Below are 72,089 nucleotides of genomic sequence, written 5' to 3'. Positions count from 1 at the left end.
ATTTATTCATAACTTGAATCACGTAAATCTCTGTGTCTCAACATACATTTCTTTAAGTTTTATTATAATTAGTTGTTAGCGAAAAAACTAGTCTAACACCTTCTTATAATCAATCTTTGGACAATGTGGTTGTAAAGTGGTCTTAAATAGTCCCTTGAATAGTTCATATAAATTTGGTTTGTAGGAAATTTATCAGTCATTTAAACATATTTTTCGTTATATTGGTGGGACCTAATTAGGCTCAAGCTTTTAGACTACTAATTCAAGTTCTATTCTCATAATTTATTTTCCCTATTTTAGTATTCTTTTCTAATTTTAAAGCTTTATTATCTAACTTTTCAAGATCATTTATTTCTCATATTAGTTACATTGTTAATAAAGCGACCTATGAATTAGTTTAACATGCTCTTAGGTTAGAAAATGAGCTTATTAGGATGGAAGAAATCCCTCCAATTTTGTATATTGACTTTCCATTTCACTCGTAAAGTGATAAAGTCTTTCAGATAAGATAAAAACATATAATAATCGGTCACTAAGGATTAACATCCTTCTTATTGGATGTTTTGAATGAAGTTTGAGATTTAATCTTAACCAAAACCTTTTATTGAAATGGCTAATGAAATATGAACATAAATTTTAGATTAGGGGAGTGTTTGGAAACAACTGTGGATTTACTAGGCTGTGTAATTAATAAGGTAGTAATTACATATTTGAGTAATTACTCTATATATTAAAATACAATGTGTTTTTGGATGTCAAGTGATAATTACTTATGAATTCCTATTGTCATGTTTGACAAAACAGATAGTAATTATATAGAAAAATAATATTATATAATAAATATTATTTAAAATTGATAGTAATTACACAATGTAATTATACCCAATTCTTATGGGGGGCGATGAGAATTGGAGAGTGTAATTGGGACCTCTCAATTACTTCAAATTATATAATTACTGTGTAATTACATGATCAGACAAACACACTAAATTGAGTAATTACTCTGAATTACACCCAATTCCAATTACAAGTTGGCTTTCCAAACGCAACCTAGAAGAAATGAGAAATATGGACCCACACTAAACATTAGTTGAAAGAAGAAACATCAAAGTTTGAAACTCGAAAATAAGAAGGATACAAATATAGATAGCAGAAGAAGAGAGAAAAAATATTGAAAAATAACATAGAAATGGATAGAGAAATAGGGAAGAAAAAAATGAAACTTAAAGAAAAAGCAAATCTATAACATAAAAAAATGAAAATTTGCAAAAATAATTGATAAACACACATTTGTAAATAATAAAAAGCTCATATAATAAAACATAAAAGCTATAAAAATCATAAAAGTAATAAAATAACCATGTTTGTATGACTACCACTCTTAGACAATATAGATGAATATACATCTAAGGATAGGTTCATAATTTTGTAAAATTATTCTTTGATTGCTAGAGAATATAAAAATTCATTCGAATAATAGAAATCAAAATTACAACTCAAGAGAAGAGTATAATTGGACAATAAAATTGATAAAATAAAGTTACAATTCATTACTTAAAAATACAAATAAATGAAGATAAAGTATAAAAATATAGGATACAACTCAAGACAATAATATACAAATAAACACAATAGAGATAAATATGAAGAAAGAAAATAATCTCTTACTTACACTAATAAAGTGAAGAGTAGTGGGGATCACTAGACTTGAACAATGTTTGAAAACTTTGTTCAAAAACTTATTTATCTTATTCTCTAAGCACTAAGGTATTCTCAAAGTTTAGGAAATATATCTTTGAAATTATCAAGATTTATTTTTTCTAGTAAGTGCTAAAGTAGATAGAAAAAACATATTCACAAGTTAACAAAATAACCTCTATTTATAGAGTTTACACTCACCTTTGAATTTGAAACTCATCAACCAACCCCTTGGGAGCTACAATACCATTAGTGGGGGTTACAACTACACAATAGCTATTATCAAATTCAAATGAATATTAAGAGAGTATCAATGTGAGATTTACAAAACATATAACCATTATGTCTCAAATGTTATAACTCCACACTTTATTATTTGTCACATAATTATTTAATGAATCATTATATTATTTATGAAATAATATAACATTTATGTGTAATAGGATCAATTTATAAATATATTTATATGTTTTTCAAACTGACAATTCATTTGTATGAATGAATGAAGTTGCGGCAATGGGGAAAGTTGCAATAAGTATTTAAGGCGGTGGAGTCATCGAGGATCAACTCTAAATTGAGTTTACGCTAATGGAATCTATGACCACTTTCCCTTTTTTTACTCACAGGCTCAAACAAGTTACTGTACTATGAAGAAAATTGAAAACAATTGTTTCATGAGCAATAATATAGTAAAAAAAAGGAAATTGCTCGGAATGCAATAAAGATAAATACTAGAAGCTGTGAAGTATTTCGGTCGTTGTAATGTTAGCCAACACAAGACTATCACTTCTCACTGTTATGAAGGGAAGGATTTGGTTGATAAAACTTGTGTTTTTAGTCTTTACTTGTTAAAAAAAATACTTTTACAAGAAGCCATCTTTTGTAGCTTCCCCATAAATAATTTATTAGAGCTAAAAGAGTTCATTTGACTAAAATATTTAATGAAGCTCTCAAAAAAGTTTTTAATGCTAAGCCAACTATACTAAAAGTATCCATCACACGGATGAATCAAGGTTCAACTCATTGAATGAAACGTGTTTGAGCTTAGATAAAGTAATGATGTCGTGCATGAATAGCGAGTAGATAAAACTGGACAGAGAGTACACCATAATAGATAATTAACATGATCAATGTTAAATTTCTTCATTGACTGTTGATTGATCACTTGTTCAAATAGGGAAAGTTACTTATGAGAGTTCGTGGTTCAAATAGAGAAAGTTACTTATGAGAGTTCGTGATTTAGTTACTCAAATTTAAATATTTGTTAGCATAAATCAAGTAATTAATTCCTAATTTAATAAAATTGGTCACTGGAGCATAGGGGACAAGTCCTAATCCTTTTAATAGAATACATCTAAGCCTATTTTACTTCAGCCGAACTACTATAAATTTTGTTTTTTATATTAATTTTTTTAATTTATATTTCTTTAATTCACAATCAAATTGTGTGACAATTTTCTCCATTTTTTATTAACCAATTATACCATCAACACAAAGCCTATAAAGAGCAAAAAAAATAAAAAAATTGGATCATTAAGTTGTTGGGATTTTAGAAATGTTCGAAGAAGGGTGTCTAAAATAGGCACAACTATCAATGGACTAGTTAAATAGAACAAATTAAAAAGTTAACAATTTGTTGTTCTTTCTAAATCCTAATCAAATGTATATTTTTAGTGTAATTTGGTAATTTTGTATATTCTTTTAGTATATTTAGTGTATGTATGTTTGGTGTCACATTAAAAAAGTTGGGTGATTAATTCATTTTCATATTTAGATTAAGGGTTTGTATATAAAAAGTGAATTGATGCCTTTGATATTTAAATCATATATTTATAAATGGAGAAAGAAAGATCATTTTTGCAAGAAGACACAACAACAAAAGTTAACAAGAATCATTTTTTTTCTAATTAAACACAATGTTAGTACAATCTGAATTCAAAGTGTCTTAAATGAGCATCCTATTCACTATTTATTGAAGCTTGTTAAAAAGTACTTTTCATAATGGTCCATGTCATCCACCATAGCTTTTAAACAATTAATTCTGTTATAAGAAGATTTCATGGAGAAAAACTTAATTTTTCCTGTGACACCATTCTGAATGATATCACAACCATACTAAGTTGGTTTTGAATTGTTTTACATATGTTTAAATCTTACCTTGCCACATATTTGAAAGAAGAAAAATACATTAAAATAAATTGTTTTTGTATATTTTCTTAGGTGGGATTTGGTTCCATCATTTAGTATTTGATTATATAAATTTAGTATCAAATTTAAAAACTATATGTTTTAAATAAATTTTTTAAAATCCAATGTAATATTTTTGAAAAAAAAATAAAAAGTGATTATTTAATAAAAAAAAGGGATAATTACAATAAACACGGTGTTTCAGAAAAAAATTCTAAATATACGGTAATATAAAATAATTACATATTTACGGTATAAATTCTAGTTTTCTATATTAACTTCCAGGTTTTATCACTTGCTTACACACCCACACAATTATGCATCCCTTCACATTAGTTCCTCAAACTAATATTATATATATAGAAGTTTATATATATATACAATTATAAATATTTGGGTGCTACTTTTTAAATTGAAAAATAAATATTTATTTATATATATGATAATATTTTACTTTTTGTTTTTTCTATTTTCTACACTTTAGTTTTTTTTTATCTCTTTCTCTTCAGTAATTAGTTCATACATACTTTTGGTATGCTAATAATAATAATAATAATAATAATTATTATTATTATAAATAAATAAATTTATTTTACTTATAAATATTTAAAATGAATATAATTATTGATATTAAATAAATATTTATGCTTACATAAAATATTATATATTTAATCAATATAATTTATTTATTTATTAGTAGTTACAATTTAAAATATATATTACTTGTTTAATGTAATTTAACATTTTAACTTAGTTTTATATATTTTTGTTACAAATATATTAACTAAATTTACAACTTATTTTTAAAAATATTAGTCACAAATATAAAAAAATTTAGTTATAAAATTAGTTATGTAAACCATTGTTACAAAAATAAAAAAAATTAGCAACGAATTATTTTGTAAATGTTGTCTACAAAAATGTAAAACTTGTTTACAAATATGTAAAACTTAGTTATATATTAGTAAATGTTGTTTACAAAAATATTTTTATGTAACTGGTTTACGTATCTGTAACACATGTTTACGAATTTGTAACGGCTATTAACAAAAAAAGTTGTATTTCACTGTTACTCCGTATTTACATTTTTGCCACTCCATGTTTTTCATAAAAATTCCGTATTTTTGTAATCTACCGTATTTTTCATATATTTTTTAAATGTTAATGTATTTTTGTAAATTTCCCTAAAAAAAATCCAATTGTGTATTGGTCTAGCCTACCACCATTTGAGTCCGCTAAGTAGCCCAAACAAAAAAGCCTAAGTGCCATGACCATTTTTGTCCCAAAAAAACCTGGAATATTTTATGAAATACTTTTATAATTGGGATCTTTTAAAAAATATGGGATTTTAAACTTAATATATAAAAAGATGTCATTAATTATCTTTTAAAAATTAATAACTGATGTGGTTTTTTTCAAAATGTCATTAAAAAATAATGCAATTTAAGAAATGTAAACAAACTATAGCTTAATTCTAACTATGTATATGAGAAATAAAAGACCATATATTTGAAAAATTAAAAGGGAAAATATCATTTTGGCCCTTGTTTTTTTTTTTAATACATGATCGGTCTATGTGTTTTGTTAAATGATAATTCAGATCATGTGTGTGTTACAAAATGGATCAAAATAGTATCTTATACCTAATTTTGGTCAAAATATTTTCAGTTATAAAATCAATTATCAGGTCGTTAATAAAATGAGTTCAGAGAAGCAGAAAAAATGGTCGAGAATATGATAATGAAATATAATATTTGATTTTTTTTTACCAACATTGGATATAAGATACTATTTTGATCTATTTTGTAAAACACAAAGTCCGAATTATCATTTAACAAAACACATGAATCGATCGCGTATTCGGGAAAAACATAGGAGTCAAACAACTGATATTTTTTCAAATTAAAATAAAAACCATAAAACATTAACAATTCAAAATTTTAATAATAAAAAAAAAAGTATGCTACTATAGCAGAAAAAAGTCATATACCATGTAATTTCCAATTTATAAATAAGTATGGTACTATAGCTAAACAAATATTTGTTCCGGTGAAGGTGTATCATAAGTACTACATTTATAAATAAGTAATGTAATGAATGTAGACCTATATAAAAAAAATAGACATAATTAAATAATACTAATAACTATGCAATAGTTAAGAATATACATAAAAAAATCTTGATAGTTGAAAGCATGTATATTAATATAAATATTTTTTAATTTTAATTTTCTCTTGTAACTTTAAACAGATTACCTATTTCATCTCAAATATTGTAGCATATTCTAATTTTTATCAAATTTTGGTAGAATAAATATTTAGTAATTATATTAATATAAATTAAAATATTATTATTATAATAATATTTAATACAAAATTAAATATTTAATAATTATATTAATATAAATTTAAATGTTATAAAATATCATTATTATAATAATATTTAATACAAAATTATATATTTAATAATTATATTAATATAAATTCAAATGTTTTAAAATATCATTATTATAATATATATATATATATTCTTAATTGGGTAAATACTCATTTGGTAAATTGTGTTTTATCGAAATACAGATTCGTACCCTATGCTTTCAATAATGCTTATTTGGTACCTTGTAATTTGAAATTGTACATATTTGGTACCCTAAACTCAAATGTAATAAATAATATTTTATTAATATGACCAAACTGCCCTCAATTATATGAGTTTCAAATTTAAATTTAATTACTTAATTACATATAACTTAAGACACTTTGGTCATATTAATAAAATTTTAATGATAAAATTTGAGTACAGGGTACTAAATATATACAATTTCAAATTATAGGGTACCAGATGAGCATTATTGAAAACACAAGGCACCAGTATTTTGATAAAACACAAGGTACCAAATGATTATATTTATTAAAATTTTTATCATTTATATATATTTTTTTAAAAAAACATGTTACTTTTTTTATTATTTGATCTAACTTATATAAATATATTCCTATTGAATAAAAACAAATCTTATAAATATATTATATATACGTATTGTGTAAATAAATAATATGATTGTGTAACTACATAAAAAATTAGAATAACATTTCTCTTCTAACAAGAATAAACAAACTTCTTCTCAAATTGTTGAAGTGTGATTAAAATAATATCATGATTGTTTATACCTTAAATATAGTAGTTTGTGATCTAAAATATTATTATATTATTATTAGTTATTTTTAAATCATAGACAATATTTTAGTTTAATTTATTTTTTGATATGTTCATGTCATTCTTTTAATAATATTATTTGTTCATTTATTTAAAATTTATATGACAATTATAAAAAATAATTAATAAATTTTCTAAATAAAACTAAACAAGTGTGTAATTATACGTTGTTTGCACCTAATATATATTTGTAATATACATATGCGGATAATTATTATGTAAAAACAAATTCGCCCAACTAAAAAAATTATAAATTACAATTATAATTTTTTGGTTATAATTACAAGTTAATTATTTATATATAGATCGATTAATATTACTTTATAGTGATGGTATGTATTTATCTATATAAAATGTAATCAATCAATTCTCCTTATCATATATTTTTAGACATTAGCATAGTCAACATACATCAATCATGCAATGTCTCTTATTATTATAGCTGTCTTGTTCCACATGCTAAATTGAATCAAACATAATTACTTTAACTTGCATGACTATAATCATGTTTATTTTTTACTTGTCTCATAAACATTAACCCACTTGATCATATTTGATTCATCTATTGTTGTTTCACTTTCTTGTTTATAAAAAAATAAACAAATTCATGAAAAGAAAAACAAAAATACGTACTTATTATTTATTTATTTATTGCACATACGTACTTGCCTTGAATAATCCTTATTAATTGATCAGCTAATATCTCATGTGATTGGCATCGCCTAATTACAAATTTGATATAAACTTTTATTTATCACTGCAATGTCTCTACAAGTGTGAATTGTTAAGATTATATTACTTTAATTATTATAATTATTTTATATCTTTTGCTTATTCAATTGTAATAAGTCTATATATATAAATGTGATTTTCACGTATTTGGCGTTATTTAAATGATAAAGAAAAAAATTTCTCTTCATTGATCTAGCTTTATTTAATGGTCATACACCATTGGCCTCTTTTCTCCACGATGGATTGATATAAATAAATATTATTAGAATTTCATTATTTTTTATTTATGTAATTGTATTTTAGATTATCTAATCAATTAAAGTATTATATTTATTGGATTTGATATGGTATTTGAAATGTGTAGTTACTATACTAGTTACCCATTATTTGATGAATTAGAGTTTCTAATTAACCTAATGATTAATTATATCTGCACACAAAATGTCCATGAAATATTACACTTATGTGACAATTTTTTTAATATAGTAAATCTCATATTGGCTTATCACCTTTAGGTGGGGGCTTTGGGTCTTAAGCCCAAAGTGGGAGATCAAATCCCCTAAATACATATATTTATACAAGTATATACTACATACTATTTGTACCTTGTAGTAGTATTTTTTGGTCTTTGAGTTAGTGGTGATTACTGCAGCTGTTCCTATCCCCTTCTCATAGTGAAGATGTTTCTACACTCTTTTTTTTTTTGGTTATACCAAGGATGTGTTGTCAAGTATTTACAAAGAGTTGGTCGTCAAGTATTTCCTTTGATGGACTTTGTCAAGTTGAAAACCATACTTATAAATAAAAAGATGATACATGTACATATATATATATCATTTTTTAAAAAATAAAATCCCTTATTACTATAATTAAAAAACTTATAAAACTTATCATATAAGTGTGTTATTTTTTGTGCATATTATTATTATTCCTAACCTAATATGGCCAAATAATTATATATTCACTCTAAGGAACTATTTTTCTCGTCCTCTCTCCCATTAATAAGAGAGAATTCATTAAACAGAATAGTGAAAGACCTCTAACTCTCTTCCCTTTACCCATCATTATCATAAATTTAGGTATTATAATATTTTCTTGATAGTAATTTAACATAATAATGTTTTTGAATTATATATGAGATTGCATTAGAATTCTTGACAATATACTCAAATATATATATAAATAATGTATCATTTTAGATTTTAGGTGTGATCTCACATCATATTGGTTATATATAACATGTCTATTATTTGTATATGTTGTCTATTGTGATTGTGATCATTTTAGTGAATGTGATTCGAATAAACTTAATTTGTATGGTTGCATTTGTTTGTGGTCATTATTCACTTCCTTATTTATTGTGTTGGTGTTATTGTTATGACATTCGTTTTCCCACTAATAAATAAATAAATAAATTTTGACATTATATTTATATATATATATATATATATTAGAAATAATATGATAGCCACACACACACACTCTAACATTGGGTTTGATATTAATTATTACATTTTCTTTCGAGGATGAGATTTTTTTTCTTTTCACATTGTATCCAGTTTTATATATAAGCTTATTTTACTTGAATATTATGATCTCTAAGCTTGATAGCAGAAATATCTAGTTGCAAATAACTTTATTCTTAGGGTTATCTTGCACACTAATATTCTTTTGATATATATTTTTTTTTTGTAAAATAACTTTTAAGACATATTTTATATCTTTTAACACTTTGTCAGAAAATTTTGACACTATATCCGAATTTTATATAGAATTTATTTTACAAAAAATTATAAAAATAATATCATTTTACAAAGTAACATTACAAAATGGTTTATTTTCGTCTACTATATAACAAATATTTCACAAATAACTTTATATTTTTACACTTATTTTGTTTCAATAATTTTTTACAAAATAATATTCTAGACACTCCGACGACATAAAATTTCTCAATACTCTATAAAGAACTCTAAACATTCTATTGAAAATTATTGATATCCTATTTAGAATCTAGACAACGACTATTTTGCAAAAATCTATTATAAAAAAAACTATTTTACAAGATAACATTATAAAATGATTTATTTTTAATGATTATTCTTATATATATATAATAAATGGTATGAGTATGTATGTAGGTATAGGAAGCTTTGTGTTCATAAATTTGTAACCAAATCTACACATGTATAGTTTAATGGTTGCATGTGGTTAGTAATGGGTATGACAGTGAGGCTTGAGTAAGTAGTGACTAGTAGTATTGCTTCATTCATATTACTACTAATTGAGCCATGTTGCTTTCATACATGTTTTCTTTTCTTAGTCACCTCTGACAGTTGCCACCACCACCGCCCCAAATTCATCTCATAATATAAAAACATTTATAGAACAACATATAACTTATGAAATAGGAAATATTAAATGTTTCTTCTATTTATTTCTTTTGGTTGTTAGCTATATTAAATGTTGTAATTCAAAGCCAAAATAAATCCATAAATTATATTCAGGGGATAATAGTGTCTTCTCCTATATATATATTCATTTCTTTACATGTTTTAACTTTTAAAATCGAAAAAGTCAAAAAAATAATTTCTCTTCGGACTTTAACACAATATAATAAATTAAAAACAGACGAGACTTGTTTAGATCCTTCTCAAGAAACAGTTTTTTTTCTTTTTTAAATATTAGTTTTCTATTGTTCTTACTGTTTTCTTTTGGAACTATCATATTGAATGTTGTCCATGAATCATGAAAAGTCACTTAGTATTTAATATTTATTAAATAATTTTAATATATATTTTTTTAAGACATAATTGGTGTACTAAAAATTTAAGATAACTAATTAGAGTTTGATATTTTTATACAAAGAATAATTTCAGGTACCCAAATTGTATTGTAAATACATTCATTATTTGAGGCTTTTAATTTTTTTTAGTACACAAACTTTGAATAGGAGCAACTATTTTTGATGTTAAATAAGTAGGTGCATGATTCATGAGGAGTTTTTATTTCAAATATTTGTTGGTAGTTTTTATTTAAATCAGCAATAATAAATTATTTTTATTTTATTTTATTTTATTCAATGACTAATAGTCTAATATACACACACGTATAACTTATCCAGATCATATATTATACTTTCATAAACTTAATTCCTAGAATTAAGTTACTCAATGTAATTGATTTTATTTTATTTAATAATAATAATAATAATTGTATTCAAAATCAATTAATACACCAACAGGACCATCTATCTATCTACATCTTGTGGCAAATATTAGTCTTAAAAAAACATTATTCCATCCTCAATTAATCAACAAGATTGACTATTCATATACACCATAATACTCCATTATTATTTTTTCTTTGAATAGTTGAATTTTTAATAATTAAAAAAGGTCAAAACTTTAAAATGGAAAACATGGATGAATTTGAGTCGTAGAAGAAAACAAAATTATTTTTCAAAAAATATGTAATTTTTGTTTTGATTTGATCTGACAAATCTATATGACCTTGCTTGCAGTGTTTGTCACCTGCTGTGTTTGACAAAACCTTTCACTATATGTTATAAAATTATATATATTTATTTATGTCGACTTCTAGAACATTTTGTTTTACATGATAAGATATGTTATATCTTTCATAGAATAAAAATTACATGATGAAGCAAGAAAAAATGTTACTTACAATAATAGATTCATGTCAATACAAATGTGTATTATTGTGTATGTACGAATGAATGTCTCCCTTAAAAACCAAAGTGGAAAGTTAAAGAGTTTGTCTTATGTGACATAAATCTAAGAAACCTCCAAAGGGCAAGAGTCATTTTTATGTTTAAAGACTGTGAAGAGAAAGAGAGAGATAATGTTTGAAAAAAGATAAATGAGTGAGAAGGCCAATGAGAGAAGTTGAAGATTTGCAGAGAGAGAGAGAGAAAGATGGGAAAGCAACTAAACTTTGCTTCAGCCGAAAGCTCTTCTTTTCCTCAGCCTTTATGTCTTCTTCACAATTTGTTATTGTCATTTTCACCATAATTTTATCTTTCAAAAATGCCCATTTTTCTTTTTTGGGTTTCATTTTCTCATTTTAATACTTTCTTTCTTTTCTCTCGTATGAGACCTTCTTAACTTAACTCTCTCTCTTACTTTTCCATTGTTTTCTCAGCTCCTTCTTCTTGTTGTTTCTTGAGATTGTGAGCTTTTATGGGCATTTTTTATTTTTCTTCTTCTTCTTCTTCTTTTCTTTCTTTAAATATTTAAAGGTGAAGACTTCAAGATTGATATGGTAAAAGCCTAAAACGTCTCATCTCCTTAAAGTAAACATATATTTATCACTTTTTTCAGTTCAAGCAAAAAGCTTTATACCATTCTAAAGAAAAGCTGAGTACAAGGTTGTTTCAGGTACTCATCTCTCTCTCTCTATATATATATCTAAAATAATGTTCTTAATGGTTTAATCATTAAAAACCTTGTTATAACAAAACATAGGCCATTTCTTTTTTCACTTACTCTCAAAATGTAATGGCAGCTCCTAAAGTTTATGTAACACATGAAGAGTAAACCAAATCTGGGTAGTCCTATCTTTTCAAAATGTTGTCCTTTGTTTTGCATATAATTGACTAATCTCAGGTTTTCAAGGTGAAAACCACTCAAAATCATTGAGACCCAAATCACTAATCTTTTTCTCTAAAACTGCACTTTTTTAGATCATTCATTCTCATAAAGGGACAAAGTGGTTTTTGAATTTGAAAGTTTTTGGATGTCTTCTCTGTTTTGTTGTTATGCACCTCAAATTAATGCTTGCAGAGACCATAACATTTTGTCAATATTCATTTGAAAAAGACTCTGGTATGTAAAATCTTAAAATTCTCTTGTCTTTTTGTATTTTATTCTCTTACAATTTGTATTTGTGAAGGTTTCATATATGGATTCTGCATAATTAGTCTTCTTTGGCTCTTAGTGCTGTGGTTTCTATTTCTTTTTATTTTTCTGACTGATGATGAAAATTTGCAAATGTAGGTGAATGAAAAGTAAAGTTTCATAGCTAAGGAATAAGCATGGCCAGGCTAACACCACCAAAAAGCCCTTTAGTGAGTGATAAGAACAACCACTCAGGTTGTATGTGGAGCTTATATAGCCTCTTCGAATTTCGACAAGGTAATTCTAGAAGGAAGATGATTTCAGATAAGAAGATTTTCAAAAGAGAAGGTTTTGGTAAGATTCTATCAATGAGTAAGTACTTTAATCTAATGTTTTTTACATCAGTAAGATAAAGAATTTGAACAATCCATTTTCGCAGATGATGGAAATGTTAAGCAGCATGATTTGCATACCAGATTTGGTGAAAAATGCGAAGGAAGAGTAGCAGTGAGCTCCACCAACCTAATTTCATGATCATATTTTGTGTTTTTTTTTTGTATGTAACACAATGTGATATTGTCAAATTTTATAGAAGTCAATGCTTAATAATGACATCTTCAATTGTTTCAGGATAGAAATGAGAACTTTGTTGGGCCCAGTATGGCAAATGAAAACAAGCTTAGAAGGGAAGATGATTCTATGAATGAGAAGCAGATACATAAAAAGTATATGCACTCTACTTCTGAACATGGTCATTTAGGTAGGAATCATGGAAAGGCGAGTGGAACAGATCGAGGGCATTGTCATGTTCCTATGCACAGTCGGATTGATTCAGCAAAACAGAAGCAACTTCTTCATAAAAATGCAGTGGCTAAAATTGTAGATAAGGTAGAATCAGGAAAAGGAATTGGTAAAAAGGCGCGTCTCAAGAAAAGGAGAGGCTGCGGTTGCAAAAATATCGATTTTGTCAACTATGATGAGCTCAACAAGATTAATCCACAGTTGCTAAAGGCTAATGATGTGGCTGAGGCAATTGTGAATCAGAAATTTATTGAAGGGAAGTACCTCAACAGAGATGGAATAAACCAGCAGTCTAACCAGTTATTGGATGCTTTAGAGATTTTGAATTCGAACAAGAATTTGTTTACAAAACTCTTGCAAGATCCCAATTCTTTGTTAGTGAAACACATTCAAGAGTTGAGGGATTGTCAAGAACAACAACAGCAGACGAAATCATCTAGTCAAAATTCGACAACCTGTGATGATCCACAGAGTTCTGACACAATAGTAGTTCTAAAGCCTGGCTCAACAAGCTTGCAAGATTCTTCTTCAGACAAAATCAATCATTGCTCCTCACCAAAGTATTGTCATGGTGTGGAAAAACATGTTCAAAGTGTTAGACCTGCCTATTTTTCCCTTGGTCATATAAAAAGAAAGTTCAAACATGCTATGGGAGTAGCCAGAAAAGACCAGGACTTGATGTCAATTGATGGTGTGCAAGTGCAAAATAGATCTTCATCTCCCACTGAAGATGGGAATAAAGGAAAAGGCACGGAGACCATAAGAAGAAACTTCCGAATAGAAAATAAAGAAGTCGAAGATTATTCTTTTGACATCGCGAAAAGAGACAAGATAGCCAAGCTAAAAGATTTCAAAGCAAGAATTGGACAAGAAACTGCTTCCAGGAGTGAAAGTGCTCATGAAAACTCGAATTTGTCGAATTTTAGCCATCCTAAGAGAAGTGAATCTAGAATATACATTGAGGGCCGGAGGCATTACTATGAATCTGAATTGTTGGACAACAAAAATGAGGATGGCAATTTTTTTCCAAAAGAGGTACCGTTGTTTATGCAGAGGACAGTCTCTTCTCCTGACTATGACTTATTGCCTATACAAAGTCCTAGGAGTGACATCAAGACTGGCTTTGTTACTGCTCAAATGAGATTTTCCCCCTACAGCTATAGCCAAGTGGCCTATGAGAACAGTTGGAGGCATGAAAAAGAACATAAAAGTAGCTATTCAAGTTTGCTGAATCGAAACATAGATTTGACAAATGATAATAATAAACTCAACAGTCAATTCCAAGATGTTGATGAAAAGCTATCTGATCATGCCCAAGTTCTTGAAGTTTATTCGAGTAATAGAGGTATGGTTTTCTAGATTTTCAAGCTTGTACAAATAAACAAACTTCTGCAGGTCTTAGAATCTAATAGTGCATTATATCACCAGGACAAACAAATCCAGTGGAATTCCAATGTGCAGAGAAGAATGTTGACATGGAAGCTACTAATATAAGACACTCAGAAGAAACAAGTTCTTCAATGCTGTCTGCATCAGATAGCTCAGACGATATCTCTACCTCAGATACTAGCGACGATACACAGCAAAAATCAACTGATCTTTTGGATGCACCATCTCAATCATGTAACACTGACAAGATTAGTACAAATCAAAACACTGACACTACAAACACAGATGAAGAAAATGAATGTTTTAAGTGCTCAAGAATGGTAAATTGTTCTAACACATCTCCTTTCCATAAGTTAGATTCTAATGCTTCTTTCAATCACCTCTAGCCCTCTTCCTCCTCCCTCCCTTTGTCTTTGCCATTACCATTTCATGTGCATTGTTTTAAATTTTTCCAATAATCTTGATGTCATTCAGGATCCCTTGTTCGAGGATCAACCTTCAACATGTTCTACTGAGGTTTTACCTTCAACTCCATCAAACAGTGTGAGAGTAGAGGAGGACCCTGATAGAATTAAAGATGGAGGAAATCAATCAAGTCCAATTTCTGTTCTTGAGCAGTTTTTCACAGATGTTTCTAGTCCTCAAAGCACCATGAGCCAACCTGGTACACATTATATCAGAAAATTATTGTTGAAAAGTTTTATTTTTCTGTTAACTCCATTGAGCAATGAGTACTGACTGTGCTCCAAATACATTTTTTTTCAACAGCTTCTGCTCTTATGATCCCCCATTTGGACACTGAAGTCAACATAACCACTTCTTCAAATCTTTATGGATCAATCTCTGAGTATGTAAAGGCAGTGTTGCAAGCGTCTGGCTTGAATTGGGATGACATTGATTTGAAGTGCCACGGATCAGACCCGCTTCTCTACTCATGTTTGCTTGACTCATCAAAGTGTCAGTCTAGCCAATTCTGTGGTGATTGTAAGCTAATCTTTGACTTCATTAGTGAAGTTCTTCTAGAGGTTTATGACAGTCATTTCAGATGCTCTGGTGGGCTCTCATTTATCAAGTTGAGCATTGTCCATTTGCTTCCAGTGGAGAATTTTGTGAATCAAGAAGTGATGAAACGTGTAGGTTGGCATTTGCAGCCACATTCATCTCCAAGAACAATGGAGCAACTCATTGGAAATGACTTGAAAAGGTCTGAAACATGGTTAGACATCCGAGCCGATGTTGTAGACATCATTGGTGAGATGGTAGAAGATACTTTGGATGAGTTAGTGATGGAAACCATAGATGATATGCATAGTTATTAGTTGAACATCCTTTTTGAGTGAAGATATTAGTCAGCAAGAGGAGTAGAATGGTACAACTCAACTTGGTTTGTATGAACATAACCAGAGTACTTGTAACAATTTCATTTGATGGGTTCTAGCATAAGGAAGCTTCTCCCTGATTTAAAGGTGTAAAATCCTAAATTAGGAGTCTTTTTATTAAATATATTTTATCAATTTAATTGGTATTTTCGAAATTCCATAAGTAGATTTTGTCTCTTTTTTGTAAGAATAAATTCTATATTAAGTGTATTTTATTTAGTTAAAGTTTCCTTATTTATTTGTGGCAACTTTGTCTATAATATGGATTTAAAAAGAGTAATCTGAAATTTTTTTGTGCCAAGTAGGTTAATTTCGTAATGAACCTAGTTTTGGTTTAAGTCTAGGTTCATCCATTATACTTGATTTTCTGTTACATCTAGAATATTCTTTAGTAAAAATAATTAGGAGTTATTTTTAGAAACTTCTTGATTTGGTCTGATTGAGACATGAACGAGATTGGCTGGTTTAGGTTTTCCTAAACTCTATAAATACCATACTTCTAAGTAACAACTAATCTCATCTCTTCACTACTTTTATATTTTGAAAGTTTTTTTTGTGTAAAGAGTAGTCTTTGTTCAATTATCTCTTTGTTTGTTGGTTTTGTTGTGTTGTTTATTCTTAAACATGTCATAAAACTTGTGAATGTGGCATACAATCTTCAGAAGAAAATTTACATAAGTCTTACTTCGGGGGGAAGCGATCACTCATCAAGTTTAGAAGAGATTTTGTGTTCTTGGTGTTTATCAAAATTAGATTATTAAAGTAGAGTGCTTCAAGGTTGCGACAAAGATTTAAAGGGAGTCTAAATTTGTATAAGTCAATTGTTTATTGTATTCTTGACACTTTACGAATTGATTTTATCTCTGGGCCTGATCTCATGGACTAGGTTTTTCGAAACGCGTAAAAAATTTCTTGTGTCACGTTACTTTTAGTCTGTTTACTTTCTATTTGTTTATTCTGATTCATGAACAATTTGTCCTGATACATGAGAATATCTGTCTGATTAAACAATTGTACAACAATTCTGTATTAATTAAATTGTTTGATAAATCCAATTAATAATCTTAAAAAATGAAATTTCAAAATGAGACCAATTTGGTGGTTTGCTCCCACAAGGTTAGAGGTTTAAGTCTATCTTTGATACCTACGTAGTAATTGATATTATTTTTTCTTCATCCAAGCTTCGTTTAAAGAAAATAAAAACCAATTTGGATAGGTCTTAAGCAATGAAATGTTACTAATTTGTTAAAAACCAACATGGATAGGTCTTAAGCAATGAAATGTTAATAATTATTGTGTAATAGAATATATTCGAGAAAATGAAATCAAACTAAAGCCAGCCATTATTAATGCATACAAATTCACCAAAAAACAGTAGTACATCTAAAGCCAAAAAACTAGAAATAAACATCTAACTGTTAAAATCCAAAAAATAAAAAAATAAGACTAAAACTAAATTTTCTAATAAAATACTTATTTTTAAATTTTAGTTCATGACTATTAGTCGTTTCATACTCCATGCATGACGATTTTCTATAATTACAGTCTCACTTCTATTGTTAAACACATACAACAAATGTGCATCATTTCCAATGACCAAACTTGGATAAACTTTGGATGTGATACATGTTTTTCCCTTTTCTCCAAACCTTTCAACAACATAATGATATCTATTTTTTAAAGTCATTTTCCATTTCTAATGAAATGAAAATTCTATTTTTTATATACAATGAATGCTTTTTCATTTTTATAATGTTATCTTGCATATATTATATATTTTTACTTGTGCCATATAAGTTTAAGTTTAAATGCAGTTAATTAAATTTGTGAAGGAGTACAACATAAGAATCTTTATATAGAAAAATAAAACAAAAAAATATTTGTTTGCTATTTATGTGGGACAAATTTTTAATTCACTTTTTACCTGAAAAATCAAATATTAAGTGTTCAAATATAAATATAAAAAAAACCTATATAACTTAGTGGTTTGGCTTTTTGTTTTTCAAGGCATAGTGGGAGATTCAATCCTCTACCTTGTAAATTTTTTTTATTAGTAAATGAATGTAGTGTGGTTTTAAAAGCGTGAAAATAAAACAAAATTGCGAAACTAGAGTTTGATTGGTGCAATTTAACCAAGTTTGAGACTTATTATGGTGATGTTAGTGTTATAAAGTGTGTTGACATCTACAACCAACTTGCTTTAGATCACCCCATGCTCAAGAACCACAAAATTCAGGTCAAACTTTTCTCATTTTCTTCTCTTGTAAGTGATGATTTAAGTCCAAGAAAGCTCTAATAAATTGATGCTGTTTAGAATGCATATGGAGTTTTTATGCCAATGAAGCCTTGAAACAACACCAAAAGATATATGGTAAATGAAGCTTCAAAGGCTTACAAGTCTTCACACTACATTTCAAAACGTATCAAGTATCCACCATGATCAGTAATCATCAAAGATTTCACTTATTTTCACAAGTAAATTTGTTATCATGAAACTGATCTTTCACAAGTCTAAATCACTTCCACACAGTTTATTTACGTTTTTGTGGATTCAGCACTAGTGGTTTGTGCTCCTAATGATGTTACATGTTGGTGATGTTTCAAACTCATTCAAATTACAGCAAAGACACAAAACAAAAACCAAATAAAAAGACAGCACAAAAGAAAATAACAAGCCCTGAACAATATCAAAATTAACCAAAATTAACGTGGTTTGGTCTAGAATTGACGTTCCATAAGAGGAGTCTTCTTCAATCCACTATCAACAAAACAACCGTATAAGATCAAGCTAAGAAACTCTTCACCAAAGCTAGATACAAGCTCAAATCTCACTTTTTGTTTTTCAAACTTTCTCTTATTTCAACACATTCTTACAATATAGACAAGGACATCAAATATAACATAAAAAAAATATAAACTAACTTTTTAACAAGCTGAAGCCTTTGCCATGAACAATTGGCTTTGTGGCCGTGGCTCTGCCTCGAGCCACAACTTGATTGGCGTTGCTGGCAAGCTAGGATCGCCGCTATGAATGTCTTTGGCAGCAGCCTGAAAACCTTGAGCTTTGAAGACAATTTTAACATTACCAATAATAGTCTACAAAACTAGCAAAAATAGGGGTGTGTAAAAATTATCCAATTCAATTAGAACTGACCGATCTAATTACAACCGACCGCCAAAAATTAGATATTCAATTATGATTGGATCGGGTCAGATCAAATTTTGAAGATCAAAATTGAATCGGATCGGTTGTTGGATGATATATGCAAAAATCCAATAAAACTGAATCGATCGAATTGTATATATATTTTAAAAATATATTTATTTATTTAGGATTATGCTTATAATTTATGTTGTATTTGTATGGTGTTGTATTATTTTGAACAAATTAGTCTTTCTATTTATAATATTATGAATTATTTGAACAAATTAAACTAAATAAATGTTTAAAAATATTGAATTGATCAAATCCCATATCAAATACATAACCAAGGGGACACATCCAATAGATAAAACTGATTCAATCTAATGGATAATTGGATCGGATCGGATCGATTGAGACAAGTTAATTGGATTTGATTGGTTGTAAAAATTCAACATCCAATGAATAATTGGATCGGTTGTAAAAATTCAACATCCAATGGAGAATTGGATCAGATCGGATGGGCCTAAAAATATTGGATCTAATGAACACCTCTACTAGCAAAAATATGATATGATTTGGTTCATTAGTCCATACTCTTACAATGCGAAAAATTAAAGGGCGTTTGTTTTGTCTAGATCGTCTAGATGACACAATGAACTCTTACTTGTCATCTAAATCGACAGCTATATTTTTAAAAACTACATAATATATCTTCAAAGCATTGTTAAAAATATTCATAATTTTCAAATATACACTGGATACAAGCAACATGAAATGCACGTTTATTTAGTTTTATTTATAGAATTTATTAATTATTTTTATTAAATTTGTATCATTGTCATATAAATTCCAAATAAATAATATTATATATAAAAAATGACATAAACATATTAAATGAAAAATTAAGCTAAAACATTGTTTATAATTTTTAAAAATATATATATAATATGATAACCTTTTTAAACATAAGTAATAATTTTTTTAATAAAAATACAAATTATGTATTATATATTATTATAATGATATTTTATCAAATTTAAATTTATATTAATATAAGTAATAATTATATAGTCTTATATTAAATATTATTATCATAATAATATTTTATGACATTTGAATTCATATTAATATAATTAGTAAAAAATTAAGATTATATATTATTATCATAATAATATTTTATAACATTTAAATTTATATTAATATAATTATTAAATATTAGTCTTGTATTATATATTATTATAATAATGATATTTTATAACATTTGAATTTAAATTTATATTAATATAATTAATAAATATCTATATATTTTATTAAATATTTAAAATATTTCATTAAAATTAACAAAACAAACAATTAAAACCAATAATTTTCAGGTATAGCCGTACGTGATTGGGCGTGGGATGGTTCCGAATTCATTTATGATTTTAATTAGTCAAACAATGATTTTAAAAGTTCATACGTTACAAAAAAAAATAGCCGATAAATGTAGGTGGAAAAGAAAGTATTTTTTATAATGGCAACAAAATTCATGTTGATTATAAGGTAGGTTATATTAAATTGGTCCTTATCCATTTTCATTATATTTGGAAAGCATAAAATATTCTGTACATACCAAAATTTGCACCAAATTAACCTTCCAAAATAAAATTTTCTTTCCAAAGAATCTAAAAAAGATAAGAAGCAAAGCTTGCCATATGGAGTCTAACACTAGTAAAATGTGAGGTCAAATGGCTATAAAATTAGAAGTACAAACATAAACTCATATCAAATTTTATTCATATTTACTAGCTTTTGAGTTTTATTACTATGGCTACTAGAGACTCTAAAGCCATTACTATACCTATGTTTATTGCAACATTAACTCTAATTTTGGTTGGTGGTTCAGTCCAAGGACTTCAAGAAAAATATATGGAGTTTGATAAACAACTCAGTCTTATCAATAAGCCTCCACTCAAGAGTTTTCAGGTATAATCAAGTGTCTAAATACTACAACTCCAAAAGGGTATTATTATGATGTGTCAAAATGCTTTTATTTTATTTTAAACTAATGTGTTGTGTTTTTTTCAATCCATGAACAGACTCATCATGGTGATATTATAGATTGTATTGATATCTACAAACAGCTTGCTTTTAACCATCCATTGCTCAAGAATCACACCATTCAGGTCGACTATTTTTCACTCCTTTATTTTCCTAATTTTATTTTTCTAATTACTTGATAAACTTTAGAGCTCATTTGGGGTTTGATTATTATTTACAGATGAAGCCTCAAACTATTCCAAAAGAGAAGAGAAGTAGAAAAGCTTCAAATACACTCTACAAATCTTCAAACTACATGCCCAAGAACATAAAGTGTCCAGTAGGATCAGTGCCCATCAAAAGGGCTACAAGGAAAGATCTTTTAATGGCAGAATCTGTAAAGTCTATGGGATTAAACCACCAAACCAGATCTAATCAGCACAGTAATATGGTTGATCCTAAAGGCCATTATGTAAGAAACTTGAGTACTATTTTCGCTTCGCATGAAACTTTTCTCATTGGATTAATCCTTCGTGTAACACAATCACTAAGTTTGTTTCCTTTGTGTTGATGTAGTTTGCAGTGCTTCAGTATAGAAACCAAGTTTATGGCGCGTCATCACGCATAAATATATGGCAACCGAATATTCTAGACGATCAGTTTAGTATTGGTACTACTTGGGTTGTAACTGGTCCTAAAGAGGATACCAATAGTATACAAGCTGGATGGGCAGTAAGTATATCTCAGCTTCAAAATTAGTTCTTCTCTTCTGGTTTAAACGTGAGTTTTCAAAGGAATTGTCTATGGTCAAGCACTAGGAAAATTATTGAAAAACTTGGATTGTTAAAGATTGGATGATAAACTCAACTCTACTATGTATGTTGTTGTATAAACATGTGCTTTTTTTTTGTTCAGGTTCATACACTTCTATCTCCAAATGAAGCCGTACTGTATACCTATTGGACTGTAAGTTCTGAGAAAAACTACTTATTCATAACACTTTTCCATAACACAATAACTGTTGTTATCAACTCATAAGTCTGGTTTTTGAAAAATCATGCAGGGTGATGGTTACCAAAGAACAGGCTGTTACAATGTTCTTTGTCCAGGATTTGTACAAGTTAGCACGGAAGTAGTCCTTGGCCAAGTTTTAACACCTTCAACTTACAACGGGGTTCAAAGCGATATGCAAATCAGTATATATCAGGTGAAATAATATCCTTATCAGATCTCTTTCTTTACCATGATGATTCATGTCAAAAAACAAAAAAGGACTAAATTCTCTTCTTGTGTTGTTAATTTACTCGTCGATATCATCACCAGGATCGCCCTACAGAGAATTGGTGGCTGATGTATGAAGGCAAACAAGTTGGTTATTGGCCAAAGGAAATCATACCAAGGTTGGTTGATGGTGCAACTGTTGTGTCATGGGGAGGACAGGTTTACAGCCCTGTAGGCAGGCCTACTCCTGCAATGGGGAGTGGTGGGTTACCAGACCAAGGCTTTGGAAAATCAGCTTTTATAATGAGGATTAAAGTTGACAAAGATTATAACCATCCCCAATTTATTGATCCACAAAAAGATGACCTTTCAATTTTGACTACACAACCTAAATGTTACAATTCCCAATTTGGTTACCAAGCAGCTGCAGCATGGGGTTACTATAGTTTCTTTGGGGGACCTGAGAATTGTTTGTTTTGAATGGAGTAAAATACTCTTTATTTATTTGATCATCATGATTTTTTTCGCTTGTAGGAATCAATAAATAGAAACTATTTGATACTAGAATTTATTATACCTTTTTGGGTAGATGATATGAGTTGAAAAATGACAGATTTTTTTGTAAGACAATGGTTTGTGAGGAACTCAAAAGCACACATTATGTGGTAGTTGAAGCAACTCTATTGAAGACGAGTTAAATTTATCATATTTTTTTGGAGAAATTGGTGAGAATGACATATTTTGTTTTAAGTAATTTTGCACTCTGGCCTACTTTTGATATTTTTTTGCAAAATAGTCTCTATCTAAAATTTGACCAGTTGTTTAAATTTTTCGACTCGCTGTCTAAATTTTCAATCGGCTGTCTGACTTTTTTGACCAGCTGTCTAAATTTTCGACTGATTGTCTAAATTATAAGAGGTTATTTTACAAAAAATTATTAAAACTAGACTAAAGTGTAAAATGACTTTAAAAAATAAGTCATTTTACCAAGGATCCTATTTTTTATTTTGAGTTGTTTATCGAAGCCAATGTCCTACAATCAAGGACAGCCAAGCTTTTAGAAGTTTTTTTTTTTAATTAAATATAATTACTTGAAAATGATTGAAAATCTTACATTAATTTTGAGAAAGTCAAATTCTAAGTAAAACTAGAGCACAAATAAAATAAAATAAAACTATTTTATAACAAAACACCAATAGTAATAGCATTAAGTATTATTTTAAAAGATTAAAAAAATAGTAAGAATGATATAGTCTATAGATTTTTGTCTTTCTTACAAAATAATAAAAAAATATTTTTTATTCTAACATAAATAACAATCCGATTTTAAAATAAATGATATTAAGTAAGAAAAAAAGACAATTCTTAATTTATATCAAAACACAACCATTTTAAAAAAACTATTAGTTTATATTAGAAGATATTCCTTGTATTATGCCTTCTTTTTCATATATAAATTGATACTAGCAAAATAGTACTACTTTACGTGTGGACAAATAATTACTCTTCATATGATATTATCAATGGAAATTTTTCTTTTGGAAAAAAAAATCTGGCAAAAATATCAAATAGATTATATAGTTCTGAAAGATAACATTTATTATGCCAACCCAAGTATTATACCAAAGCCCAAACACCAAGCCTAGGTAGGTTACAACACTCACCACCCCCTACGACGCTCACCCCCTCTCCGCAACCGTCACTCTTTTCTCTCAACGACCTTCACTCACCGCCACCCTCTGGTATGGTGCCCATCCTCACCATCTGAAGTTCAATCACTATCCAATTCACTCAGTCATGGTTTGCTCGAACATTGCAGATATATTACGACTTATGAGATTGAATTTGTGTTGTTTGCTGGATTTATATCTATATATATATATATTCATTCTGAGGATTATTAATTTTGTATTTTGCATTGTGTGTTGAATGAATTCGTTTTGATTTGAGATTGAATCATGTTGTTGTTGTTGTTCCTGATTTTGTAGATAATAATTATCCAGTTGTGTCCTGAAATCGTGGAAACCGCCCAAACTACACCGCAAATCGTAGGTGTGGTTTGGCCGGTTAGATAATTCTATTCATGCTCTTCCGACCACCGCAAGCTCCCTCACCCTCCGCCGCTCGGATGGCGCGTGCCTTTCTACGCGCCGTTCCTGCTCTTCTCCACCCCTCCTCCCTCTCCACCACCACTGCGGTCTCGTCTTGTTCTCCCTCCGTTTGCGGCGGCAATGGCGGTCTCTCTTCGTTCTCCATTTCCTCGGTGGTGTTCGGAAGAAGGTTCCACGCCCTTTGCAGCAGCAAACAACGGTGGGGGGCTTTGAGGAGTTCGGGAAGAGTTTGGGCTGCGCAAAGGGATTATCGTAAGGCGGCGAGGAGGCGATCGGCGCCCAAGAGAAATAATAAGGAGTTGGAGCTTAATGTTAGTATTTGCATCGAAGAAGATTTGCCTGACGATCCTGAAATTCTGAGTATTGCAGAGTTGCTCCGTTTGAATGCTCCTATGGCAATGAAGTTAGCTTTTGATGGTTTGAAAGAGTCAAAGTATAAGACTCGAGATTCTGCTATAACTGATGTTGGTGGATTTGAATGTGTAGAGCTTTCTGTGCTTCTCTGTAATGACGATTTTATTCGAAAGCTTAACAAGGAGTGGCGGGATGAGGATCATGCTACCGATGTTCTATCAATGTCGGACCACATACCTGATCTTAACCTTCCAATTCTTATGTTGGGGGACATTGTGATTTCCATGGAGACCGCGGCACGGCAAGCAGAAGAAAGAGGGATCAGTCTTGTTGACGAAATTCGGATTCTCATGGTACATGGTTTGTTGCATCTTTTGGGATTTGATCATGAGATTAGTGAAGAGGCTGAGATGGAAATGGAGAAGGAGGAGGAACTTCTCTTGAAAAGTCTTGGTTGGGCTGGGAAGGGACTTATTCAGAGTGCATATGATGCTGCTAATGCTGAAACTAATGGCAATCCCATTGCCATTGCTGATTCTCATGATGACGCCAAGAAGAAGAAGGAAGGCAGCCTTCGGTTTTATAAACCGAAGTTTAGCTATATTTTCTGTGATATGGATGGTACACTGCTAAACAGTAAGAGTCTGATTAGTTCAACAACTGCCAAGGCTTTGAAAGAAGCCTCATCAAGGGGTGTGAAGATTGTTATAGCCACGGGGAAAACTCGGGCTGCTGTGATGAGCATTTTCAAGATGGCAGATTTAGCTGGAAGTGGTGGCATTGTTTCAGAAGTTTCTCCTGGGGTTTTCTTACAGGGATTGCTTGTCTATGGTACACAAGGCCGGGAAATTTATAGAAGGAATTTGGATCCAATTATCTGTAGAGAGGCTTGTGTTTACTCATGGGAGAATAAAGTTCCTCTAATTGCTTTTAGTGGGGGTCGCTGCCTTACTCTGTTTGATCACCCGACTGTTCAGTCCCTGCACACTGTGTATCATGAGCCAAAGGCAGAGATAATGTCTTCTGTTGATCAACTCTTGGATGCTGCTGACATACAAAAAGTGATCTTCATGGACACTGCCGAGGGTGTGGCTAGTATTTTGCGCCCCTATTGGGCAGAGGCCACTCGAGATCGTGCCAATGTTGTGCAGGCTCAGGAAGACATGCTTGAAATCGTCCCTCCTGGAACGTCGAAAGGGAGTGGGGTGAAACTGCTGCTTGATCATCTGGGAATTAGTCCAAAAGAGATCATGGCGATTGGCGACGGAGAAAATGATGTTGAAATGCTGGAGTTGGCTTCTCTAGGTGTTGCTCTTAGTAATGGATCAGAGAAGACAAAAGCTGTGGCTGATGTCATTGGTGCCAGCAATGATGAAAATGGCGCAGCTGATGCAATATACCGGTATGCTTTCTGAATCTGAGCCTTCTTCATTTGCATTTGCAGACAGGAATAATTAAGAGTAGAATAGAATACCTTTGTAAAATCAAATCACTTTGAAGCTGTCGACAAGGCTTGTCTTAATTTATATTCTCTATTGTTTTCTCTCAAAAGAGAGAACTTTCTTAATTTATTTTCTCTCAAAAGTGAGAGTTTTCGTTGTTTTTGTACTTTGGATTCTGTTTGATGAAATTTGTATATCAAATTAATTACCTAGAAGTTATAACAGAGGATAGGATAGGAGAGAAAAAACTTAGATTATGAACATTATTTTGTACGGCTGCTACACCTGAACTAATTCATCTGTGATGATGTTATGAAACATTCTATTTATTTATTCATCCAGAAAGGCAAGCAATCTGTGCAAAGTAGAACATAAACGATACTTACTTTGACCACAAAAAAAGATGCAAACTAATCACAAGAATAGCTAAGCTACCATTAGTTTAGTTGATAATTTTTAAATCCACCAGAAAGAATAACCATTTCTTGGTAGCCTTAGAATAGAAAGATCACTAGCCATTATTGCAAGATATGATAGATTGCATTAAAGTAACACACAAATTGCACTCTCATCTCATGAGGGTAGATCATCGAGTGGTCGGCTAGGCTCCATGATTTTATCTCCATAACGATTAGGTATATATTCCTTATGTGACCTATTCCAGCAATATGTATGTAGATGTCCCATGTTGCATATTTAGTAATGAGGAGTGTTAAGGAAAGAGAAACGAGGAAGATCAGCAACACTGTTCATTGGGGTATTTTTTGATTGGTTCTTGGTAAAACGTATTTGTTGAGTAAGCAATTTATTTAGGCCATCAATTAATCAGAACAAGCACACCAGTTCGTGATGCAATCTCGCTGGAGATTGAACTTAAATTTGCTGAACGAATTTGAGGGGAAAATTTCACAAAATTACTTTTGGTGTTTGGTAATAGGTTTGAATTTGTGAAAGTAGAGTTAGATGTGATTTAGATTAAGAGAATGTGAAAAGTGTTTATTTTGAGTAGTTGAGTTGCCTTGGAAAGTGTGGATGGGCTTAGAATGTATGTAATATTAAACTATAATATACAAAATGGTTCACTTTATTCTTAAAATACATGTGGGGTCCACACAAATTATTAATTTTACCCTTTTAGGTTGTTTGGAATGAGGTAAAGTAAAAGTGGGAATGAAAATCTAAAATTCTCTCATGTTTGGTTTAAATTTTAAGGGGGTAAAGTTAATAATTTGTGTGGGTCCCACATGCATTTTAAAGGTAAAATGAACTATTTTGTAGACAAGAGTTTAATATTACCTCCATCATAAGTCCCTCTACACTTTTCAAGGCAATTCAACTACTCAAAACAAACACCCCCTTTAAAATTTGAACCAAATTTTAAATTCTCATTCCCACCATTACTTTACCTCATACCAAACACTCCCCAAGTGTGTTTAAAGGGGTTAAGATTACCCCCAAATCAAGCTTAAAAAATAGGACCCGCTTGGAAACATAAACCTTCAAGTCATTAAATATAAATTTACCAAACATGTGTTAGATCTAACATTTTCATTCCTATCAAATCAAACCCCCATACCAAACACCCCCTTACATTATGTTTGGTAATAGGGAAATATGGGCTGATGGATAGGAGAGAAGAGAAAGGAGAAGTTAAATTTTCTTGTTTGGCAAAAAAGATTATGGGAGGGAAAGGAAAGGTGAGATGGTTACAAATCCACTCAAACCTATCATTTACCATCCTTCCATGAATAGAAGGATCCATACTCTTCATTCTCACATATTTAAAATTCTCATTTATTTAAAATTACAAAGATGTCCTCTAAAAAAATTATTAAAAAATAATTACCAGAATAATTTAATAATTTCATTTTTTTTAATAATGAACTTCATTAATAAATAGTGATCTATCATATTCTACTTCTCCATCCCTCCTACAAGATTAGAGGATTACTCCTCTCGTTCCATGATATTATCTATCTTTCCTTAACTCTCCATCATCTCTAGTGTTAACATTTTCTTTCAAAGCTGGCAAACGACCATAGGGCTAGGTGTCATGGGTCGCCAACTTGACTCCTCGAATTGACGGAACGTGTGGCACTTGTTAGCACTCTAAGCTAGCAAGTCAGCCTAAAATTCACACCTGCGGCAAACAAACTCAGTGGTTAGCCATAATACAAGTCTCGCACATGTAAGGGCAATGATGAAGCATGAGCAAGCACAAAGCAAGCCATCCAAAGGCAACATCCCACACAACAACTAGAGCATACAACACAGGCAAGTGGCACGCGATGACCTAACAAAGGTAACAAACAAGTAACACATAGACCATAAAGGAAGCATACACAAAGGGACATGGATAAACATCGTTTTATTCATATAAGGCCTTGATAGGGCAAGGGAGTACATAGCTTAAGCCCCTATCTGCTGGTGGTCATGGTGATTCTCTTAGTCACCAGGTCACCTCCCCCTAAGGAGCATTTTAAGGAAATAAAGTATTTCTATGAACATATATGATTTTCTCCTAGGAGACATATACATAATTACAAAAGTGTCATCCCCTACCCTTGAGGTTACTTGGTGCAAGACTTGACTAATGCTCAAGCACTAAGGCATGCTCATACATACAAAATGGCCCCCTGGAGGTGTGTCATGTCGCAGCACGTCACACTCTCCCCTACTTAAATCTTCAGCGTCCCCGACGAACCTGCTCATTGCTAATCTTTAATCTTCTGCGTAAGCTTGTGCAAGTCCTCCGCCTTTTCCCAGCAAATTTCTTCATCTCCGAGCCTTTTCCACTTCACCAGAAACTCTTTCTTCTTCTTTCTGTTCACGACCATGGTCCTCTTTGCTAGGATTTCTTCAGGTTGTCTGCTGCTTCGTGGCTTGATGCTGACTCCTTCTCTGGTAGACTGGTTGCAAGCTGGATCTTCATGATACAGTTTGAGGTTGTTGACGTGCAAGTCTGAGTGTATCTTCATCCATTCTGGTAAGCTGACTTTGTAGGAGGTTAGGCCCACTTTCGAGATGACTGAAACAGGACCCTCGTATTTGCGGACGAGTCTGATGTCCTTATTCCCTCAGAATCTCAGTTGTTCGGGCCTCAGCTTGAGCATCACTAAGTCGCCTGCTTTAAATTCCAGCGGTCGTCTTTTCAGATCTGCCCACTTCTTCATTCTCTTTGAAGCCTTCTCCAGATAGGTTCGGGCAATCTCGGTGGTTTTCTTCCAGTCTTTCGTGAAATTAAAGACACTTGGATTTCTTCCTCGATACTCATCCACTGTGTGGGGTAACAGTGGTTGCTGGTCGTTGACAACTTCAAAAGCGCTCTTGTTTGACGAAGAACTCTTCTGAGAGTTGAAGCAAAATTGAGCTACGTCTAGTAGTTGCGACCAATTCTTTTGGTTGGCGTTGACAAAATGCCGCAAGTACTCTTCCAGCATCCCATTAAATCTTTCAGTCGGTCTGTCTGTTTGAGGATGGTAGCTCGATGAAATATTTAGTTGTGACCCCAAAAGGTTGAATAACTCGGACCAAAAGGTCCCTGTGAATCTTCCATCTTGGTCACTGACTATATTTTGGGGTACTCCCCAATACTTAACAACATACTTAAAGAAAATTCTTGTTGTCTCTTCTGCCGAGCAATACTTCGACACCAGTATGAATGTTGCATACTTTGAAAATTTGTCCACGATCACTAAGATCGCACTCAAGTCTCCTGTCTTCGGTAGACTAGTAATGAAGTTAAGCGACACACTCTCCCATGGTCGGCTTGGGACTAACAAAGGTTCTAACAACCCTGGTGTCTTGTGTCTCTCCACTTTGTCTTGCTGGCAGGTGAGACAGGTCTTGGTGTACTCCACTATATCATCGCGCATTTGTGGCCAGTAGTACCCTTGCTTCAGCAGGGCATGTGTTCTCTGCCACTTTGGATGACCAGCCCACAAGGTGTCATGACACTCACTCATTAGTGTCCTCCGCAAATCTCCCATCTTTGGAACATACACGCAGCCACCCTTGGCCCACAAAAGATCGTCTTCCACCAAAAACTGGCGAGTCTTTCCTTCTTTTGTGAGATTCATGATGGTCTTCACCACCGGGGTCTTTCACCAGGTTCTCCTTAATGCGCTCTCGGATGGGAGTAGTCACTGCGCTAGCCAACATATTTGCTAGCAATTTTAGAGCCGCTAACTCAGCTTTGCGACTCAGGGCATCAATTGCCTGGTTTAGACGGCTCGCCTTGTGTTCGAAATGAAAGTTGAATTCTGCTATGAACTCCTGCCATCTAGCTTTCTTAGGGGTAAGCTTTGGCTGGGTGAGGAAATGACTCACCGCGACATTATCTGTTTTCACCACAAACTTCGACCCCAACAAATAGTGCCTCCACACTCGTAGACAATGAATTACTGCGAGAAGCTCATTCTCTTGTGCAGTGTACCGCCTCTCTACCTCCGTAAGTTTGCGGCTTTCATAAGCTACGGGGTGGCCCTCTTGTACAAGTACTCCTCCCAAAGCATAATTAGACGCATCTGTTGCACTTCAAAGGGTTTACTGACATCTGGTAAGGCGAGGACAGGATCTCGCATCATGGCTTCCTTCAGACTCTCAAATGCTTCGACACATCTATCGGTCCACGTCCAAGTTACACCCTTCTTCAACAACTTGGTCAAGGGTGTCGCTCTTCTTGAATAGCCCTCCACAAATCTTCGATAATAGTTGGCTAAACCAAGGAAAGAGCCTAGTTCCTTCAAATTGGTGGGGGCCTTCCATTCTTGAATAGCCCGCACCTTCTCTAGATCCATGCGGATCCGACCACATTCTACAATGTGGCCTAGGAACTTGATTCTCTCTTATGCGAAGGAGCACTTCTCTCGCTTCACATAGAGTTGGTTCTCTCTCAATTTCTGAAACACTTGAGCTAAGTGTCGTTGATGTTCTTCTATTGTAGAGCTATAAACGACAATGTCATCCAAGTAGACTACCACGAACTTATCTAGGTACTCATGGAAAACTTGGTTCATCAACGTACAGAATGTGGCTGGTGCGTTTGTCAACCCAAACGGCATGACTCGGAACTCGAATGCTCCATATCGAGTCACACACGTTGTCTTTGGCTCATATCTTTTGCTATCCGCACTTGATAGTAGCCCGATCTCAAATCCAGTTTTGTAAAGAATTTCGCTCCACTTAACTAGTCGAACAAGTTTGCGATCAAGGGGATAGGGTACGTATTGCGCATTGTCACCTTGTTGAGAACACGATAATCAATACACAGTCTCAAGCTCCCGTCATGCTTCTTCTGAAATAGTACGGGCGCACCAAATGGTGCCTTCGATGGTCTGATGAAGCCTGTCTCTTGTAATTCCTTCAACTGCTTCCTCAGTTCTTCTAGTTCAGGGGGCGCCATCCTATAGGCCGCTTTTGCGGGTGGTTTGGCTTCCGGCACCAGTTCGATATGGTGATCAATCCATCTTCTAGGTGGCAAGGCTTTGAGGAGTTGATCTGACATAACATTTCCATACTTCTTCAAGACCATTTGAATCTCTGGTGGAATGACTTCGTCCACCGTATCCTCGTATACTGTCGGTAGGGCAATATACGTTGGTTCTTGTCTTTTCACACCCTTCTTAAATTGCAAGGCTGACAACAACTTGGTTTCTGAGGGCTGCTCCACTTTAGCAGGCACCACTGCAGGTGTCTCTCCCATTATGAGTAAACTTCCCGTAGTTGGGATGGGAATGGCTCCCTTCTCCGTAAGAAAATCCATTGTTGCGAAAATTAATCTACGCAAGTATACGCAGTCACACAAGTAATATAATGATAAGTAAGATCGTCTCCACATGGATTTTAAACTAAATAATTGCAAAATCAACTAAAGAACAATTTAAAAATAAGATAACAAAATTAAGAAAATGATTGGAATATGACTCTGAAATTTAAGGGGTATACGTAATTTCAATTAAAATAAAATGAAGAACTTGAAAAAAATTAATTCAGAGAAGATCTATGTGAACAATTAGATCTGGATGGCTATTTCCCCTATATAAATTGCCCAGTTGTTATAGCAATGGTTCAGCAATCAAGCACAGAGTTAACCGATTTCACAAGAGGCCAGTAAGCTTTTTCCAAAACCCACTGATATACTTTCACAACTCAATTCAACATATTCCTATATTAAATCAGGTTGCAAAACAATCATTAAATCACCAAATCTCAGGTTATACAAGATAGCAAAACATTCCTATTTTACTACTAAGATTTACCTAAAATGGTATTTCTCTTGCATCATTTAAGTGGATTAAGCTAGACAAATTCTTTCCAAAATCAGATCTAGCTAGTTAATTGTTAGTTATGGCCAGTAAACAACAATCATTGAGCATTAATTACACTTAAATGAACAATGGCAAAATTACTAAACTCATGCATTGAATCAATACTTCATCATATAGGGTTCATAGCCACCCAAATCTTAAGGAAATTAGTTCATGTCTGAAATCAAGATTACAAAACCAGCTGAAATGAAATCATCCATAATACTCAGTTCACAAATTAGATAATAAGAAGATACACTACAGGATGAGGAGGGTAGAAGAAAGAGTTAGAAGGATTTTTTGTTGTGCTAAATCCTCCGATCCGTGAGCCTTGTTGACCTTCCTCTTCTGTGTATTCTCTCTGTTTTTCCTCTTTTTTTTTTCTCTGTACTTTTTCTTTCTCTGATGGTAATGGTAATAAAAAATGGTTAGAATCCTGCAAAATGGTACTCTCCCCTCTATTTCGGCTAGGTCCTCCTCTTTAGGGTACTTTCTTTACCCTAATTAGAAAGCTCATTTCCTTCTTTGGTCCCTCTCTTGCCACCTCAGCCAGCTGACTTATTTCATTAAAATGGACGCCACATAGGCGCTGAGGTAATTACTTAAGTGCAGCTGGCTTTTGTCCACGTCATCTGCCTTCTCCCCAGGATTGCTATGTGTTTGACCTACAGCATCGAAACAACAATGCTCCCCTTTCAGTCCCCGTTTTCCTTCTGCTCCCTTTAATTCCCTTTGGCATTTTTAAGTTTCCGTTCCTAAACAACACAGAACAGATATTTACATAAAATATTTACAAATAATACATCAAATTACCGACTCTTAATATGGACTCGCTACCTAGAACATAAGGGTAAAAATTAAACAAATTCACAGTAAACACACTTTCATTACTCTTTTCAACTTAAAAACAAGTTCAAAGATCATAAAAATAACTCTAAATCCTAGAGTTATCATCCATACCCAATATCACATCAAAGTCGTCCATTCGCACGACCACCAAGTCAGTTTGCCCCTCCCACGAGCCAATCTTCATGTTCACCTTCTTAGCCACGCCAGTTGTGGCTAAGGGTTCTGAGTTAACCGCTTTCATGCGGCCACAATCCTTCTCCCATTTCAGTCCCAGACGTTTAGCTTCGATCTCTGAAATGATGTTGTAAGTGGCACTCGTGTCGATCATCACGCTTCCGGCCATTTTACCGTTTAGAGTGGCGTCCACATACATTAGTCATTTTCCAAGGGTCTTCTTCACTTTCGCACCATGTTTCTTGAGAGCATTTAGTATCCGGAGGGCACCCATGTGCGTATATTCCTCATCCTTCTCTTCGTTGGCGCGTTCCCATGAAGCAAATGATGCCTGGAGGGCACTCATCTTGGATTTGTGAGGACATTCTGTCGACTTATGCGGTCTGGTACAAATCCAACATGTAAGAGGCTTCTTGAACGGGGGGTTACTACCTTTGTTAGGAGAGTTAAACTCCACACTCCTCTTCTCTCCTCTCCCACTCTTGCTCTGCCAAGATTTTCCCGAATTTTTACCCCTAGCGTTACTTCCGCTAGGTGAAGGATTAATCTTCTTCGATTGAATGTTCCCTGATGAGTAATCGGTCAGTCGTTCAGCAGAAGCTTGAGCAATGGCCAAGTAAGCCACTCGCTGTCTCTCGAGCTCTTGCTTTGCCCAAGGCTTCAAACCTTCCAGAAATGCAAAGAGCTTGTCCACTTCAGACATGTCTTTGATATCAAGCATCAACCCAGAGAATTTCTTCACGTATTCTCGGATTGTTCCAGTGGCTTCAGCTCTCTCAATTGGCGTCGAGCTATGTAAGCAACATTTTTAGGGAGAAACTATGTCTTCAATTCTCTCTTTAGATCTCCCCATGTTGCTATGGTGCATTTGCTGTTCTGAATATCATCGTACTTCGTCCTCCACCACACTTTGGCATTCGCAAACAAGTACATTGTTGCCATGTCGACCTTGCCATCTTCTAATTCAGCTCTCACGACTCTGAAGTAATGCTCCATATCAAAAAGGAAGTTCTCTAAGTCCTTTGCGTCTCTAGCCTCGCCATAGGGCCTCGACTCGGGCACCTTTACTCTTCTGTACTCCATGCCAATGGGTCCAGTTGCAGGCTGATTCCCAACCGCCCTCATGGTAAGGTTCAGCTTAGTGTTCATCTCCAACATCTCGTCCTTCAATGCTTCAACTGACCCCCCTACAATTCTCTACAAGGTCATTTAATGTTTTTTGTAGGTCTTTCACCGCTTGTTCCACTGCCTCAATATGTTCCTCCCTCTGAGTTCTATTGGATGTACTTGAAAGGTTCTCCTTTCGCTCGATTGCAGTTATGCAGGCTAGTAAATTGGTCGAATCTCGCTCCAACACAGCCATGCGATTTTTATGTGTTGTTCGTCTCTGGTTCTAGCCTGGCGGAGCTAAGATCCCTGACCCTCTCGTCCAGGCCATCTAGCTCTCCAACGCGCCTCTCCAGCGCTTCGATCCTTTGAGTGTTGCTCACCATCATGCAGGGTCACCAAGCTTTCTCTAACCTGGCTCTGATACCAACTGTCACGGGCCGCCCACTTGACTCCTCAAATTGACGAAACGTGCGACACTTGTTAGCACTCCCAGCTAGCAAGTCAGCCTAAAATTCACACATGCGGCAAACAAACTCAACGGTTAGCCATGATACAAGTCTCGCACATGTAAGGGCAATGACGAAGCATGAGCAAGCACAAAGCAAGCCATCCAAAGGCAACATCCCACACAACAACTAGAGCATACAACATAGGCAAGTGGCACGCGATGACCCAACTGAGGTAACAAATAAGTAACACATAGACCATAAATGAAGCATACACAAAGGGACATAGATGAACATTGTTTTATTCATATAAGGCCTTGATAGAGCAAAGCAGTACACAACTTAAGCCCTTATCTGCTGGTGGCCATGGTGCTTCTCTAAGTCACCAGGTCACCTCCCCCTAAGGAGCATTCTAAGGAAATAAAGTATTTCCAGGAACATATATGATTTTCTCCTGGGAGACATATACATAATTACAAAAGTGTCATCCCCTACCCTTGAGGTTACTTGGTGCAAGACTTGACTAATGATCAAGCACCAATGCATGCTCATACATACAAAATGGCCCCCTGGAGGTGTGTCATGTTGCAGCACGTCACACTAGGCAGGGAAAGATAGACTCTTGGAGATGGCAAAGAACTTTCTACTGCTACTCAAATGTTTCCTCGGTCATTAAATGATGGTGATTAAAATTTTCAAAGATTTGTTGAACAACCCCCAATTTGATGATCCACTAGATAAAACCCTTACAATGCCAAATATGATCCCTAAGTATGTGCAGGGTGGGGATACCAAGTTTTCTTTAGGGGACATGGGAATTGTTAGGGGTGGCAATTCGTGTTATGTTTGTACTCGTGTCATGGTGGGTTGGTGTGTTTAGTTATTCCTCTTTGTAATTTTCATGGCAAAATGTTTGTATCAAATAACTTCCATTTATATACTCTTGCAAGCACAAGAATCATGATAAATAAAGAGTATTTACAAGTCCATTGTAGAAGCACAATTCCTATGGATGACAATCTAGGTCTTGATACGAATTATTGCGAGTTAGTCTCATGAAAAATAGCTGCGAGTTGAATTTATGTCAAACCCGAATGGCTTGATCATTTTTTAGGTTGGGTTAGGGTCAACCCGTGTCACGAATGAACCGATTTATATTTAATATATCATTAAAATGATTAATTTATAGTTAAAATACTATTTATCTTTCATTAAAAAAAATCTTAAGTAGAAAGAAAATTCATTAAAAGAACATAGCATAACTTATACACACTTTGTAATTAATTGATATTAATAATTTTATTTATTGTATTTATATTTTGTGGTAAATTATTTAATTCATCAATTTTGATACAAACAATTTAGTTTATTTTTTTCATATATTTTTTTTTCCAAAATCTCACTAAGTAACCAGTTACAATTTAGTTGACATTTTGATAATGGTACATTACTAAAAATATCAAAATTATTTATATAGTTGTAACAAGTTACTACAACATCACTTAAAAAATAAAATAAAATTTTATAGTTGTAACCAGTTACCACACATCACTAAAATTTTTTTTACAGCGACATACGATTACTATTACAAAAAATACAAAATTGTTTTGATAGTAGTAACCGGTTACTACAGATAAAATGTTGATTGAAAAAGATAAAAAAAAAAAAGAAGAAAATAAGAAAAAAAAAAAGATAAAAGGCATGGTGACGAAGGCCTAAGTTTTTTTCTTCAAAGAATAATGTAAAAAACATTTTATAAAATTTGATGATAAAAAATAATACAAATAGATTAAAATCATAAAAATAATCTCAAAACATATTAAAACGAGCTGAAAAGCTGTACAAAACATAAAATATGGTATACAAATATATATGGAAAAAAACTCCCATAAAAAAAAAAAATTATGCCATAAAAAACTTAAGGAAAAAAATCTCATATTTGGTGTAATTTTTTCATATTTTTAATAGAGGAAATTACATTTTATATGAGATTTTTAATAGAGTTAAAAAATATGATTTTTTTTTTTCAAAAAAAAAGTTAATCTATAGCTTTATTTTTAAGAATTTTCACTTTTATGGGTTTATTTTCTCATATTTTTGTATAAAAGTTAGTTTATGCCATAGTTTTACTCTTAATCAAGTTTGATTAATTTGGAAGGGTATGTTTGTAATTTGATTATTATTTTTTTAGCTTATTTGTTTTTCTTTATATTGTTTTTATATTACTAATTTTATATTAATTTTTTCTTTGGCTATTTTGCAATTTTTTTTTTGTAATATGAATTGTTTTTAAAATTATTTTTTATTTATTATAAACATTTTTTTTTTAAATTGTACGTTTCTTTTTTCAAACCCTAGATAAGATAACTAATTATTTGATTAATCTTTGACAGTTATGTAAAAAAAATCTTAGAGCTAGGTTAAATAACATGTATCAGGAGGGATAACCAGTTATCCTAAGAAGAGTAACTTTCTACCATAAGAGGGGTAACCAGTTACCATAAGAAGGGTGATGATTTACTCAATTAAATATGAAAAAGAAACATCAAATTTGAAGGGAAAATAGGAAGAAAATTTCATTAAAAAATGAAGAAGAAGTAACTATGATTTTAGTAATATAGGTAACCAGTTACCATAAAGAACCCATAAATATACATACACTAGAACGTGAAGGTAACCAGTTACCCCCAGAAATATACACACAAAGAACGTGAAGGTAACCAGTTACCCATTCACGTTTTCATATTTTTATTAGTTTTCTTTCCAAATTTTGATATTCCTAGAAGTGTTACATTAAAAAGAAAATGCTGATAAAATTGTTTTGAATTTTTTTACATATAGTGGAAAAAACTATAAAAAAAATTACAACAATAAAATATAATAAATAAAAAAATAGTAAAATAATTATGTAATGTTTAAATATATGTGTGAAAAAAATGAAATGAGAAAAGAACAAGTAAAAAAAAACGATGAAGGAAAAAAAACAAATGAATAAATAAAAATGAAAAGTAGAAGAAGAAGAAAAATAATGGAAAAATGAAAAAAAAAATGAATGAAAAAATTGGTGGAAAAAATGAAAAAAAAAATGGAAGAAGAAAAAAGAAAGAAAAAAAAGCTCATATGTGTGAAAAAAGAAAAAAAAATGGAAGGAGAAAATAATAAATACAAAAATAAAAAAAATAGAAAGAAAAAAAAGAAAAAAAAAAGAAAGATATGAACAAAAAAACAAAACAATACAAATGAAAGAAAAAAAATAGATAAATGAATAAAAATGAAAAGAAGAAGAATAATGGAAAATGGAAAGAAAAAAGGGATGAAGGAAAAAATTGGTAGAAAAAAAAAGGAAAAAATTGAAGAAAAAATAAGTAAGGAAAAAAAATTGAAATTATAATAAAAAAATGAAGGAAAAAATTAAAAATTAAAAAAATAAAATAAAATTTCCTTCAAAATTAAAGAAAACATAACTATGATAAAAAAATATGGCATTTTCATATTTTAGTTAGCTACTAATTGCGTTTATCATATTTTAATTTTTTTTCTTTAATAAATTTTCCAATACAAATTAAAAAAAGTATAGTTCTCATATTTTTGATATTTTTGCACATTGATTGTATAAAAGTTATATTTTTTAAAAATTCTCTTTTTAATAACTTATTTGTTTAGTTGATGTTGAAAATACTTTTTGGTTATCTTAAAACCTATTTTAGAAACCAATCAAGGTAAAAATAAAATAGAGGAAATTATGCAATTTATGGCTTTTTTTTTCTTCAATGTTTTAAAAAATATGGGAGTTTTTAAAAATTCTTATTTTGTGACTTTTTTTTTTTATAAATTTTATGTTTATGGGTTTTGTTTTCCCATATTTGTGTATGAATTTATGATTATGCCATAGTTTTGTTCTTAATTATGTTTTTTAAAATTAGGATGTTAGTTTTGTACTTTTTTTTTTAAAAAATTTGTATCCATATTTTTTTATTTGTTTGTTTTTATATAATTTTTTTAGAATTATTTTTTCACTTTGTTCTTTCTTTCTTTTTTTCTTCATTTGTTTTTCTTTTTTATTTTTTCCTTCTTTTATTTTAGGTAGGGTTGAGCATAAAATCCAAAAAACCGAAAAAACCGAGCACACCGACTTTTTGAACACCGAAAAAACCAAAACCAATTAAATCAAACACCGAAAAAACCGTTAATGGTGTAAATCACCACTGTTCGGTTGGTTTGAAAAATCCGGGTGCACCGATCGAATTGAACTGAAACCGACCGGATTGATAATGTGTTGTGATTTGAGGTTATGTTTATGGACTTTTAATTATTTTTCAAACTTTCAAATTTGTGAATGTAATTATGTTCTATGTATTTACGTTTCAAAAAATTACAAAAATAGATTCCAACAATCCAATTTTTCTAGTTTTTTTTTAACTAAAACTTTTTCAGAAATTATGAAAAAAATAATTAAAAAAATTAACATCGGTTTGGTCGGTTTAGCCGACCAAACTGCAATCCAACACAATCGATTTTTTTTTTTTGTAATAGGTTTGGTCGGTCGGTTTTTCGATCACACCAATCCGGATCGAAAACTGAATTATGTATTTAAGAATATGAAAAAATCGCCCAAACTGACCGATGCTCAACCCTATAATTAAGGATTTATTTAGATTGTGAAAATTATTACTCGAGAGGGGAACATTTAAACAATCAGGCATTGGGTAGAACAACTTAGATTGTGCGAGAGATAAACATGGATCTAAGTGTCGAAATAGTTATAGGTTGTGAAATCGAGAGGTGAAATATTTATAATTGTTTCTAGAGTGGAACTTAATGAAGGTAGGGATAAATGGTCGTATAGAGATATAGGCTAGGTATCACTTACACATATTTTATGTCACACTCGAGAGAGGGTATAGAGATAAAACAATGCTGTAAGTTCTTGAGAATATTATATTGAATTAGACACACTAATGAATGAGATTAGAATTATAGAAGAGTGAAATCGAAACTTTAACAATTGTCAATATTTTGTGTTTTTCCAAATTAATTTTAATTTACTTTTGTAATTTGTATTGGGAAATTTGAGTTTTTATGCTTAACGAGGGGTTCTAAGTCAAAAAAATTCTAGGCATTTAAATCATTTAAAAAAAAATGCTAATTATTTTGACAATACCCAAAATACCCCTCTCATAATTTTTCCCATCCCTTCCCCTTCTCTCTCCCTCAACCCATTCCTCTCAACTCCCTCTTTACAAAAAATTTCATGGGTAAGGTAAAATATAATAGAAATCAATGTAATGGCAAATATTTCTCACTTAAGACACTAAAATACTATATTTCGAACATATTTGGGCATGTTTTTTGGATTTTTATTGCGATTTTTTTTTCTTCAGATATGAAACTTTGAAATCTACAGAAAATCGACGTGGTTCGATGGTGCTCGATGCCAGCTCGATAGGGCCTTCAAAATCAAGATTTTCATGAAAAAATCGATGTTGCTCGATGGTGGTTTGATGGTCTTAGATGCGATTCTTGCAAGATACGTAATTTTTCACTCGGGTGTCCGTTTGAGGTGATTTTTTTTTTTTTTGGTATTTTTTCAAGATCTACGTGTTTGAGATGTATATATATATATATATATATACACATTTGGGCAATTTAAATTTTGAAAAAAAATGACAAATGCAAAACATACCTCATGTTCAAGATATGTTTTTGTATGATTTCAAGTTCTAAACATTGAGCAACAATCGAGCAAAGTCAATTTTCTACATATTTCAGAGTTCAGATCTGAAAAATAACTCAAAAATCATGCCAAACTCGATGGTTGCTCAGTGGTGTTCGACGCTACCTCGATGTGGCCTTCAAAATCAATATTTTCATGAAAAAATCGACGTTGCTCGATGGTGGTTCGATGTAATTCTTGTAAGAGACATAATTTTTCACTCGGGTATCTGTTTGGGATGATTTTTTTTTTATTTTGGGTATTTTTTTTTTTTTTGAGGTCTACACGTTTTAGATGTTCACATACACATTTTCAAAGTTTAGAACTTAAAAACATATCTTGAACATGATGTATGTTTTGCATTTGTCATTTTTTTAAAGATTTTATATTTCCCAAATGTGTATATACACATCTCAAACGTGTAGATCTTGAAAAAATACCAAAAATAAAAAAAATCATACCAAACGGACACCCGAGTGAAAAATTACGTATCTTGCAAGAATCGCATCGAACACCATCGAGCCTCCATCGAACCACCATCGAGCAACATCAATTTTTTTATGAAAATCTTGATTTTGAAGGCCCCATCGAGCTGGCATCGAGCACCATCGAACCACGTCGATTTTCTGCAGATTTCAAAGTTTCAAATCTGAAAAAAATCTAAAAAAAAACTCAAAAATCAAGCCCAGATCTGTTTGAAATGTAATATTTTAGTGTCCTAAGTAGGGAATATTTTCTATTACATTGAGTTTTCTTATATTTTACTTTACCCATGATTTTTTTTTTAGAGAGAGAATTGAGGGAGAGAGAGGGAAGAGAGAAGAGAAAGTGGATGGAAAAATTATGAGAGGGGTATTTCAAGTATTGTCAAAAGATTTGCTATTTTTTTTTAAATGATTAGAAGACCTAACATTTTTTTGATTTAGGACACCTCATTAAACATAAATACTCAAATTTCCCTATATATACCTCATTAAGCATAAATACTAAAATTTCCCTTTATGTTTTCTTTTATTTCTATTTTCTTCCAAAATTCTAAATTAACTGTTTAGATAAAATTATAAATTATTATTCACTGTATTTAGTTTATTCAAATGATTTTTAATCCTTATAGGACATTATCAGATCAGTTTCTCGACCACTTTATTAGTTGTTCGACTTATGCACTTACAAGCATATATATTATTTTTTGCAACAACACACGTATAAAAAAAATAAGCACACATACAACAAAAATATTTAAACTTTGATTTCAGTACCATAATGTCTATTATAACTACAATATATACTAAAAAAAAATTATAGTTTTCTAATTGTCAAAAACAAATATTGGGTACAGGAGTGATTTGAGCAATCCTCTTTTCAAGTGACTACTTGAGAATTGCCATTTAAATTATAAACGAATCAATAACATTGTGTAGCCCACTTCCCGCCAATTATTATTATTGTTTTGTTTTTTGTAGGGAAAAAGGTGATTTTGTCTTATTAATATTTTATTTAAACAATCAAACGCTCAGAACCCAATTCAGTTGCACCTCTTAAACCCTAGCCACTTCCAAAGAAACCTCAGCCCTAAAACCCTAGCCTCCAACCATGGCCATCGACCCCAAAAGTGTGGAATCGGACAGGGTTTTGATCCTCGACTACGGTTCCCAGTACACTCATCTCATCACTCGCCGTATCAGATTTCTCGACGTTTTCTCCCTATGCATTTCCGGAACCAGCTCTCTCAAGGCCATAGCTGACTATAAGCCTCGAGTCGTCATCCTCTCCGGCGGGCCTCATTCTGTACACACTCCTGGCTCCCCGAGCTTCCCTGACGGGTTCGTTGAATGGGCCGAGTCCAATGGCGTGTTCGTCCTCGGAATCTGCTATGGTCTCCAGTTGATAGTTCAGAAACTGGGTGGGATAGTCAGGATTGGGGAGAAACAAGAGTATGGGAGGATGGAAATTGAGGTGACCAAAGCTTCGGGGCTTTATGCTTCGAAGAATTGCGGCGACTCGCAGACTGTTTGGATGAGCCATGGCGATGAGGCCGCCAAGTTGCCTGAAGGGTTTGAGGTGGTGGCGCGGAGTAAGCAGGGGGTCGTGGCCGCTATTCAAAATCAGTTGAGAAGGTTTTATGGCCTTCAGTATCATCCGGAGGTAACTAGATTCATCTCGATTTAGGCTTTTTTATTCTCTATGATAGTTTAGAAATATTTAGTTGCTTTTTTAGTTTCGAAAAGTACTTTCTTTATTATGATTAAAGAAATAAAGGGTACCTTTTTTTGGTCTGAGTGACATACATATTTGTATATACAATGAAGTTTTGTTATTGGGTTTTATCTATTTTTTTTTTGGTTATAATGATAGTAGTTGCTTGACAAAGAAAGATTCTTTTTGGAGTGTGTGGATAATTTGGTATTTGGAAAGTTTCTGAATGAGCAATTGAATCCACCCCACCTAGTAACAGTGTTTGGTCATCTTTCACTACTTTTCTTTTGTAATATAACTTGAATGCTAAACTCTGTGCTGCTGTGTAAGAGTTTTAGATTGGAAATTATATGTCATGGTCTACTTTTATTGAAACTAAGGGATCTTGCGCAGGTGACTCATTCGCCAGAAGGAATGGAAACACTTCGTTACTTTCTCTTTGATGTTTGTGGAGTCAAGGCAGGCTGGAAAATGGAACATGTATTGGATGAAGAGATCAAAGTGATTAATGAGACAGTGGCGCCTGACGAGCATGTAATATGTGCCTTATCTGGTGGTGTGGATTCTACAGTTGCTGCCACTCTTGTTCACAAGGCAATTGGAGATAGACTTCATTGTATTTTTGTTGATAATGGTTTGTTGAGGTTAGACTAAAAGCAGTTTCTTTTTGAGGAACCAACATTGTTAGATATTTCAATGCTTATGGTATGGAATTCTATATTTATGTTCTATATTTTCCTCTCTTGGATTTCTTCTCTGTAGGTATAAGGAAAGGGAACGTGTAATGGAAACTTTTGAAAGGGATCTTCATTTACCTGTTACTTGTGTAAATGCAACGGATCAGTTTCTTAGTAAACTAAAGGGTGTGGATGATCCAGAGATGAAAAGGAAAATAATTGGGAAGGAATTTATATGCATCTTTGATGATTTTGCCCAGGAGTTAGAGCAGAAATTAGGGACACGACCTGCCTACTTGGTTCAAGGAACCTTATACCCTGATGTGATTGAATCTTGTCCACCACCTGGATCTGGGAGAAGTCACTCTCATACAATCAAGAGCCATCACAATGTTGGGGGACTTCCTAAGGACATGAAACTGAAGTTAATTGAACCACTCAAGCTTCTGTTCAAGGATGAGGTTTGCTTCTGCCTTGAAACAATATTTTATTCTTGTTTTCCTTTATAGTCAAAATCCTAAAACTAGGTTGCTTTTTCTGTTTTTGTATAAAGGTTCGCCGGTTAGGAAAGATATTGAATGTTCCAGAGGGATTTCTAAAGCGTCACCCGTTTCCTGGGCCTGGTCTTGCCGTACGTGTCATTGGGGATGTCACTCTGGGGAATTACCTGGATACACTCCGCCTGGTATGTTATGTTTACTATGTAAAAACTATGGCTAATGAATTTATTTTTTCTGTTTCTCTTCAGTTAAATCATTTTTTTTCCTCAGGTTGATGAGATTTTCGTTCAGTCAATCAAGGATGCTGGGCTTTATGATGTCATCTGGCAAGCTTTTGCTGTGTTTTTACCTGTAAGAACTGTTGGGGTTCAAGGTGACCAAAGAACACATGGTCATGCTGTTGCCCTTAGAGCTGTTACAAGTGAAGACGGGATGACGGCAGACTGGTAAACCTTCAATTGTCCATTGTACATGATGCTTGATATGTAGCTTTCTTTCCCGAATGCTATTTACATATAGTCGGATACTGCACTGCTCTTAAGTAGGCACTTAGGAAATTATTTGGAAGTTTCCTGTTACTAAGACTGATCTTGACCTGAATTCTATCTTTCCCAACTCAAAAGGGCTGGAAACATATATTCTATGCTAAAGAGAGAATGAAGTTAAGACTTCAGTTTGATCACTGTGGTCTGGCATTGTTAGAATGCTGTTATATAAAGTTGACACATCCTAAATTCCTCATAAAATTCTTTTTAACAAGTGCTCTGCTAATGTGCTTCAGGTGCTGCTTTGCATGCCTAATGATTCATCTTAATAATTTTATACCATTCCTGGATTCATTTATTGGCTTTGCTTCTGCTCTTATTTTAATTCCAGGTACCCTTTTGACGGTAAATTTTTGGCGGAGGTGTCGCAAAAGATCTGCAACAGTGTTCGAGGCATAAACCGTGTCAGTTACGACATTACATCTAAGCCTCCATCAACAATTGAGTGGGAATGAGGCGGTGAAGATGTTATTTTTTACCTCATAGGAAGAGTAACAAACATAGATTTGTATACAAGTTTAAGTTTGCAATCATTTATGTTTTCCTGGGTGTCATCCAAATCTTGCAAAGTTGGCAAAAGTGGTAACTTTCCTGATTTCACACTGACTGATATTCTTTAAATGGGTTATTGTGGCAGTCTTGCTTCTCTTAGTTTCTCTTATTTATGATCTTACCATAAAGTTCTCCTTTCTTCTTAAACAAACATGCTTTATTAACTATTCTTTCAGCCAATATTGGTGGTATAGATTAGATAGTTTAATTAGATATCTATTATATCTGTGATGCTGGTACAATGGGAAGGTAATCCATGAGTATGGAAGTGTGAACATTTTGCATTTTGGATAATGACAGATTTGGTTGTTGTTTCTAGGCCTTGTAATCTAAGTTAAAACAATGAAAGCCAAATGAAATAATTTTTTGTTCTACTCATAATTTCAGGTATTAATTATCAGAGTACATAACTTACAAAGCATATAGAGTAAAATCACTATAATATAAATTAATAGCGTTGGGACCAGACAAAAGTATAATTTAGTTGAAATTAATTGAGTGTTAGCTTACACCATTTCTCTCAAGTCAGAACCAAAACAAAAGTGTAATTTAGCCGAGATTAGTAATTGATCTGAGTATTAATTTATATTGCATGTATAATTAGGTGATAATTACATTAAAATAGATTAGAGATATAGGTGATAATTACACAACCAACTATATATACCTTATACCATAAAATATACAATGTATCTTTTAGGGAAAAAGAAAATTGTGCATTTTATTTATTAAAAGTTGGGGAACAAAGTTTTTTAAATGATAAATTTGAAATTTTCTAAATAAAAAAAATGAATGTTTAATATAATCTCAAAGATAAATTTATTAAAAAAGTAAGTAAAAATTACAATAAACTACTTTTACACTATATGATTTTTTTATTTCAATAATAAAATGTTATTATTGTGCTATAAATAATTAATATAATTTTTTTTTTGTCAAAATTTCTGATGTTGCTCTGTTTTTGTTGTTTTTCTTTAAAAATGGCTAATGGAATGATTTGCATGTTTTTTTGGCTACATAATAAGCTACTTGGATATAGATAAATAATGGTGTGGACTTAAGCTTAGAATGGCGCCAATAGATAAAATAAAAATTTGAGGGGGGCAAAGCATAATTTTTTGAAAAGTCAAGGATTAAAATAAAAATAATCCTATAAAAAAATAGTGTACTAAGTCTAAAATTTTATAATATTTTTTTGAAAGATGGTTGTTTATATTATTTTCGGTGTAAATACAACTCACCAAATGGTATATATCTTTTAAATATGATAATAACCTAAACTTTTTAAAAATCCTTATAATGTAACTTTTTTTTTCTTCATATATTTAAATGCACATGAATTGTTGTAAATTATAAAATAATATTACATTACAAAAAACAAAATCTCGAAAATAATATTAAACTTGAATATTTCCTTGAGAAATTATTGAATACATCTGTTGGCGGCAACAACTCATCTACGATATAAGGATGGAGAACTCAAAGCTTCTTATGAAAACTACATCGACAGAACTTAGGAAAAACTTAAGAAGGAAAGATGAAGAGCAACAATGGAGGAAAATCTTGTATATTACTTAACTTTCTCTGTGTACAATGAATTTCTCCAACCCTTTAGTCGGAGGGGTGGAGGTCTATTTATAATTGGGCTCTAATGGCCCCTGATACATGGTGGTCCCAGGGGACAAGAACTATAATGCCCCAGAATCCCTAATGCGGTTTGATGGCTGGATTAGTAGGTCGGGAGGACCATAACTGTATAATTATGCCATTAAATGATTATGTGCGTGTTTATGTGAATTATATTATAATATGATGTTAAATGCATGCATATGGTTCCACATTTCATTACAGGGGTGTTTTGGTAATTTGGCCTGTTGAGGGCATAATTGTATATTTGTATGCATGTCGGTGACATATAGTTGAGACCACATTATAATGTGGGTTTGTTCGAGCTATTCGGCATGAGACGATCTTGGAATATTAATTAACGGTTTAGTCATAACAGGTTTAAGTCCGGGGCTCGGGGTGAGTCTCGGAGTGATTTTAATGATTAGAACGTTGCCGGGAATTAAAAGGTAACGGGATATGAATTATTGGTGTTTGAAAATATCGAGAACAACGGAAATTGGAGATCGTTAATTATGATTAACGAAATAGGTGGAAAATGTCAATTTTGCCCTTGGGAGCCTTTAGAAATCCTTATTTGACCTAGGGGTATTTTGGTATTTTCACCCCTAGGATAGATATAAGCCATTGAAGGCTGTAGAAAGAAGAGAAAAACAGAGCAATTTCAAAGCTTCTCCTGTACCTATTTTATTTCCTTTTTCTTTGTGATTTTTGAGCCTAACTTGAGGATTCAAGCTTAGGAAGTAAGTCTTAAGAGTTTGGGAGTGTGTTCCACCATTGAAGAGCATCATAATCTAAGCTTGAGGTAAGTTTCTAGCCATTAAATTCCCTGGTTTGCTCTGTTTTAGCTTTGGTTTTCAGTTGAGATTTCTAGGTTGGATGGTTGGTTTTGTTGGGAGTTTTGGCTAGGGTTCTTGTGGTTGTGATGCTTAGGGTATGTGAGGATGGTTTTTGGGTTCATTTGGCACCAAAAATGAGGTTTGGAAGCATTGGAATCGAGTTGGAATTGAATGAGTCGAAGGAAGATATTTCAGGGGAGTTTCTAGCTGGGTGTAGCGCTACAACGCCCACCAGAGGGCGATATAGCGCTACACAGGGTTCTGTTGGGCGGTTTGGGGTTCTGAGTATAGCGCTGGGGCGCTAGTGAGCAGTGCTGTAGCGCTACTCTGTTCCTCCAGAATCCCGTTTTGAGTGTTTTTAAGGGTTTTTGGCTTGGGGTTTCTGTGACAGTCAGATTCCCGTGATCCGTAAGGGGAAAGACCGGGTAAGCTGTGCAATCCCACACTGCCCGGGGAAGGTCAAGTGTGATGATTCTAAGACTGTGTAGGTATGGGACTACACAGTTGAAGATGACTTAAATGGATTGATGGGTACTACCTATATAAACAAGATGCATCTTCTTTTCGGTAGCCCATCACTTGAGAACTCCAAAGTTAAGAGTGCTTGACTTGGGGTAATCTAGGGATGGGTGACCTCCTGGGAAGTTTTCCTAGGAAGCATGTGAGTTAGGACAAAGCATGCTGAAAAGACTCGTGGTTGTTTGTAGGGCCAGTCGTCATTCCAGAAAGCAGTCATAGTGACGTGGGGCGTCACAGTTTCAATCCTTAAGGCCCGGGATCGAATCTACTCACCGTGTTGGCACGTTTCGAGGTCCCGAGAGTGGGGTTTAGGTTAAGACCCTTTCATTGTTGATTTTCATTAATGGAGGTTATAATTGGTTATGACTAGGTAACCGCTAATGAATCAAAAGGTCGATCGTTCTTGTTTTATTTCTCGCTCGAATCAGAGGTAAGAAAACCGCACCCTGTGTATATGACATGCATGATTGTTGTTGAGGCATGTTGGTTGATAAATGTGGACATTGATTGCATATTAAATGCTAGCAGAGTTTGTTTACTTGTGTATGACACTGATTAGTTAGGGACGGCACTGGTCGCATATTACTGACCTGTGAGTCAGAAACTGCATAAGCGTCCTAGACACATGGCCGATTGAAGATTAGATCTAATGATATCACCATTGAATGACTCTAAGGTATTAATGCTGGACCGTCCCTAAGGTCGATGAAACTTATAAGCGCTTGACTAGTCTAAGCTAGTTACTCAGAGCCAGGGCCTAAGGCCTAGGTGACAGCTTGTCACATGGCTAGGGAGCGGAATCCCATGGTTATGACTCTATGGTCATGCGATAGGATATATTGGTGACCTGTTCATCGAGCACCTATCTTGATAAGCTAGTGAAAGGATCACTCATTGGTAAAGCCCCGGTGACCCTATCGTTACATGGCTAGAGGGAACGGAACCCACCTTAGTGACTTTTGCGACTGTCACTCATCTGTTTTGGACTAAGAGTCCTGAATGATTATTATGATCATTGTTGATATTATATTCATGATATGTTGTGTTTTCTTGCTGGGCCTTGGCTCATGGGTGCTATGTGGTGCAGGTAAAGGGAAAGAAAAGCTCACCCAGCCTTGAGTGGAGAGCTTAGGTGGTGCTGTGTACATATGCGGCCGCTTGACCACCAAGACCAAAGAGTTCTCAGAGGAACTAGGGGGTTTACCCTATTTTTGCCGCTTAGGTCGGCAGGTTGTAAATTTGAAACAGTAATGACCATTTTGAGTTATAAATAACTTGTAAAAGTTTTTTGTTGGGCCCATGAGCAGTTTTATGCATTAAATAAAATATATCCTTTCCTTTTGATTGTTTTTACACCTTAGCCTATTAATAACACTTAGAAGAACGTTTTTAACCAAAGGACTCGGGTAGCGAGTTAAATTTCCGGTTCACCGTTCACTGTAACTGTTCTGGGGTAACTAGGGCATTACAAGAACATACGTAGGTATATTGTTAGGGTAGTGGTGCAGGACGTTGTGATGTCAGCTCTGGTACATGGTCAGGGTAGTGGTGCAGGACGTTGTGGTGTCAGCTCTGGTACATGGTCAGGGGTGCTAAGGTAGTGCCTCCACTCTTCGTATGTGTTCGTACCACCACTACTTGTCGAATACGGATCTCATAATCACGTCTTTGCCTCCCTCAAGGTCATACACCTCGTACTTGTTCACGTGTCTCGTACCTATTAGTCCTTCTCACATATCCAAAATATATCTTATCTCATAGACTCCTTATATTTTGCTAAGTGTGTGACACCTTTACTAGTTCTCATCGTATACTTAGGAGGCTTGGCACGAATAGTTCGTGATGAGGCAATTAAGCCCTTACTAAGCGAGGCTCTCCTCCATGTCCCGACGTCAGGGCAGCAAGGCCCTCGCATGGTCTCGCGCACAGGCAAAGTGTCCTCGGCACATGGCCTCACACATGGGCAGTGTTACTGCTATACGAGGCCCTCCCTCACTATGCGAGGCTCTCCTTAGTGCTATCCTTGTAGGGTCCTGCACACGGGCGAAGTGTCTTCGACACATGGGCGACGTCTTTACATCCAGAGCAACATGGAGAGGCGCTGGGGCTCTGTGAGACGCCTGGAGATGCGCGAGGCGTTGGGACTCCGCGAGGCGTTGTGACTTTGCGAGGCGCTTGGAGGTGTATGAGGCGCTCGAACTCTGCAAGGCGCCTAGAGGTGCGCAAGACGCTGGGGCTCTGCGAGGCGCCTGGAGGTATGCGAGGCGCAGGCTATGCGAGGCCTTCATCCTCAGATGCTTTTGTGCAAGGGACTTCACATATCGCGCGCGAGTTACTCGAGCAAACTTTGCCTCGCATAGGGAGGCCTTCCTCTTTAAGCTCCATGCGACTAGCCTGTTTGGCATACAGCAAGTTGGGCCTCGCTATGCGAGGTCCTCCTCCCTAGGCGCCTTGTGCCTTTCTTTACTTCGGCTCATGATATGTTGGGCCTCGCTATGCGAGGCCCTCTTCCTTAGGCGCCTTGCGCCTTCAGCGACTTCAGCCTTCTACATGGCGGGCCTTGCATAGCCAGGCCCTCTTCCCAGGTGCCTTGCACCTTTAGTGATTTTCCTATATTCACACTTGTCCTTGAGTCTATGAGCACACTTTTAAGTGTGTTTGTGGACTCTTTCATATATTCTTTGTGTGATATGTATGGTGCTCATGCTTCCTATTCCTTGAAGAGGCGTGGAAGGCTCACCTTTTGAATGATCTCTTGTGGTGAATGAGGAAATAGAAAATGCACCTTGGTGGTGTGTTTCTTTGTAGGTTGTAAAGAAACACAAAAACCAATTAGCTTTGATGGTGATCCAAGTGTGTCCTAAATATTGAATGAGGGCCAACCATTTCTAAGTGCGGATCCAAAGGTCGCCAAGGCTCTTGATCTCCACCATTCACCCTAGGCTTGATCCAAGGGCTTGGAAGTCTTGACTCTCCTTATATATACCCCAATGCTTTTCACTTCATACACCAAAACTTACTTAGCCAGTGGTATCTTATTGAGGCTATTTATAAAGGCTCTAGCTTGCTGAGGCAGTTCGCTAGAGGGATGATGCACTAGCCAAGGCCGCGTCGACTTCTTGGTTTAACATCAGGCTCGAAGCCAATATTCATACCCTGAATGAGAAGATTAACACTCTTGAGGTTGAATTGGTGAACGCTGAGAATCATAGTCGAGCGCACATTGCATGCCATGTGGAGGACTAACCCTGATGTCAACTTGTGCCTCTTTGGAGAGTATGTGATCGAGAAGATTGCAAAGTGGAAAGGTCGGGGTGGGAATCCACAGGCCTTTCTCCGAGGCTTATCATTATATTTTTTTGATGTTGTGTAACCCTCTATGTTTTTTCTTTTGCATGGATCTTCTTTTGGTTATATGTGGAACTCTTTACGTCTGAGGTTCTTTTAAGTTCGCCTTTGTGTGCATAACTTTTATATGTAGGGCCTTTGCTTATCTTTGTGCTGACTGCGAGGATGTATTGGCCTTCTGAGCCTTTATCATCCTCTTTGGTTGTCATGCTTAAGGGGCTTTGATAAGTCCCTCTTCTTTGATGAATTCTTTATGTCTTCCTTGGATTGATGATGATAGTCTTTTTGGTGCACCTTGACTATACTTGTAAGGACACGTTAGCCCTTTGGGTTCGTGGCATCCTTTTATATTCTTTGCGGCGCTTGTTATTTTGTGCGAGATACGTCATTCTCGTCATCATGCATAATACTATTTTTACAAGGGTCTATTTTAGGACCCTTTTTGGCTAGACGGCTTGGTGGCCGCTCTAGGCTTATTGGTGGATGCTCTCCTTGAAGCCTTACCTCTTGTGGAGGTATCAGTCTTTATTAGGAGGTTATCCTCGCAAAACCTTTTGACTTCTTTTCACAAGCGTCTCTTGTCAGATACTTTTTGGCTAGACGACTTGGTGGCCACTCTAGGCTGATTGGTGGATGTCCTTCTTTAGGCCTCACCCCTCATGGAGGTGTTAGCCTATCACGAGTAGTCCTTGTAGAACCTTTTGGCTCCATTGACATCCATAAGGGTAGCTAATCCTTATGAATTCAAGAAGTGCTCTAGGCTTATCAGCAGGTGTCCTCATTGAGACCGTGCCCCTCATGGAGGTGTCTAGCCTTTGTTGCAAGGTTATCCTTGCAGAACCTTTTGGCTCCCTTTATATCTATAAGGGTAGCTAACCCTCATGAATTCAAGAGATGTCTTGCAAGGTTTTTTTTTTTTTTTTTTGCTATATACTCTACCCCCAAGTGGTTAGTGAGATTTATCTCGTCAGGCAGTTTGATCATTTTTCATGTACTTTGATAATTTCAATTGGCAATGGGTATACAAGAGTCAGATATGTGCTCGTGTAAATGAGAAGTATGATACAAAAATAAGAAGCATATTCATTAAGGATGAGTAGAGTACATAGGTATTCATGACAACAATGTGTCCACTTCATACCAGGGCAACTAGTACTACAAGAAAAAATGCTTTTAATAACACAAAAAATGTGTTATCAAAACATACCATAACACTTTTTGATGTGTTAAGACCGACTATGTTATCGTAGGTCAGGGTACTTTACATAACACTTTATCATTGTTATACAAATGTGTTATTATACTGTCAACGATAACACACTTTCTGTGTTATTTTAATAAATAGATAAGTGTTTAATTATATTATTTATAGTCGATTATATAACACATTTCAATACTTATAAATTTATGTTATACTACACTTTAGTATAACACATTTTTTGTGTTATATAATGAAGTTTGTATAACAAAATTCTTTACTTATAAAAAGTGTTATTGTAATAGATATTATAACACATTTTTCGTATTATTTTAATATTTAGATAAGTTTAAATTCTCATTATATATTCATTTATATAACACTAATTTATTCTATTATATTTTTATTTTTTATTTATATAATTAAAATTAGCTTTCTAATATATACTAGCATCATCAAATGAACTTGATTTTCAAATAATAAAAAGTAAAAACATTCAACATTGTATTAACAATCCAAAAATTAATTTAAAACATTCAACATTGTATTAACAATCCACAAATTAGTTTAAAGCATTCAACACTGTCATCAACAACAAAATGTTCTTTAAGTATTCAAGTAGTCTTAAATATTCAACATATTCTACTACTTTTAGCACAAAATATTCTACAGCTGCCCAACACAAAGCCTTCAAAATTAAGTATCCTTTTCTATTTCGCTTGTCACATCTGCAAAATAAATAAAGAAATATTTTATTGTTATTATCTAGCATCACAAATTACTTCAAGAAAAATGTTATGGAAATTATTTCCAAGAGAGGACACCACATACAAAATAATGAATTCACAACTACACCAAAGCAAACAAAGAAACCAAACACTAAATTATAAGACATTGGTTCTTTTTTTAGTATGACATCATGTGTTCATGTATATGTGTGAGAGAGAAAGAGAGGAAGGAAACGATAGAGAAGTTAAACAAAATTTATATATGTACCATACTAATCCAACCATAATAGTAATAAAATTGTTGAGATTAGCTTTTGGGACCTAGCAACAATAAAAAAGAGATAATAGTGGTAAATACTGAAAATAAAAATCATTAACATGCTACTATACAAATTGAAGGCACCAAAATCACCGTTCATGAGTCAAAGTTTGCCATAATCTATACAAGAGATTGTGAAATAAAGAATTTGATTGTAGAGTGCATAACAATAAATCAACAGACCTCGTGAACTACTATAAACTACTATAGAATCACAGAAGAATACAATATTTTGATCCTAAATTATTATAAATTCACTCTTTATCAACATAACTCAAGAAAAATTAAAATTTAAGCATGTCATGCTGTTGAAAACATCTTCTCCAATATAAAATATCATCCAACAATGCCTACATGAATGCAAGCATCATCTTAAGTCCAGGCATTCAGAAAGGAAAGTAGATATAGCATGGTGTTGTGTCTATCAAGAAATCAAAATGATCTATTTTTATTGCCTAAATCGATTAAAGTTCCAACTGTAGCTTTTAAAGCAAAAATAAACAAGAACTCAACTTCCGATGTCACACATTATATGCAAGTACCAAAAGACTTTGGAGGAAAACAGGATATCAAACCTTATGATCTGTCATTGTGGAAAATGGCATACCAGTGATGATTACTGCTGGGTTAATGATTCCAGCAACTGATGGTGTCTCCCTCAGCATTTGAGTTTTTGAAATCCCAACTCTTTTCTGTTTTCACCATGGTTTTTTAAAATGTCCATGTTCGAGAAATCTAGCTTGAAATCATAGTCAGTGTACCTAGTATAGGAGGATGATATTGAAAGTGATTGAACCCTTTAATAACCTGCCAAGAACACCAACAAAACGAACCAGAAAAAAGAACAAACACAAACAAGAAATAATGCCAGTTTCATAAACAAATCACAAACTTTAATGAATGACAGAAATAATAGTCAAAAGAACACCACAATATACATGGTTCAGTGGAATTGGCCTACGTGAGTTTTCACTATGATCAATCTAGAATAATTACAAGGCTTCAGTACAAAGAGAAAAGTTCTCAGTTTTAGCTTTCTTTGAACAAGCTTCTCACAAGAACTCCAACCTCTATAACTCACTGAACTCTCTCTTTCTCTCTTCTTTTTCTCTTAGTGCTCTCTAAATCTGTGTACATAAATAATGATGCAAAGGTTCACTTATATACGTGCACCAAAATACAAAAGAACCAACCCGACAACAAAACTAAAAAATCAACTTAACTAACTCTGCAGCTGAACCAAAGTAAGTGAACTTGAGGAATCTTGTTAAAACAGTTATGGTCACTAGCTGTTTTAACCACTTTTTGATAGCATATATAACCACATTGCGAGACATACACAACAGATATGTTATAGTGATTCTTCTTATTACCTGTTGACATAATTCTTTAGTACTAATAGTTTCTGCAACATGAAGTTTCTCAAATTTTCAGAAGCAAATAATGCAATGATAGCCACAATTCGATCATAAGCAAATAATGTAATGATAGCCACAATCAATTGCTTAGCATCTGACTTGGGTACACCTTTAGCAATGATAGCCACAACTCGAACGGTTGTTTGCTTTAGTGCAGACATTGAAGAGGCAGCAACACTGAAAATGAGAAATAAATAATGCATGTTCATTAAAAAGTACTTGTGTAGGAGTTCAAAATACCAATTTTTAATGAGCATAACAAGTACCCACCTTCTAAATGAAGCAAAGTTGATAAAGACATCGACAGTAGGGTGTGCGGCACAAGCTGCTTCAATGCTACATTTATTCAATTTATGACTGTCTAAGAATCAAATCAAAGCAAATAAAGATGTATGAAACATGAAACAGAACATGAGAAAAAAAGGCATACGATGAATGGACTGGGATGGCTATTTCTTCTTGACCAAAAAAGAGTTTTTGAAATCCCTCAGCATCTGGGTTAATGATTCCAGCAACTAATGGTGTCTCCCTCCCTACGTACACAAGAATATAAAAAAAAAATATATAACTACTATAGCTAAAACATAATTAATTCTAAGAAAACAAACTAGCACAATTATCGTGTACATGTTATTTTCAAAACTGGGTTGTCAATTTTCATGGCTAGCAAAGAAAGTTCTATCCGCTAAAAATCTCACTAACAAATACAAACCCTACTAAAAATTTTGGTAAAGTAACAAATAATACACAATAATAATAGAATCCAAAACAAAAATAACAATCTTTATTCATTTTTATCAAAAGTGTGCAAGTCCAATAAATATTAAAAACTAAATGAGTGATCCTTTGGTCAGAAATTACCATAAACCAATTTTAGTTTTCTAGATCCATTAATAATGGTATAAGTGGCTTAGTATTGATCACCAAAGGCATGCCTTCCAATGCATGTCGGTTTGTTCTGCAACCAATTCAACAAACCCAAATTTGAGACTAAGTGGCATGGAAGAGAAGATGTAGAAAGATCATGTAAAATCTTGCTATAGAACCAGTGAAGTTCTTTTATTTTATGAGTTCAATATAAGGCAAGCATTTATAATCAAATAATAAAACTAAACACAATAAATGAGGGAAAATATGGCCTAATATAAGACAAGCACTTTCAACTTACAAGCATCTTAAATCTAGGCTTCCTTGGCAATATTTTTATCATATAAAGTATATTTCAGCCACTAGTTAAACCTCTGTTTCGAAAACAAAAATATTGAGCATAACAATACATTTTGGATATTTTGATTAACAAACAATCACTTTTTCACAGAATAGTTGCAGCTGTGAAATTTGAATTTTTTTTGCATGAACTCAACAAATGTAACCAGTCCAGGACAGAGAAAAAAGGAGCTAAACTGAGTGTAATGGGATGAGACAAAAACACTAAAACAAAAACTAATGAGAAAAATCACTTGCCCAAAATGGAGCAACTCAAACCATATTTTAAAAAACTCAAATATTAAGAAACAAAATATGGGAATAAGAAACTAAAACTACTATCCTTGCATCAAAAAGTTAAAAATTTCAGAAGCCCCTAAACACAACAACTCAACGAATGGGGAAAGACTCACCCTAGTCTTCCCTGTTCTTTCTAGTAGTGCCAACGACTTTGAATTCATAAAACAAGGCTAGTATTAATACCTGGCACACATTCATCAAGAGAACAAGTTACCCCAACGTGAAGCCAAACTCAACCATTTGAAGCAAAAACATAGATAGATAAAAACATAAACAACACAACAAAATCATTTGATACTTTTCCAATTAGCTTATAGTCATGTATTATAGAAATGGGTATTTGGTGTAGTGGTACCCCTTCATTTCCAAGTTTGTTTTAATTTAAGCTTTCATTTGTGTAACCATTAAAGTAGTTTAGCAAGGCTCCACAAAAATAAGAGAGAAACCTTACAAGATATATAAACAGAAATTGGCACAGGGGCACTACGACATGAAACCAGATTTCAAGGTTCTGTAATCTGCGATTTCTTCAACCCCCATTTTCCAAAAACTAACCCAATACCTTCAAAAGTCATCAAACAAAGTTTTTGAACACAATTTCAAAGTAATTTGACCCCAATATAGCTTACCCAAATGCCCAGAACCACTATTACCTCCTCAAAACACCCAAAGACATACATGAAGCTAAAATCAAAACTTTGATTTTGAACTTGGAAACTTTCCCCAAATCTATGATCCCAAGCCAATATCAAGAGTCTCAACCTCAATTCCAGGTCTATAGTACCTTGCAAACCAGTTCCCATCCACAATAACAACACCAAAATTCGAAATTAGTCAAAAGCTCAAAATTTCCTGAAGAACACCAAGCTTGAAGAGGAACTCTAAAACAGAGTATCTTAGATCTCTAAATAAGAAATCCAAGGTCTGCTTAGGATGATTGGAGCTGTAAGTTTGCTATAGGAGAGGTAATAGAAGAAACCTAAACAAGTTTGCTATAGGAGAAGTAGTCCTATATTTCATTTTCAAATGGAACAACCAAAGTAAACATTGAACAATGTGGAACCACAATATCAAGGAAACATAGCTCTATATTTAAAATAAATACGTAAGAAACTTAGAACTAAATAAAAGTTCATAACCAAAACCATTCTCCAAACACAGATGCATTGGTCCAAAAGGTAGTAAGATGGAAAGAATACAAGCAGCCCATCAAGAACAATTCGAGCAAAATTGACTGAAACATTGAAATCAAACACAAAAAATCAAGGATGATGATTAGTAGTAATCAAGTTCACGCACTACTGATTTGGATTGGAAAACTTCCAGTTCCTAAATCCATAAAAATAGGTATGTTGATTAACACATTACAGTGTACAAAATTAAGCAGAGAACTTTGAGAAGAAAAAGAATTTCAATCTGTCTCTAAATCATGGAAGCATTAAATACACCTCAGACTGCTTATCTATGCATCAATACAAATGAATAAAACTCAGGTTTCGATATTTATCTGGATCATCATAACATAATTGAATGAATCTCAATGGTCTTAAGAGCAGTGGAATCAAAACACAAATTCATAGCTTTGCAAAATTTAAATTTAAAATAACCATGTAAATTTTCTGCAGGAAGATTATTGCCAGAATAAAGAACTATACAAAAGGAGCACCTGGCAGCATAAATAGAAAGTAATTAGACAAAAAGGGTTGCAGATGGAGAACATGTGATAAAAAGAAAGGCTGCCAAAGAAAAATAAAAAGAATATGCTAACAATTGAATGTCGTGCTCTGTTTTTCTACAATGTTGTCAAACTATTAAATGCTCTTCACATGCACTAGCAATCATATTTTAATGAAATTTAGTGTTAAATTAAAAACAAGAAATATATTAAATAATATGGTAAGAATGTCTTGCTTGCATGTCTCTAACCAAATTTATCCACACACTGTCAAAGTGAACCAAAATCAAAATCTATAAGAATTTGTATTATTCAAGAAATAAATACAAGCAAAAATAAACTAGACCCAAATAGGTTATATACCTAGAACCAGACTTTTGTAAAAGTTGTTATTCATCGTTTTCCACTAATATCACTTGTGAGTTTGATAAAGAAATTTTCTAGAGTAGCAAAGAGGTCATCAATCACTATAGTCTCTAAAATTCATCAGTATGGTAGGTTTATTTACATATTAAAGGCTAATTTATTTTGCAACAGTCCTTTTTAAGGGGTCTACTCACTAAAAGGCAACAACAAACAAAAATGTTGAAGCCATAGTGAAGTATGATACATTTAAACAATCCAAAAAGCAAAGTATCTAGAACTATTTCATGACATGATATTATCCCCAGATTGGTGTGTTTTGTGTAAGAAGAATTCTAAAAATGCAGATGGCTTGTTCTTCCACTGCCCGGTCTCAATCCAAGTTTGGTACAAGAATTTGGAAGAATTTAAAATGGTCTGGTGTGTTCCAGAAAACTGTCTAGGTGCTTTTTTTTTCAAGTGAGTGGCTCAAAGGCGAAAGAGACTCTATGGCAGATTGTAGTAACAGCTATCTGTTGGGTTATTTGACTAGAGAGGAATAAGAAAATCTTTGAGGAAATGGAAAACAGGGTGGAAAAATTTGGGATAAATTTATAATGAGTGGTGCTCTTTGGGTCCACTGAAATAAGGACTTCAAAGACTTTTGATTCACAGATTGGTTGAGAGAGTGGAATTTTTTGTTGTAATGTTCTGTTTTGTATATCGTTGTTGTGGTAGTTAAGCTACCTTTTTATTTTTTCTTAGTTTTTGTTTTTCTTGAGTTTCCTGTGGTTGTTTTATCCACTCACTTGTATTATATATTCTTTTATTAATACAAGTTGTTTTGTTTAAAAAAAAAAAAACTATTTCAGCTAAATTTTACCTGATTGTGAGAGCACCTTTCATAAATGAAGATAAATCAAATTCCATAGCATACACTAAATACAATATTATTTATATCTTTTATGCTAAACTAGTATTAAAAATAAAAATCATCTTTTTAAAATCTTAACATGCATTGCCATCTGATATTAAAGTAGACTCATAAACTATATACCATTGGAAAAAACTCAATTTTTTTCATGACAGTAATGATGAATACACAAACTCTCATTTTTCCTTTTTCTTTTCCTTATTCTTTTTTTAAAAAAAAAAATAACAATTCTTCTCTTTATAATGCCAAGTTTTGTCTTCTCACTGTACATAAATTCCAATCAAAAGTGATTGGTCTGTTGGGATACAAATGATCATTATAAAGATCATAAAAGGTGCAGCTGAAAAAATAAAAGTGAAAACTTACCGGGAAAACCAACATAGATTGCTGCCGTTCTGCACTCTGTTGCTCTTTGTGAACCATGTGGCAAAACAGTACCAACAACTATATCCCCAACTTCACTTGGGTCTAGATTTGTTTTCTCTATCATGGCCTAAATTGTGTATTAATCACATATAAGAAAGAAAAAAAAATCAATAATCCTGTGTATATAAGCCAAATCAGAACAAAATCATATACAATAATGGTATTACAAGCCAAAATCAATGGGTTGTTTAGCTTTAAAACAACTGCAAGTAAATCATCAGCTGGAGTATCCTTAAACCCTCCTCGCTTAGCTTTGCAAATTGGAGTCCGGTAATGTAACGCCCCAAACTCCAGGGACCGTTACGGTGTGCCTTGTAAACAGTGCTAAACTCGCTAATCGAGTCATTTGGCCGAAATCGTGATCTAGGTATGATTAGCGGTTTAGGGATTAAAACTTTGGTTAGGAGATAACGTTTCACTAAAACGTAATATATATATTGGGATCCCGAAAATATAATTTAAGAGTTTATTACAGAAAGTATTTACAACAGGCCGTTCTAAGCGGCAAAACAGGGTTCGACCCTGGTTCCACTTTAAACCTCGGTCGTGGCGGACGAGCAGCTGCATATGTACACATCATCACCTAAGCTCTCCAACTCAAGGATGGTCCAGCTTCCTCTTGCCTTTACCTACACCACGTAGCACCCGTGAGCCGAAGCCCAGCAAGAAAACACAATAAAGCATGATATAATATCAACAACGATCATAATAACCATTCAGGACTATCAGTCCAAGCAAATAGGTGACAATAGCCAAAAGTCACAATAATGAGCATCGCTCCTTCTAGCCATGTGACGATAGGGTCACCAGGGCTTAACCGATAAGTGATTCTTTCTTAAGTTTGATTAGGACAGGTGCAAGGTGATTAGTCACCAACATAACCTTCCTCACGGCTCTAGAGTCGAAACTATGGACAACGTCCCTTAGCCATGTGACAAACGGTCACCGGGGTCATATACCTTGGCTATAGTCATCTGGTCGTAGACCAGGCAAGCGCTTATAAGTTCTTCGACCCTAGGGTCGGTCTAGCATTAACGCCATAGAGCCATTCAATGCGTGATTCTCGACTTTAGAGTCGGTCCCTGACTAGTCAGTGTCTATCACAAGCAAGTCATGCCACCAATCGTATACCACATGTTCAATATCCATAAACAAGGTATTTAGCATGCTTACTAAACAGATACCAGTACAATTAGGACCATGCACAACCACAGAGGCTCTAGCTTTGAACAATATCATACTCAGTATATAAAGCATGTCCCAATCACATGTTTCTCATGCATCATATGCAAGAAATCCAGCAATCTAACACGCACCAATAACAGCCATGCATGTCACGTTTAATAGTCAACCAACATGCATCAAGAATAGCCATGCATGTCATACATAATAATCAACCGACATGCATCAATAATAACCATGCATGTCATACATAATAATCAACCAACATGCATCATAATAACCATGCATGTCTCATATACACAGGGTGCAGTTTTCTTACCTCCGGTTCGAGTGGGAGTTAGAACAAGAACGACCCCTGAGGATGATCGATCCTTAACCCTTTAACGGTCACCTAGTCATAACCAAAATAACCTCCAATTAATGAAAATTACCAAAGATAGGGTCTTAACCTAAACCCCACTCTCGGGACCTTGAAACATGCCCACATAGTGAGTAGATTAGATCCCGGGCCTTAAGGATTGAAACCCCAAGCCAAAAGCCCTTAAAAACACCCAAAACAGGGTTATGAAGGAACAGGGTAGCGCTACAGCGCTGCCCTTCTAGCGCCCCAGCGCTCAAGACAGACCCACAACCGCCCTACAGAAGCCCTGTGTAGCGCTATAGCGCCCTCTGATGGGCGCTGTAGCGCTACCCCCAGACAGAACCACCCCTGAAACTTCCTTCTTCGACTTCCTCAATTCTAACTCGATTCCAATGCTTCCAAACATCAAATTAACTCCCAAATGAACCCAAATACCATCTCCACATGTCCTAGGGACCACAACCCAAAGAACCCTAGCCAAAACTCCAACCAATTCCCAAGTTTCCAACCCAAAAACCAGCTGAAACTTAACTTAGAAAACAGAGCAAAAACAAGAGTTCTAGTGGCTAGAAACTCACCTTAATCTTGGCAACACACCCTCTTCAATGGTGGAGCACAACCCTAGCTTGGCTAAGCTTGGTTCCTTGGCTTAATTCCTCAAACTGAGCTTGAAAATCCAAAGAGAAAAGAGGAAGAAAATCTATCGGGAGAGAAGGAAAAGAAACTCTGTTTTTGTTACTATTCTATAACCTTAATGGTTGATATATATCTCTTAGGGTAAAAAGACCTAAATACCCTTAGGTCTAAAATAAAACCTTAACAGCCACTAAGGGCAAAATCATCATTTCGCACCTATTTCATTAATCACAATTAACACCCTCCAATTCCCGCTATTCTCAATAACCTCAAACACCAATAATCCATATCCCATTACCCTTTAATTCCCGGTAATGCTCTAATCATTAAATTCACCCCGAGACTCACCCCGAGCCCCGGACTTAAACCCGTTATGACTAGACCGAACACTCGCATTCCATGATCGTCTCATGTCGACTAGCTCGAGCCAATCCACCTTATAATGTGGCTATATTAATTAATCACAAGCATGCACCCAAATTACACAGTTACGCCCACAGTGGCCAAATTACCAAAATACCCTCATAATTAACATATGAGCCCATATGCATGCATTCACCATCATATAATAATATAATTCACGTAAACATGCATATAATCATTAAATACTATAATAAATCAATTATGGCCCTCCCGGCCACCTAATCAAGGTCCTAAACCTTATTAGGAAATTTGGGGCATTACAGGTAAGCCCTATTTGAGAAAAATTTTAAAGGAAAAAAAACTACATAAAAATATTAACAAACGCTTAAAACAAATCAAACGTTCATTTTGTTGAAGCAAGAAATTTACGCCACAATCACTATATCGTCTCCAAGAAATTTTACCTGCTTGAACCTGCTACCACATCAAGGGTTGTCTTCATATAAAGGAAAATTAAAATTAAACTTCATGAAAATTTAATGACTGACAACATTTAGCTACATTAGTCTCACTATTTAGTAAGATTTCTTATGTCTTAAAATAAGGTGTCAAAAAAGAAATTAATAAGATTCTTACTGTTGATTTTCTCCTCTATCTCCAAGTTCAAAGAGTAAATTTAAGTAGAAGATGAAAGGAAACAACAAACAAAGAATAAACATTTTTCTGAAACAGAATGGACCACAGTTCAATATAAAAGGCATCATATTGCAACTTCAGTCAATAAATAAGCTGTTAAAAAAACATCAACGAATGAAGAAAATATTGAATTCAACAAAAACATTGTCTAATCTTAAAGCATAAATAATGATTGTTAGAATGATTTAGAGGGATTGAAAACCAAATAATTAAAAAGAAACTAAGATATACCCAATTACATTTGATCAAAATGGAAAGTAATCAAGATATAATATAGAATTTGTAAATAATTTTGACTGAACTCATCTCACCTGACCAAGAGAAGAGATAACAATTTCAGTCTAGTCCACCACCATGAGCAGAATAGAGAAGGTCCAACTTACAGCAATTACAGGAGACCATAAGCTAGCCACAGTCAGAGCATTATGACTATCTGCAAGCATAAGTATAAGTACGAGCACATAAATAAAAATGATCAAATAGCACAAATTTTTGAATTCAAACATGCAAAAACCAACATATAATAATCAATGAAAACCACAAACATCAACATAGGAATACCATAATAAACAAAACCAGATAATATAAGCACTTCACATTTCCATAATGAAATAGCTTAGCCGCTTACGTTGAGATACAAAATCATGCCAAGAATATTGTATGGTATCCATATTTACTACTGTCCGAGTTGGTTTTACCAATGGCTTGATCTGGAAGAAAGCAAAAATAGAATTCACAATATTAACAAATAAACATTTCTGCCAAAGAAAATATTGTTGATGACTAACCTGTAGGAATAAGCAAATGAAAACTTTGCACTCAAAATCACAAGCCAAAACAGCAAATACTTGCAAAAGTTAAAATATCCATATTGACGTTCCATTCAAATTAAAAACAACTAATTTTAAAAATCATTTCAAAGGAAAAAAATGACTAGTTAACCAGAAATAGGAAACATATATACAAATGAAAAGGTAGTGATTAGCAATTATTACTTGATAAAATCAGTGGTCCTTTCATACATTCCACGCCCAACATAATAGCGTTCCTACAAAAATGATTAATAGACCAAAATTGAAAGTAAAGCAATGAACAATAGGAAAAATGATAGTCAATGCATAATTAAATAAAGATTAAGTCAACAAAATTATCTCATTTCATATGATAAAAAAAATAGAACACAACCTGGCGCATCCATTTGACGAAACAAATTAAAGGCTAGCGATCACATTGATTAGTCAGTCGGTGACAGGCAGGAATTCACATCATGAAACTAATGAAAAATTGGATGCCACCATAAATGGCAATGACAATCAAGTATAATCTGAATATAACACCATTTCCATTTGGTTAGCGCTTTCCTGAATTAAAACAAAGAATAAAGATTAAATTTGACTCAAAGAGTTAAGCCCAAACAAACCAAAGACAAAACAAAGATTGAGTGCATACACATATAGGAGAGGTACAACAACTGAAGCAGAGCCAAACCAAATAAAACGAAGAAAAATACGAGCAATAGCAAGCCTCCGTGATGTAGAGTATGCCCCAAACATCATGATAACATCTAGGACACCTAAGAGAGAGGGCAGAATTTCTTAATATAAGAAATCTAATTTGCCAGCTAAGTAGCTAACAATAATAAAACGACATTGTCTGCTTTCATAACAACAAATGTTGGAGCAAGATTGAGAACCTCCTGAAAGGTCTTCCTATGCGATAATGGAAAGTCCCTGAAAATCATAAAGAAAATAAAATTATTAAAAACGCAAAAGACTGCAGAGTCCTAGAGTTAACTAATTTTAGCTGATATAGACTACAATATCAGAAGCTAAAACACAGCAAAATACAACAATAAAAAGTAAAAGAATGGAGAATACAAATCAAAGAAATAGAAAAAGACTCAAACATGAAGTTTGACTAATTAGTGATAGCAAGTTACAACAAAGACTATAAGATATTGATAAATTGGCAATTCAGTGTAATTTGTTAATATGTATACCTGGAACATCATTTCAAGGAATATCCATAGGCGATGAAAGCTATGATAGAGATGAAGAAAGTCCGGTGCTCAACAAATGAAGTTTTCCCTCGATGTTTACTTCTGCCTGATTTAAGCATATTCTATATTAAAACAAATCAAAATCAGCAGCAAATGTTTATGAGTAGGTATAGTTCATAAAGGTCAACACAGAATTAAAAAGTAAATTAAGTTTACAAGTTTAGTGTAGAACTCAGCAACCGATAGTGAAAACAAAAACTACTTAAATTAACATAAACCAATACTTCTAAATTTAATGTAAGATAGTGTTGTTTTCAAGAACCTTTTCATTATCACTTCACCCAGGAATAAAAATGAACTTTGAATGCCCATACCTATAGTAACATATAAATGTAGTAGAAGTGCCAGTAACTTCAATAATCTTAGGGAGAAAGTAACCAACCTTTGAGAGTTCTGGCTTTTGAAAAAAGAGTGAGCTTTTGCGCCATGGCCAGCCAAGTTCAAAACAATGAAGTGACCTAAAATAAAAGTTGTTAGCACCGAAAATGTGAATAATAACTAAAAACAAGCATTGCCACAAAAAGAATCTCACCAAAAATGCTCATTAAAATCATCATAATTGCGCCAGGCAGAGTGTGGTGCTTTTCCGTTTTTATTACTTCTTGTTTCCCGTGCACTTTTGAATATGAGAACTTTACCAAAAACATTATAAACATTTTATAAAACAAAGAATCATCCTAAAATAAATAAATAATAATGAAGTCTGACACTCTAATTGATCCAAATTCCCTACATCGTGAACTCTTCTCATGTTGGCACATTAAAAAACAATTGTTGTAAACTGAAATATAAGCTAATAATTGCTCTAAAGTGAAGAATTTAGAAAAGAATTTGGAATTAACCAAGAAATAACAAACATAGATCAAATAAATAGATGTCTATAGCTTTTTTTTTTCATTCAAACATTCAATCAAACATCATAACTACATTAATTATATAGTTAAAATGTATATTTTATAAACATTTCCATTCTCACAAATGAATCACAGATAATGGAACACCACTATCAAATACACACATTTTCAACAAAATCAGTAATACTCAATTAAATTTATTGAAATATAAGTTATTTTCTAGAAAAAAAAACTCATCACAGAAAAAAAAAGAGAAAAATACCAAAATATTTGTTCCTGTCACTATGAGGGAGAAGGAGAGGCTGAAATGCTCGGCTTGCATGGCTCTAGGCTAGAGAAGGTGGCTAGGAGACAAAGAATGCCCGAATTGAAGGCTGGATGGAGCTAGCTGGTCTCACACCGGGAAGAAGAAGGCTTGGCCGCATGCAGGGAAGAGGAGAAGAAAAGCTGGCCTCCGGTGTCATCGTTCACCTTTGGTGTCGTGTGAGGGCTTGGGCCCGCATGGGTCGAAGCTTCGACGGCCTCTGAAGATCCCTAGCCAGCGCGTGTAGGGGAAGGTAGTGGTCGGGCTCCATTAAGACACATGCGAGAGAGAAAGAGTGAAGGAGAGAGGTCTGGTGGGAGAAAGAGATCCGAGAGAGAGGAGAGAGAATGATGAGGAAAAAGGAGAAGAAAAGAAAGAGAAAGAGAGATCTGAATTAAGTGAGACATAGAAAATTAAAAAAGAATACAAGAAAAAGATAAAAAAGAAGGAAATAATGAGAGAGAAGGAGAGAGCAAAGGATAACACAATTTTTTTAGTCTGGCACCATTTGTTTAGCCAATTTTCACTTTACCGCTTTTTTATATTATCAATTATAATACTTTTTAAATAAAACCATATATAACAGGGTGAGTAGATTTGAAGAAAAATAAATGAAAGGAATGGAAGGACTAAACCTTGAGAAAAATACTTACCAAAACCTTTTTGCTTAAGAACTTAGATTTCCTAACCAAAATAAAGATTAAGGTTAGAGGCTGAGTAGAAGGTTATGAGAACTTAAAATAACAAGTATAGAAATGAACTAGAGTTTTGGGTTACCTTGAAGACTTGTAAGACCAATCTACACCTCAAACCAAAATACTATAAAACCTTACTTCCCCAAGTGTTTGATAAGCTTATGATGATCAAGCTTATGATTCCCCAACCCAGGTGTTTACACTTTCACACTCACTTAGCACTTGCAGCCTCTGAACTTAGAGCAAAAGATGAATAATGGCTGGGTACTAGGTCCTATTTATAGAGTTTAGGAATGAAAAGATCTTAATTTAACTTGAATAAAAATAATAGCTTTTTAGGTGAAAATAATTTGAATTATCGTTCAGCAGAGGCTGAAGACTCGTTCAAAAAGGTGCTGGACTTATCAAGAGATTGAATGGCTGAATGGAAAATGATTTCAAAATGTTTCAAAATATACTGGAGGCGATATATCGCCCCCTATAGGCGATATATCGCCTGGGCCAGTATGCCCGAGGCTGTCGTGCATCATCTCGTGTTTTCCGTATCTACGTGCTGCGATATATCGGCACACGCTGATTATTTAAACACGAAATTACACATTTTTAGCTAAGTTTGAATGGAGTAAACAGCCTTGACTAAGCCCTCAACGTATTCAAAGCTGCTGACTGACCTTATAGCATTCAAACTTTACCCCTTATTAAATTTAATCCTCAAAATACTTAATCCTTAATCACCCATACATAATATGTGCTTAAAATCCTATTGGTTCTTATCTAAACCTTATAGTATAATAAATATTATCCTTAATATCAGTCATATTAATCAAACCTTAGGTTAAAATTAATATTCTTAAACTATAGGTTAAACTTAGAAAATCTATAAGTACTACTATGAGTGTCCAAATAATTCCCGGTCTGAACCAAAAATCCACAATTACAAAGATAATGCTATAAATATTATAATACTACTATCTATCTTAGCTAAGTAAAGTTCTTGGACTCTACAACTGTGTTGCTGATCTTGTTCAATCTCTTGATAATACTCTGCTACAGAAAGGAATCAAGGGTTAGAGAGATTGAAGGATGGAGTTGTTCCAGTTCTGCTGCATAATGTAAGTTTTTACTTTACTATGTATTTGTATCAATCTCACAAGAGCATGTTCTAGGAATTTGCATGTTTGTTTGATAATATGTAAATTTCATGAAAATAAATAAAGATCCAGCAAGAGTTTTTTCCTACAATTGGCCTTAGAGCCATAGGTTGCTAGTTTATTTTCATGAATGAACATGTATGAAATTGATTGATATGTTAGGTGTTAATTGGATGGTACATGTTATTGGTGTATGTGTTATGTTTTCTTATGTAAATTTAGCAATAATTTGGTTGTTTTTGGCTTGTTTTGGATTTAAAAACTGCACAGATTTAAAAAAAAAAAAAAAATTTGACTGATTTTTGCAGTGTGTGTGCTGGGCATGCATGGAGCCACCGGCGGGACCCGGCCGTACGGATCTGTACGGCGTCGGTGCCGGAACCCGCGCGCGGCATTTTTTCGCAAAAAAAAAAAATTAATTTTTTTTAAATTGGATATTTTGTGCAGTTAGGTTTAAAATATTTAAAATTGATTATCTGATAATTTTATAGATATTTTTTCTTTTTAAAATTTTTTGAATTTGTTATTTGATAATCAAGATATTTTTTTATTTTGTTATAAATAAAATATTAAAATTAGTTATCTGATTATTCAAGATATTTTTATTGTTTAAAATATTTATAATTAGTTATCAGATAATACTATTTTAAATTTGGTTAAAATATATTTTGATATTTTAAAATTTGTTAAAATATTTAAAAATAAAATATCTTATCATTCCTAACAACTTAACAACCTTGGTTAAATTAATTATTTGAAATTGAATTTCGTTTGATAAATTCTATTTTAATTAATTTAATATTTTGTAACTTGTTTAATTAATTATATTGAATTTTGTCCGATGAATTCTATGTTAATTAATTATGGTATTTTACAAAATAGTGTATTGTTGTGGAATATTTGCATAATTTAATAATACATGCTTATAGAATAACATGTTAGGCCCATCCAATTATTAACATATCAAACATCATTAGTAAGTTATTTTTTGCATTTGGGCTTTAAATATAAGTATAATGATGGTCCAATTTTTGTGTTTAAAAAATATGGGAAAAATCAAATAAAACTTTCATAAAATGTTAGGTTTTATTTGGGCCCAATTGAACATGTAAAGTTTAAATTCCTCTCTTGTGGGTGATTCCACTTGTGAATACCCATTTGCTTTGCATTACCAGATTGGGCCTAATCAATTGAATAACAATTAATAAAACAAAGGTTCAAATTCCTGTCTTTTTGGGCTTTGTGTGGAAGTTAGGGAGCCTTAGTAGTGGGTTCGACATACTGAACCCAGCTCTCCTCCATGCAAGCTCGAATTGTTAAGGCCCATTTACCTAAGTTGGACTTAATTGTATTAGGTTATTCTTTTTAGTTGGACCTAATAATTGATTAGAAACATATTGATTCTAATTTTTGGATAAATTTTCAATGGTAATTTTAGAATTAATGGAAAATTTATAAACTATGGTTTGTTGATTATTTTTATAATTTGGCGAACCTTAGTTGGTTTATTGATTATTTTGATAATTTGGAAAACCTAAGTTGATATTTTTTCAAAAAGAATAAAATACTAAAATATTTAATAATGAGTTTTAAAATTTTTCAATTCGATCTCCACCGTTGATTTAACAAGGTTAGAGTTCAGTGGGGCCTCATGGCGCTTTGATTTCGTCTCCCTACGGAAGGTGTTCACTGGACTTCTTAACATGGTTAAATTTCTTAGGATAGATGGTTATAGATGGACCTTCTATAGACTCATCCCTACGGTGACTATAGGAATTAAGTCTATAATAATCGAAACCGTGGGTCAAACTCATAAAGTAAGAAATATTTGTGACTCTCGTCTACCGGGACACATGAGTTTCCCTTACTTTGATCGGATGGAATAGGTAGTTAATAAAAGTCTATGACGTTTTATTAATTGAAATGTTTCTCTATTTAACTACGTGAATATTTGTGACTCTCACCTACCGGGACACATGGGTTCATGGCTAGCTAAAGTACCTAAGAAATAGAAGATAAGTGTTTTAGTATTTTGCTTATCTCAAAACATTTTGTATGTTATGCTATTTATAAAATATTTAATGAATAAATGTTTGTCAAGCAATGCGTCGATTTCTACTTAGTTGATAATAAAAGCTCTAGGATTCCCACCTCATACTCTCTCTTTGATCTCTAAAATGTTACTCTATGGTGAGAACCTCACGAAATGTTTGTCCAACATCAACATGGTGTTGATTTTAGACAACATCGAGTTCGTGATAATCAAAGATATTCCTATTTTTCCCATGCAACGATCACCAAATCCTTCATAGAGGATTGTTGATGGTAGTTCGAGCAAATGAAAGAATACTAAACTACTAAAAAAGCCCAAGGAGAAGCTGCTTTGAGCTTCTTCTTCGAAGAGAAAGAGAGGAAGAAATTCATACAAAAAGAACAAGAAGTCAACTGGCAAGGCACCAAATGCTGCAAAGCATCTTGGAGCAAGGCCTGATTATAAGTACACAAAAAGGGGAGTGTTTCCAACTGCAAGGAGACTGGGAATTGGAACAAGATTGCCCGGAACTCAAGGCATATGGAACCCAAGATAATTAAATTTGTCTTGGATGCATGTGATTTTAGAGGATGATACTTCAGTTTTGGATCACTGAATCACAATCTACTAACACATGCATGTACCTTTTTACACTTTTAGCATTGGGAAAGCTATGAAGGATAAAAAGCCACGGCTTGGTATCCATCAAGGGTTGTTCGTATCAAACAAGGCAAAAGGATAAGCTTGAATGAATTTTGGAAATAAATATATTGTTTTAAGACAATGTTTATTTTATTCCGATTTTCAATGGAAATTTTAATTTAAGTTTTTCTTATTACATCAACAACAATTTGTAGTTACTTTCACAGGTAATAAAATCCTATTTCTTTAAATGGATGTGAATTGTGGGGTGGATGTATGAAAAACAGGCTATACCTATTGCAACTAAACGAACTGGATGTTATAAATAATGAGTTGTTTAAGACAGCTAATTCTAGGACTGTTAAATGACAAAATGTCAATAACGTTAGAAATGACGTACCTTTGGCATTTTCGCTTTGGTCATATTTGTTATGATAGGATTCAAAGACTAACAAAGGCTGGGCCTTTGAGGGAACTCACCTAGGGTGATCTACCTGTCTGTGAATCTAGTCTCGAGGGAAAAATGACAAAGCGTCCATTCTCTGTGATAGGAGAAAAGGCCAAAGAACCACTAGGGCTAGTATGTTCAAATGTCTGGGGACATATGAATGTT

The 72,089-nt window shown here is 33.2% G+C and overlaps 4 protein-coding genes and 2 long non-coding RNA genes across 10 annotated transcripts; 4 read left to right on the top strand and 2 right to left on the bottom strand.

The window, feature by feature from the left end:
* The first annotated feature begins 11,754 nt into the window (after positions 1-11,754).
* Positions 11,755-16,499, top strand: LOC133778425 (uncharacterized). 3 transcript variants are annotated; one of them, XM_062218349.1, is made up of 7 exons: positions 11,755-12,233; positions 12,852-13,046; positions 13,132-13,199; positions 13,323-14,838; positions 14,922-15,202; positions 15,357-15,546; positions 15,651-16,499. In XM_062218349.1, the coding sequence occupies exons 2-7, from the start codon at positions 12,890-12,892 to the stop codon at positions 16,199-16,201; spliced, it is 2,763 nt and encodes a 920-aa protein (XP_062074333.1). In that variant the 5' UTR covers positions 11,755-12,233; positions 12,852-12,889; the 3' UTR covers positions 16,202-16,499. The 3 variants fall into 3 exon arrangements, with proteins under 3 accessions (XP_062074333.1, XP_062074334.1, XP_062074335.1); XM_062218350.1 differs by lacking the exon at positions 11,755-12,233 and adding an exon at positions 12,262-12,680; XM_062218351.1 differs by lacking the exons at positions 11,755-12,233; positions 12,852-13,046 and having other exon boundaries at positions 13,328-14,838.
* A 4,713-nt stretch (positions 16,500-21,212) lies between these two features.
* LOC133780100 (protein neprosin-like) lies at positions 21,213-23,295 on the top strand. The gene is made up of 7 exons (XM_062219978.1): positions 21,213-21,371; positions 21,485-21,571; positions 21,667-21,897; positions 22,002-22,157; positions 22,341-22,391; positions 22,489-22,632; positions 22,749-23,295. The coding sequence occupies exons 1-7, from the start codon at positions 21,213-21,215 to the stop codon at positions 23,124-23,126; spliced, it is 1,206 nt and encodes a 401-aa protein (XP_062075962.1). The 3' UTR covers positions 23,127-23,295.
* A 939-nt stretch (positions 23,296-24,234) lies between these two features.
* On the top strand, positions 24,235-26,768 carry LOC133778424 (endoribonuclease YBEY, chloroplastic). 3 transcript variants are annotated; one of them, XM_062218346.1, is made up of 2 exons: positions 24,235-24,388; positions 24,635-26,768. In XM_062218346.1, the coding sequence occupies exon 2, from the start codon at positions 24,730-24,732 to the stop codon at positions 26,524-26,526; it is 1,797 nt and encodes a 598-aa protein (XP_062074330.1). In that variant the 5' UTR covers positions 24,235-24,388; positions 24,635-24,729; the 3' UTR covers positions 26,527-26,768. The 3 variants fall into 3 exon arrangements, with proteins under 3 accessions (XP_062074330.1, XP_062074331.1, XP_062074332.1); XM_062218347.1 differs by having other exon boundaries at positions 24,254-24,446; XM_062218348.1 differs by having other exon boundaries at positions 24,258-24,393.
* A 15,904-nt stretch (positions 26,769-42,672) lies between these two features.
* On the top strand, positions 42,673-45,722 carry LOC133778423 (uncharacterized). Its single transcript, XM_062218345.1, has 6 exons — positions 42,673-43,298; positions 43,743-43,993; positions 44,112-44,487; positions 44,580-44,711; positions 44,797-44,972; positions 45,403-45,722. Exons 1-6 carry the CDS (start codon positions 42,747-42,749, stop codon positions 45,524-45,526), a joined length of 1,611 nt encoding a protein of 536 aa, XP_062074329.1. The 5' UTR covers positions 42,673-42,746; the 3' UTR covers positions 45,527-45,722.
* Positions 45,723-55,764: 10,042 nt separating this feature from the next.
* On the bottom strand, positions 55,765-56,136 carry LOC133834071 (uncharacterized). Its single transcript, XR_009893300.1, has 3 exons — positions 56,049-56,136; positions 55,889-55,954; positions 55,765-55,795 (listed from the first exon to the last, which is right to left on the bottom strand). It is a non-coding gene; the product is annotated as an uncharacterized LOC133834071 (long non-coding RNA).
* Positions 56,137-64,370: 8,234 nt separating this feature from the next.
* Positions 64,371-65,081, bottom strand: LOC133834069 (uncharacterized). The gene is made up of 3 exons (XR_009893299.1): positions 64,925-65,081; positions 64,735-64,787; positions 64,371-64,449 (listed from the first exon to the last, which is right to left on the bottom strand). It is a non-coding gene; the product is annotated as an uncharacterized LOC133834069 (long non-coding RNA).
* Positions 65,082-72,089: the final 7,008 nt, after the last annotated feature.

This window comes from Humulus lupulus, chromosome 5, assembly GCF_963169125.1.
Source record: "Humulus lupulus chromosome 5, drHumLupu1.1, whole genome shotgun sequence".
In the NCBI taxonomy this organism is placed as follows: Eukaryota; Viridiplantae; Streptophyta; class Magnoliopsida; order Rosales; family Cannabaceae; genus Humulus; species Humulus lupulus.
The sequence above is the reverse complement of the archived record's forward strand: the minus strand, read 5'-3'. Positions and strand labels throughout refer to the sequence as shown.

Coding starts and splice junctions, on each gene's coding strand:
- LOC133778423 (XM_062218345.1), top strand. CDS start 42,747: ATGGCCATCGACCCCAAAAGTGTGGAATCGGACAGGGTTTTGATCCTC. Junction 43,299..43,742: donor GCCTTCAGTATCATCCGGAG/GTAACTAGATTC, acceptor GATCTTGCGCAG/GTGACTCATTCGCCAGAAGG. Junction 44,712..44,796: donor ACCTGGATACACTCCGCCTG/GTATGTTATGTT, acceptor TTTTTTCCTCAG/GTTGATGAGATTTTCGTTCA.
- LOC133778424 (XM_062218346.1), top strand. CDS start 24,730: ATGCTCTTCCGACCACCGCAAGCTCCCTCACCCTCCGCCGCTCGGATG.
- LOC133780100 (XM_062219978.1), top strand. CDS start 21,213: ATGGCTACTAGAGACTCTAAAGCCATTACTATACCTATGTTTATTGCA. Junction 21,372..21,484: donor CTCCACTCAAGAGTTTTCAG/GTATAATCAAGT, acceptor ATCCATGAACAG/ACTCATCATGGTGATATTAT. Junction 22,633..22,748: donor TGCAAATCAGTATATATCAG/GTGAAATAATAT, acceptor TATCATCACCAG/GATCGCCCTACAGAGAATTG.
- LOC133778425 (XM_062218349.1), top strand. CDS start 12,890: ATGGCCAGGCTAACACCACCAAAAAGCCCTTTAGTGAGTGATAAGAAC. Junction 13,200..13,322: donor AATGCGAAGGAAGAGTAGCA/GTGAGCTCCACC, acceptor CAATTGTTTCAG/GATAGAAATGAGAACTTTGT. Junction 15,547..15,650: donor AAGCACCATGAGCCAACCTG/GTACACATTATA, acceptor TTTTTTCAACAG/CTTCTGCTCTTATGATCCCC.